Source organism: Adiantum capillus-veneris, chromosome 14 (assembly GCF_014529385.1).
Source record: "Adiantum capillus-veneris isolate H3 chromosome 14, ASM1452938v2, whole genome shotgun sequence".
Taxonomy (NCBI): Eukaryota; Viridiplantae; Streptophyta; class Polypodiopsida; order Polypodiales; family Pteridaceae; genus Adiantum; species Adiantum capillus-veneris.
Genome location: NC_140944.1, coordinates 12791233 through 12863321, shown reverse-complemented (window position 1 = coordinate 12863321; position 72089 = coordinate 12791233). Strand labels below are relative to the sequence as shown.

The window sequence follows — 72089 nt, the reverse complement described above, 5'->3', positions numbered from 1 at the left end:
TTTTATGCTCGTTTTTTGCCATTGAACTAGTCCGCTAATGTGCCATTGAAATGTCTACTAATGTTCGTGCTTTCATAAACAGGTGGTTTTTGGGTACCTTCACAAAGGTTAAGGATGCAATTTTAGATAGTCTTGCAGGTTGTGGTCGATTGACAATGAAGTGTGAGCGTCTATAACGCCATTGCATCAATATTAACCGGGACAAGGAATTGTTTTTGGCACGTATTCAACCGCAACAGCGGCTTCCCTACTGGTCTAGGATCGACTCATCATGTGGGCGATGTATTACATAGAGAACATTCATAGCCACCCCCGTCTCCCTACGACGTCGCTAAGGGTTGGTTGTGCCATCTGCTCCTCCTCCGAGTAGACCTTCAGCCATAGTTCCTAGTTGGCCAAGTAAGCTATGGTCAACCGCTCTATTGGCCACTATTTTCCACACTACCCATGGGGCCCCCACCTGCGTACGTCCCAATAGCGAAACCCAACAGGATTTGCCGCCATCGCGAACCTAAATCTCGACTTGTATTGATTACTCCAAATTGACTTATTTCTATGTAACGACACACCTGAACTTATTGGTTGGTTATACTTTGTTTTAATTAATTTGATATGTGTTTGCTCTATGTTTTTTTAAATTTTTGTGACTATGTTTAATTTTTGAAAACAAGTCAATCGCTAGTGGTTAATCTTTCAGTGATTTTTTTTTCTTTGTAATATTTTAAGTGAAAATATTGCAGAGGACATGGTGTGAATGACCTTTGAAGTAAAGACACTTGGTTTTTTCATATAAATAGCCAAAAGAACACTAGTTTCATTCATGTGCAAGTCACGCTAATTAAGTATCTATTTTTTAAAGTTATTCCTTATGTTTTCTCTCATTCACATATTTACCATGCCTAGAAGAAATCATGGACAACGCGATCAGTGTGGTCAACCCCCTTCCCGTGTTGATCCCATTAACAATGTGCATGCCAATTATATTCTCAATACTGTATATTCTATGAATGCAGTATGCACAACACAGAATGCACACAACTACAAGGACTCTCTCTGTGCAGTCGACGAGGCCACAAGCTCTATATTCAACGCCATGCAAAACCTTGATTTCAATTGACATCCAATCGAATGGGATATCGATCAAGTTGCTGCACTAGCCAACAATGCAAGTATGATTTGGGGGGAACATGTTTTTTGCACCCCACATGAGTGTGCATCGTTTGAACGACATGTGGAGGCTTGAGCAGAAGTGTAGATGGCTTACATTGTTGTGCAAGGAGTAGCCAATGGAGCCAACAACAACAACTATATCTCACCTTTCCTCACTAATGTTGGAGAAATAAGAACACCATATTAGCATATTGTACTTTTTTTTGTCCATATCTATCTTATTGTAGTTGTTGTTTTAAGTTGTGTACTTTGAACCCTTTTAATAATAGTCTGTTGTGTTTTTATTGCAGTCTTTAAATGTCGTTCAAAATTGAATTTCATTATTATGGAGTGTGGCACCGTTGAAATTGATTTGTTGCATGTGTACGAGTGCTCACAAGTGTGACAAAATAAAAGGACACGTATTATGTAGGTGGTTAATCTTGTTGCCTAACATATATCACAACATATGAGAAGACAAGTCACATGGATAAGTGAGAGGATATTGACAGAGAGAGATTTATAAATTATGAATGTTTGAGAGAGAGAGAGAGAAGCAAATGATGATGGAGAAGAAGAGGCTTGGGTGGTATAGTGATAGAACCATCTACCACATTTTTTAAACACACGTACAACCATCACCAAAGCACACACATACCTGAGAGAGAGAGAGAGAGAGAAGCAAATGATGATGAGAAGAAGAGGCTTGGGTGGTATAGTGATAGAACCATCTACCACTTTTTTTAAACACACGTACAACCATCGCCAAAGCACACACATACCTGAGAGAGAGAGAGAGAGAGAGAGAGAGAGAGAGAGAGAGTAATGAAATTGGCCTATTTAATATGAGAGTAGCGGAAATTAATGAGAATACTTTTGAGAAATGACTTTGTGAGCATAGCGAGTGAACATAATTGAAGATAGCAACATAATCATAGTAATTAGTTAACTTGGCATGAACAATACTTTTGCAAGAGAGAGAATTTAGAGAACATGACAACAGATGAGGACCGGATTTATGTGGAGCCGGTCCCCCCTCCAATAGGCATTTGTATTATGATTTCTCCCATTAAGAGAGACTTGTTACAATACAATCTTTGTGTTCCTTGTGACCTAGGTGATGCAATGAAGATGGAAAGCTTCATGCATCACAAACATATCATAAACTTGAAGAAAGCTTTAACTATCCCAAGCCTCAGTCCCAAGACCTCAAACACCTTCGAAGGTGGAGAGAGCTAGCAGGGAATGAGGGTAGGGAAGAGAAAGAAGAAACATTTCGTAGGAGAAAGAATTAGTTCCTCGCTTATCATAACTCTTGTTGCTAGCATACATAATAGCATAGTAATGAAGAAGAAGGAGATGGCAAGCTTAAACATTGAAGCATGGATCTTGGTTGGATTTGCACTCCATATCCAAGAGTGTTGGTGTAGGCTCTCAACCTCTACTTGCTTGGAGAAGGAGAGGGAGCTCTTGCACTTTGCATAGCACACAATGAGAGTGTTTGTGAGTGTGTGTGGGTGAGTATACCCCCTAAGCAACCCCCCTCCTTGCTAGGTCGACCCCCTCTTCTAGCTCATCATTGAAGCTCATTGGCTCATGCCAAGCCTAGCCAATCACAAGCTTGAGTCATTTCTAGCAATAGGTGTAGTCTCGGGACAAGTGTCCCCCTTTCCCATTTGAGAGAGAGGACTTGATAAATGCAAAAAAAATTAGATAATTGTTGTAAATTATCATTGGACCCCTTTTAATCCTAACCAATAGAGTTCAAGCACCTCATGGAGGTAACATGGGTAGGGGCTTGACATGTGTCCCTGTTGCCTCTTTAAGCTTGGGATTTCCTTGAGAGTGTGTGTGTGTGTGTTCTCTCTCTAGCCCCTAAGAAAAGGGCTCGCCCCTCTCTTTGTAGAGATCTTTTTGACCTTTGGTGCTCAAGCACCTTAGTCATCAAGCATGACTAAGCACTTGGACTAGGGGTGTTCCCACAAGCATCTCAGGCAAGCATGTCATAGCACCTCAAGCACCTTAATCATGCAGCAGGTCAAGTACCTCAAGCACCTTAATCAAGCACCCCAAGCACGACAAGCACCTCGAGCACGACAAGCACCTCGAGCTTGGGCCGGGTTCCCACCTCAAGCTCAGACCTAGCTTACCTAAGGTCAAAGGACTTTTACACACATTATTGGAGGTCTTCAATGAAGCTAACCCTAAGGTCTTATGCTCCATTGGTTAGCTTGCTCTTTGATAGACCATCTCTCATTTGGGCCCCTTTACCATTGGCCCCGTGTTGAGATAGATCTATAAGCACATATCTATATCTTAACACTTGTTCCCGTTCATTCTCCCACATCAAGTGATCAATTTAATATGAGAAAATCATTTGGTTTGGTTAGATATTAGATTTTATGACATTACCTCTCTCTTGAAATCGTAGTCGTCCTCGACTATGAGGTAGAAGAGATAAAGCCTTAGTCATTAGTAAATTTTACTTAGCGGGTAGAGGATCCCTTTTTACCCTACGACATCTTTCCAAGATGGATGACTAATCCATTTGGTGCCTCAGAGACATAGCTGCCGCAAGCATGTCTGCTCTTTAGTCCATTTCATTCTCCCAAAGTAGAGTGACAAATTCTACTTGGTGTTTGAGAGACGTCATCATCACAAACATGATTCTAAGCATGCATACTAGTTAAATTTGTGCACAAATAAAAAGAGGACTAGTCTTATAAGACAAAAACATGAGTCATTTAAAAGAAATTTGTACATTTTCTTACTCTAATGTAGCATTGTAAGCATTGACAAGGTTCATACTATCCTTAAGCTGTATTCCTTGCATCCATCTAGCATCTTCAAAAGGATAATTTTTGAACTTAATAAGATACCGTCGGATAATCTTACCATGTCGTAGTACCTTGTCTTCATGCCGAAGGACAGCTCCGGGTTGTAGCACCTCTTCTTGGTCTTCAACTTCTGGAGGGTCTTCAATAATTGGTTCAGTTGGTGGCTCTCCTTTGTAGGGCTTAAGTAGGCTTACATGAAAGTCATTGTGTATGAGCCAATGGTTGGGCAACTTGAGTTGATAAGCTGTCTCATTGATGGGCTTCAAGATTTGGAAAGGACAATAGTATCTTTTTGCTAGTTTACCATAATACTTTTGATGGCCCGTAGGATTTTTGCCCGTCGTTTGCCTTAATCGAGCCTTAGGAAACTTGAGTAAGACCCCATCGTTTTCTTTAGACATTAAAGCTCTTCTGTGCTTATCAACAACAGCTTTTTGCCTTTGTTGAGAGATGGATATAGCCTCCTTAATCTTATGAAAAGATTCTTGTAGGTCACGTCTATACTCATCAGCGGCGAAGATCTTCCCATGTACTTTGAGTAGCAATGGACTTTTAAGTCTTCCCTCAATGATCTCAAAAGGTGCTTTTCCCGTAGAAGTATGTACAGTATTATTATAGGCATACTCTACAAGAGGTGAGTACTTTTCCCATTGTGAGCGTTGATCTACTTCGGTAACATAAGTCTTGAGTAGATCGAGTATCGTAAGATTGGCTATCTCACTTTGGCCATCCGTTTGTGGGTGATAGGCTGAAGAGAAATTTAATCTTGTTCATAGATTTTCAAAGAGACCTTTCCAGAAATTACTGGTCTTTCTAGGATCTCTATCTGACACGATGAATGTGGGTAATCCATGGTGCTTGAAAATCTGAGATATGAAGAGAGTTGCCATTTGATGTGCCTTAATAGTCTTTTTGATAGGAATAAAATGTGCTTGCTTGCTGAACCTGTCAACTATTGTCCATATTCCTGTATTCCCATGGATAGACTTGGGTAATCCAAAGATGAAATCCATGGATATACTCTCCCATGGTGAATTTGGGATTGGCAATGGCTGGAGTAATCCAGGTTGCTTCCCTCTATCATATTTGGTCTTTTGGCATACTACACATTTTGAAACATACTCTTGTATGTCCACTTTCATGGTAGGCCAATAGAAGTACGTCTCTACTCCTCGGAGAGTAGGTTGAATACCTCTATGCCCCGCATATGGAGGAGCATGGGATTCATACATAACTTTCTCACGAAGGGAATGGGTAACACATAGCCTATTGCTGTGGAGAAGATAACCATCCTGCAAGGTGAATGGTTCCTCTTTCTTCCCCAAAGCAAGGGCTGACATTATGTCTCTAAATTCAGGGTCAGTAGCATACTCATCTATCATAGAGGATAGATCATTGTGAGTAGCTATAGACACCGCATTAACTTTGGGTCGTCGTGAAAGTGCATCAGCCACTTGATTGTGCTTACCAGCTATGTGAGCAATATGGAAATTAAATTGCGAAAGAAAATTTGCCCACCTCATTTGCTTGTTGGAAATCTTGGTTTGCGTCATGAAATACTTGAGACTTTGGTGGTCGGTTCGTAGGATAAATGGAGTCCCCAATAGGTAGTGCTTCCATGTGTCTAGGGCATGTAGAACAACTAAAAGATCTTTCTCATAAATGCCCAAGACTCGTTCATCAATATTGAGCCTTCGACTCTCATATGCTATGGCATGCCCTTCTTGGAGCAAAACTGCTCCAAGGCAATCACCACAAGCATTAGATTGGACTTCAAATGGCTTTGACAGATCCGGAAGCATGAGGATTGGTTGGGCAGTAAGCTTCTCTTTGAGCTTTTCAAAAGCATTTGCTCCTTAGCAGTCCACACAAACTTAACGGTCTTCTTAGTTAAGTCGTGTAGTGGTCCTGCTACTTGAGAGAATTTTGCTATGAAGCGTCTATAGTATGCGCACATACCAACAAAGCTTCTTAGCTCATGTAGATTTCTTGGGTTAGGCCATGCTTTTATTACCTCTAACTTTGATGGATCCATTTGGATACCATCTTTAGAGATAATATGACCTAGGTATTGAATCTCTTGAAGGAAGAATTCGCTTTTCTTTTGGTTAAGAAAAAGCTTGTTCTCCCTCAATGCTTGAAAAATCAGTTGGAGATGTTGCTTATGTTCCTCCAAAGACTTGGAGTAGATGATGATATCATCAAAGAACACTCCAGTGAATTTGCGGTATGGTCTAAAAATTTTCTCCATCAAACGATTGAATGTAGCTGGTACATTAGTCAAGCCAAAAGGCATGACTAGAAATTCATAAAGACCAAACGTTGTGCGAAACGCGGTCTATAAGATATCTTCATCCACTATCCTTATTTGATGATAGCCACTCTTAAGGTCAATCCTACTGAAGTAGGTCAAGCCTTGTAGCTTATCAAACAGATCTTCTACCTGAGGTACGGGAAATCTGTTTTTGTATATACATTTTCTTTCCCCTGTAGGTGAAGTAGATTCTCCATTCAGGGAACTTCATGTTGGCAGCCATGCGATCAAACCATGGTGCCCCTACGATAACATCCTCATGTTGAAGAGGAGAGATGAAGAAGTCTTCCTTGTCAACATAGCTTTGGACATGAAGCCTCAACTTCCCAATCAAGGGGGTAACGGAGGCTTGTTGTCCCTTGAAAGCTGCATCAACCACTACTATATCTCCCATCTCAAAAGCTTGAATGCCCAACTTGGTGGCCAACTCCATTGATATGAAGTTAAGAGTAGAGCCAGGGTCAAACAAGATGAAGGCATCATGCTCTCTTACCTTTTCCCAAGCATAGGAAAGTGATGATCCTTTGCAATGAGCATCCTCTTTTGGAGCTTCGATGGTGGAAGCCCTAGGAGTCTCATTGTGAGTATTCTTCTTGGGGCAAGAACGATAGCCATGTCCTTGCTCCCCACACTTGAAACACTTATGGTCCTTGCGAAAAGCTTCAAGCTCTTCAGGAGAGAGTTTGTTTTTACCTTTGTAAACTCCCTTCTCCTTGGACCGATTGTTGTTGTTGTTGGAATTGACTTGGGAAGTATTTTGAACATTGGTTTTCCCCTTTGTATCATTTTTGTCTTTGTTTTCCATGGGCTTGACATTATGCCTAGCCCCTTGATGGAAATTGATGCGTGAAGCAACCATGGTGTGATGGATTACTTCGCTAATAATACCAGGCCGTTGAGAGTTGATGTATTCGGCCATCTCTTCAGGTAATCCCGCACATAATTGCTGCCTTTGCTTGGCAAAGTCTATCTTTTGAAAGACAGTAGCCTTGAGATGTAAATCCCAAAACTTGTCTACATATTTGTGGATAGACTTATGGAAGAGGAGCTTCAAGCTGCGCCATTCGGTAAGCACTTTGTCCTTTGCATCGCTTGCAAGGAATTGCTTCATGATGGAAACTCGTAGAGTTTTCCATGTCTACACCATTGTCGAGCTGATTTTTGGAAGTGCATAGCTACATGGCGTAGCTTGGAGGACTCTGTAAAACCCTCATCTCCAAAGGCCGCATCAAATTGCTAGATGAAGGCCAACACTTTGTCGGTAGCACAGAAGGTGCCATCATAGGTGAGAAAAGAGATACTCTTTCCTCCCTCCTTGAACTTCTTTAGCTTTTGTGACCTTCGCCATGCAGGAAATGATTTGCGATGTCCTCCCCTCTTGTATTCTCTAGGAGAATAACCATAACTTTCGTCAGAAGAGGAGGAAGGTGAAGAAGAAGGAGAAGAGGGTGACCTCTTCCTAGCCCTTTTCTTCCTTTGTTTCCTCTCTCGCCTTTCAGAGTGATGAGGAGAAGGACTATGTGTTGATCTTTTCCTCTTGGGAGGAGTGGGCGATCGTCTAGACCGCCGTCTTCGTGGAGCCACATCTTCAGAGGAACTTAAACTTCCTTCTTTCTTGCTCTTTGGATTCCTCCTCTCGAATGGGAGAGAGTCTTCTTTTGGGGGTCTCTTCAAGAGGCCTCCTAAGCTCTCTCTCCTCTTGGAAAGGAAGGGAAATTCCATAAGCACGTAGTTGTTGAGTAACTTTGGCTTGCAAAGCAGGGTTGCCCATAACTTGCTGTAACCTAGTGACGAGATAATTCACAAACATGGGAGCATCATCATTAGCACCTTCATGTGCAAAATCAAAGCTATCAATGTTCATTCTACTCTCTTGATTATTGTCAGCCATGTTAACAAAATTTATGTATGTACTTAGTGTATGCTTTGGCAATTCAAAACCTTAGTTGCCACTCCTCTTAGCTTTTGAAAATCGGCTCTTAAGTATCTACACCCACGGCTCGAAGTGGTTAATTATAGAGAGTGGAGGAGTAGGTCTAACATAGCAGAGTTGCCAAGGGCTAGCTCCTTTCGGACTTCTTATGGCTCAATAATGGTAAAGCCGTAGGCAAGTCTAAAAAGACTCCATTATTAAGTCCAAAGCTCCCGAGGTGTGCACCATCCCCCACATAGTGGGCTCAACAAAACCGATAATAGATCCCATTTCCACTTACCCTAATATAATTAACAACATCAACCATTTATAGGCTACTTAAGGACCTCTCTTCTTAAGCAAGAAAAGAGAAACCAAATGCTCTGATACCAATGTAATGAAATTGGCCTATTTAATTTGAGAGTAGCGGAAATTAATGAGAATACTTTTGAGAAATAACTTTGTGAGCATAGCGGGTGAACATAATTGATGATAGCAACATAATCACAGTAATTAGTTAACTTGGCATGAACAATACTTTTGCAAGAGAGAGAATTTAGAGAACATGACAACAGTTGAGGACCGGATTTATGTGGAGCCGGTCCCCCCTCCAATATGCATTTGTATTATGATTTCTCCCATTAAGAGAGACTTGTTACAATACAATCTTTGTGTTCCTTGTGACCTAGGTGATGCAATGAAGATGGAAAGCTTCATGCATCACAAACATAACATAAACTTGAAGAAAGCTTTAACTATCCCAAGCCTCAGTCCCAAGACCTCAAACACCTTCGAAGGTGGAGAGAGCTAGCAGGGAATGAGGGTAGGGAAGAGAAAGAAGAAACATTTCGTAGGAGAAAGAATTAGTTCCTCACTTATCATAACTCTTGTTGCTAGCATACATAATAGCATAGTAATGAAGAAGAAGGAGATGGCAAGCTTAAGCATTGAAGCATGGCTCTTGGTTGGATTTGCACTCCATGTCCAAGAGTGTTGGTGTAGGCTCTCAACCTCTACTTGCTTGGAGAAGGAGAGGGAGCTCTTGCACTTTGTATAGCACACAATGAGAGTGTTTGTGAGTGTGTGTGGGTGAGTATACCCCCTAAGCAACCCCCCTCCTTGCTAGGTCGACCCCCTCTTCTAGCTCATCATTGAAGCTCATTGGCTCATGCCAAGCCTAGCCAATCACAAGCTTGAGTCATTTCTAGCAATAGGTGTAGTCTCGGGACAAGTGTCCCCCTTTCCCATTTGAGAGAGAGGACTTGATAAATGAAAAAAAAATTAGATAATTGTTGTAAATTATCATTGGACCCCTTTTAATCCTAACCAATAGAGTTCAAGCACCTCATGGAGGTAACATGGGTAGGGGCTTGACATGTGTCCCTGTTTCCTCTTTAAGCTTGGGATTTCCTTGAGAGTGTGTGTGTGTGTTCTCTCTCTAGCCCCTAAGAAAAGGGCTCGCCCCTCTCTTTGTAGAGATCTTTTTGACCTTTGGTGCTCAAGCACCTTAGTCATCAAGCATGACTAAGCACTTGGACTAGGGGTGTTCCCACAAGCATCTCAGGCAAGCATGTCATAGCACCTCAAGCACCTTAATCATGCAGCAGGTCAAGTACCTCAAGCACCTTAATCAAGCACCCCAAGCACGACAAGCACCTCGAGCACGACAAGCACCTCGAGCTTGGGCCGGGTTCCCACCTCAAGCTCAGACCTAGCTTACCTAAGGTCAAAGGACTTTTACACATATTATTGGAGGTCTTCAATGAAGCTAACCCTAAGGTCTTATGCTCCATTGGTTAGCTTGCTCTTTGATAGACCATCTCTCATTTGGGCCCCTTTACCATTGGCCCCGTGTTGAGATAGATCTATAAGTACATATCTATATCTTAACACTTGTTCCAGTTCATTCTCCCACATTAAGTGATCAATTTAATATGAGAAAATCATTTGGATTGGTTAGATATTAGATTTTATGTGTGTGTGTGTGTGTGAGAGAGAGAGAGAGAGAGAGAGAGAGAGAGAGAGAGAGAGAGGATCAAGAGACAGAATAAAGTTGAGAAGGGAGAAACAATCTTTTTAAAATCTGTTTGTCGGCTTTCAAAAGACGCTTGCCAAAAAAATACGCAAGTGTGTATGCACACTCCCAATTTTATAAAAACATCCCTAGATGTTTCATATAGATAGAGGATGCATGCAAACCTGTTTATTTGTTACTATTGGGATATGCTACAGCTGTATATAAAACAATAAGAACCAAGATGAAACTTTAAAAATGAAATGCATGTGTGTGTGCAGTCTCCCAATTTTATAAAAACATCCCTAGATTTTTCATACACATAGAGCATGCATGCAAACCTCAAACACACATACACATGCAAATATATTTCACATACATACATATCTCAGACACACATGCATACACAAACACACGCATCCTTGTGTTCTTATTTACAAGCAAGCAAACCTTCACATATACAAGCCTTCACATATACAAGCCCACTGGAAAACATACACACAAACAGAACATGTGGACAAAGATAAATAAAATACACCACAAACATAAATAGCATGCATACACGTGCAACAAACTTCTTTTCTCTCTCAAGTGAATATTAAGAGGAAAACGAAATAATCTTTCTCACCCAAGTATTGTAGGTTGGTTTTCCCATGTTCCTTGAGTAACATGTCTTGAGTCGAAGACTCATTGGATAAATCCTTGAGGTCTCTTGGGACTGTTCTTACGATGTTATAAAATTATCTTCTCTTGGCAATTAAATTGTCAATCTAAGAGAGTTTGATCTAGAGCTAAAACACTAAAAAGATTCCTTTCTACTACAAAGGAGGGAATTCTCTAGGCTTTTCCAAAATAAAGTCACAAGCTCTCTCTCTCTCTCTCTCTCTCTCTCTCTCTCTCTCTCTCACACACACACACACACACACACTCACACACACACACACACACGCACGAACGACGAGTTGTCCCGAGATTTGAACTCGCAACGAGTATGTGCCTACGTTTTAAGAAAAAGAAAAGTAGATAAGAATCAAATGTGGATTCTGTGAAAATGAAAAAGGGAGGCAGTGTTCATGTCGCTAGCAGGGGGAAGGGGTGCGAGCTTGGTGTCAGCAGGATGAAGCATTGGCTTGCCTGCAACATACACAGCCTTGCCCTGCAACAACAACAACAGGCATCGAATGGTCATTTCTTTTTTTCATGTTGTAGGCGTCATCATTGGACACCGTCAGCACACCTTGGTGTGATGGATAGTGGGGGATGGCCGAAGCCAAGCTTGCTGACGTCCACGGTTTGAATCCTTGTATATCTAAGTTTTACTCTGCATTGTGAAAACTGCAAGGAATCTGGAAGTCACCCACGAAGATGCCCGGGAATTGAATTAGAAAGCTACCAGTAGGGGTCACGATTTTCATAAAAGAAAGTGAGAGGAGATGGTGTCTTCAAAAATAAAAGGTTAAAGCAGTGGCGGCAGTGTACTGTTGCGAATAGGAGGTGGAAGAAATAAGAGGAGACTTGGCCTCTCTCTCTCTCTCTCTCTCTCAAAATAATATCAAAATTCTCTCTCTCTCTCTCTCTCTCTCTCTCTCTCTCCCCCTTCCTGAGCAGCGGAGCAGTGTCATCGCCTCTCTCTCTCTTTCTCTCTCTCTCTCTCTCTCGTTTGTGGCATCGCAAGCCTGCAAGTTACCGATTTACTGCATGGGAAGGAAAGATGTTGGCAAGGGCTATTCGAGAAATCTTGGCAATGCTTGTTTGTTTTGTGTGGGTGGGTTGGGGGGGGGGGGGGGGGGGCTTGCGAGCGATAGGTCTGCAGACAGAAGCTTCTGTCTATGGGTTTTCACAGAGGCTGCTATTGTTGGAGCAAAACCTTGGAAGATGAAGGGAAAAATATTCGAAACAAATGAATTTCTTTAAAGTAGAGCCACTAGCTAGTAGAGCCACTACAACATCGATTTATGTAACAACTTAAGTGCATAGCTTGTGCCCAAGATACAAGTAAGCAGTTATAGTTGCTTGGACAAGATTTGGTTCTTTACTGAACATTCATTTCCCGCCTCGTGAACCCTAGCTCCCCTTCTTGTCTACAGTTTAGCTGCGTTAGGGGACCTTCATCAGACAGAGGAAGTGATGGCGCTTGCCTTTGACGAGTTCGGAAGGCCTTTTATTATCATAAGGGAGCAGGAGCAGAAGTCGCGGGTCCGTGGTTTGGAGGCGCAGAAGGCCAACATCACGGCAGCTAAGGCCGTAGCCAGAATCCTCCGCACCTCGCTTGGCCCCAAGGGCATGGACAAAATGCTGCAGAGTCCGGATGGCGATGTGACTATCAGTAGGCTTCATTCCCTCTTTTTGTAGCCAGATCCTGCTTGCTTATGTGAAGAGATATGTGTGTGCGCGCGCGTGCGCGGGATGATGGTTAAAAATCAAGAATGTCATAGTGTTAGCGCACATGGAAATGTGTCAGAGATGCCAATTATTTCAGCATATACTTCTCAGTCTTGGTCAAGGGTTTGAATAGATACTGCACATCCCTTAATCCGGAGGATCATACTTGTTACAATCTAGAATGCCTTGGATCTCAACACTCCCAGAGGGTATATAAATGCCCTTTTACTCACAAAATATCTCCTGCATGCTAGAATCTTTACTTATTGAGCTAATACTGGAGAAAGGATGGAAAGCTACATTATTCAGACTTCAGTGTGTATTCAAGACTGTGATAGAATGCTTGCCAAGAGTAGCTATCTAGTTTGACTATTAACTAGCAAGTATATCTCATTATAGTTTCCTGAGGTGTGCATGCTATCTCACAGAAACACTGCTGTTATTTCTCCCAGAAATATTGTATTGTTTGAAAAAATGTGAATTCTTGATAACATGTGTTTATCAAGTGGTTTGGAGCTAGAAAGTCTGTCAAGGTGCAAGCTTTGCCGCTGAAATGTTGCTTCTAAGATACACTGTGCTGCTAGTGCATTATTAGAGTGAAAATGCTGAAATATGGTGAGAAGAACATGTGCTCTCTTACTTCTAGAACCCTTCTTGACACAAAACGTTTTTGGAGAAACTTCAAATTCCTACTGGTTGTCATTGTACAATTGTTTTTTGGATGTATGAGATGGATCACTTTGTAGGCAGGTAACGAGCTCCAGTTTTGTCCGATGTGTGTAAGAAGGTGCACCATAGTGCAGGTTTCAAGGTTAGGTTTTTTGCATCTAGCTCAAAGAGGCATTGGCCACTGTGTCCGTTTTGGCTGGTCACACATAGGGACTCTCTCTATGGAGGTGGTCCTTGCCGAACCCATAAGAGCCAGAATCGTCTTACAAGGCATAGTCACTCTCATTGTAGATCCTCTCTATCACCCAAGTGTGGTAGATTGGTTATTTTAGTTTCCTCTCGAGTATTAGGTATTGAGACTCGTCGAATAGATACTTGAGGAAAACCTTTGGAGAAACAGCTGGCATGAGCGTTCGCTCTTACTTTTAACATTGAGAATTTGGATTTCTTGGACCTTAACGTCTTCCATATTATTAAGAAAGATTGAGTGAAAGAAAAGACATGATTTCTGAATATGAAAATGGTTGAAGTGTCACAAAATGCTGACGTCTCAAGCTAGTGAAGACCGATTGGGTTAGGGCTTCTCGAGCCTAACCCTAGCCAATGTGCAGATCCCAGTCAAGGGGCCTAAACCCAAGCAGAAGTGATAGAAGAAGAAGTCTTCACCAACTGACAGATCCTCGTTGAGTGCCCAAATAACAAGATGGGTTAGGATTAATAATCCTAATCCCCAGCTAACTTACGATGACCTTGTCCGATGGGGCATAACTTAAGAAAAGAGTCTCATACACATACAATTAACCCAACTAGCCAGATGACGACGTGGCATTGTTGTTTGGATCCTTCATAAATCACGTTGACATGCCGAGGTGGTAGTGTACGAAAGCTCGTAAATTGCGTTGACAGGTTGTTGACATGACGTGTGTGGATTTCTGTATTTTTTGATTTGGACACTTTTTGAACCTTGTTTGAGAATACTATTTGGAATTTGTTTGAAATGGATGTTATTTGTTTTGATCGTGTCTTAGTGTCAATTTGGGAATCGTTTGATTGTGGTTCATTATTGGTTTCAATGATTTGTGAGTTACTCCTGAGAGGAGTATTGAAGAGAAAATTGATACTTGATAATGCGTGCATGTACTCATGGCCCGGGTCCTTGTGGTTATTTGCGGGGGGAGCATTGAAGGATTGAAAAAGTGTTGTTTTTACTTATAGCTTGGATTCGGATGGTTATTTACGAGTATTGAGAAAGAAATAGTATGAGCAGCGGTTACTCTAAACACCTCCAGCGAGGCAGGTTGCGGTCTTGGTAGTGTTTGGTTGAAAAAGGCCTCTATCTCATTGCTTGGACCTCTTTAGGTTATTTTTTGTCTCGTTCACATAGCTTTGTGTGCCACATGGACAAGCTTCATCGACCATCCTAGTCTTATACAAGGAGGCCATGCAGCTCCGTGTTCGTACCTCACCTTAAGCAATAGGACGTGCACATGGCTGTGTGCCACGTGGATATGCTTCATAGACTTAGAGAGCCAATTTTCCATCTATCCTTAGATAGGAGTGTCTAGAATCATAGGAGGATGAGTATCGACAATTTTTTGAGCGTGTTTACAAGGAAATGTGTATCCTGACGAATCCATTAGATTAGGTTTTCTAATTTTGGAACCTCTCCATCGTTGGAGATTGTGTGGATCTACAAAGCGCTATCTTCCGTGTTGAGGGCCAATACTATGGTAGAAGAGGCCATTCCCTCGCTACATTGAGTGCTCCCATTGCCCATCATTGGCATCATCAAGATTTGTGTTTTCAGCCCTGCTTTACGCGACGAATTAGATTTGTGTATTTGCAGCCAGCTTTCAGCCCTTGTTTCCTCTCACATTGGGAGCGCAAATCAACCCTAGACCTACCTCTTGGTGGCCATCAACAACCCTTGATTGAGACGGATCCAAAGGTGCATCAAATCAGCTGTGAGGTGCTTCATTTTGAAGAGTTACCGCGGTGACATTTCCCATTCAAGTAAGTCGTAACGGGACGGGCACCATGTGCCAGCGGAAAAGAACACACTAAACAACTTTAAACACTTCAAATAACACTGAACAGAAAGAGATGCACCACCCCAAGGGAGCACTAGCCCCAAATTGTCACAAACTGATAACATGGCCGCTCGGATAATTCGATGACGCGGCAGAACTATATGGATGACCGCATATTGCATTACCTCGTTGACATGACATCAATACAGATTTTCGCATTTTGCTCAGTGCCACGTGGCAGGGTGTACGGATTTTCACAATTCATACTGGCTGCGGTTGCCTTTGAGCGAGTAGCTTTTGAGTATGCAAGCTTTTCATGTAATAGCTTTTGAGTTTGATGGCCAAGGACCTTCACCTATGAACCGAGGACCACTCTTGTTCGCAGAATTGTTGATGAGCAATTGAGCAGAGAGGGTCCTCGGTTCTTGTACTTTGCTCAAACATTAATATAAAAATAAATACTGAAAGGGGCCAACACCTCTGGGCACGGAACTACGTCGGGCAGTGTCGATCCTATTTTCAATTGTGATGAAGTTTGTAAAGTGTTTTCAAGCGCTTCTCTCGTGTGTCGTGCCAGATTTCCGACTTGGAGTGTTCAAGTCTTTAACAGTGGCATCAGTGCTTGAGGCTTGTGCTTTTCTCAAAGCATACCAGTCCTACCAAAGAGTAGACAGAGCACTATGGCACTTTCAAAGTTTATTGGAAATTCTGTTAAAGAATCTTCGTGTCTGAACCTCGAACTTATTAGCCACTCCCACCCTTCATCGCGCATCGAGCGCGCTCTCGGCTTCATCGCACTGTCTTACAAGGCATAAGCCATAAGGAAGTCAAGACCACTTGCAAGAGAAAAAGGTGTTGGTTTTTTTGACGCTTTTTTGTGTTGCACAGACTTTGCGACGGTTGAGAATTGGGTTATATGCGATAGAAGGCAAAGTTGATCCTCTCCACAAGCGCTACGCAGTGACGCGAATGGATTTTATATCCAACACTTTCGGAAATAAGGGTTTTTGCATAAATTTCAAACTTGTGGAATTAATATATTTGGAAAATCTTGTTATCTGTGTATAGATAACAGGCAATAAGAGCGAGGAACTTGTATCTGCAAGCATTGGGAGGCATGGAGCTAGACATCCACTCTTTTGCAACGAGGTGAGCTTTTTCCTTGAAATTTTACCTGTTTTACAAGTGAAATCGAGGATAAGATGGTGAGGAATTTGCATATGAAAGCAATTGGAAGCAATGACGGCTCAAGAATGAACTTGATCACGATTCAAGATAGAATCATGAATTCTGTTTGAAATTTGGATGAATGATAATGATGATTGATGATGAATCATTGAATGAGATGATTGGATATTGTGATGAGTGCATCAAGAGTTCGTGAGGGATGAGATGGCCACACAGGGATCTAATGCATCAAGATTTTTGACACTATGAGACGATAGATTGAACGATTGAAACACTGTGTAAATATGAACTAAGTATGTGATTTGTGAAATTAATTCCCGAAAATGAATCTGATTTTGAGTACACACTTGTGATTATGTTTGAGTGTAGGATTGAAAGGCGAAATGTCTGCAGCATTTCGGTCTTGAGAAATCTATGGACATGATCGCAATAAGAATTAGTTAATCCGATATCAGTGAGTTCCGCTGTAGATCTAGATGCGATTGTTGAATACGTTGCCAGGAATCATGGTCTTAGATTTGGATGGATTCTATGAGATATGATGTGAACGTGCAGTGATTGTTGTCTCTGTGCAAGTGGTAGATTTGTGTTGTCTAGTGCTTGGTACTTAAGAGTCGGTGTCTACTCAACTGATTTATGGCTTAGTGTTTGATTTTGTAGGCGTAATCAAGGGCAATTACAATTCTTTCAAGAGGGGGTATGTCACAAATTGATGACGTGGCCGCTCGGACAAGCCGATGGCGAGGCAGAACTTTACGGGCAACATGTTGACATGGCAACAATACGGTTTTCCGCGTTTTGCACTGTGCCACGTGGTAGGTTGTACGGATTTCCATGTTTCACGTTGGTTGCTTTTGGGCCGGTATATGAACCTAAGACCACTCCTTTTCCTAGGCTTGCTAACAAGCAGTTGAACAAAGAGGGCCCTAGGTCCTTGTACTTTGCTCAAACTTTAATATTAAAATAAATATCGAAAGGGTCTCTGGCACAGAACTACGTCGAGCCGTGTCGACTATTTTAATTGTTATAAAGTTTGTGAAGTGTTTCTAAGTGATTCTCTTGTGTGTTCTGCTAAATTTCCGACTTGGGATATCCAAGTTTGTAACACAAACCTTTGCATCCCTTTCGGTATTTCTTTATATTGCATCAACAAGGTACAACTTTCATGGCTCTGCTCTGCATCTCCCGCAGGTAGAGTACCAGAGCGAGAGCCCATGGGTCTTATTCAAATTTTAAAGACCCTTCGTCTTTAAAAGCAGTTTACATGAAAAGCTTTCAAGTTCTAACATCATCTGATCTCTCAAAAGCATCCAATGCGAAATAAGAAAATTTGTACGCCTGCCACGTCATCATGCACCACAAAAATCTGTTTGTGTGTGTGTGTGGGTCCAACTTTATTTAATCTCTTCAGGTCACTTGTGCCTTATCGGACGGGGTTCCATAAGTCGGTAGGAGCTTCTCGAAAAATTACACCTCGGCGAAGATCTATAAGTTGATAAGACTTCTTCCACTGTTGCTTCTCTTAGGGTTTAGACCCCTCGGCCTGAATCTATAGGTTGGCCCTGTTCTTTAGTGGCTTGACATGTCAGTAGTTTGTGACATCAGTAAAGTCTGTGTTTGAGTTATTGTATGTTTGTCCATTCCATTTATGCAATCAAAAGCAAATACGACATTGACAAGCGCAAGGAGAGATGCAAAGGTTTGTGGAAGTGTGAAGTCTAGATCTTGTCACATTTTCAATTCCGTTGCACTTGACATTTGGGGGAGGAGTGATGAAGGAATCGTTGAACAACTCATGGCCCGGATCGGGATGGTTATTTGCGGGGGGAGTGCTCATTGGCGACTATACGTTTCACGGTCTTGTAACATGTATATATAAAGCGTTTGTGTTCATTCTGATGTGTAACTTGAGTGAAATTGCTTGGGTATGCGATTTTAGTGCATTGAGACACGCATTAAAATCAACGCAGGCTGGGTGTGATGGCTAATTGTGTTACAACAAAATATCAAGAGCTCCGATCTGGAATGAGAGAATTGAATGCATTACCTTGGGAACGACCCTTGGATATTTTTTACCTAACTTGAGTTGATTTGTAGATGTAATGTAATCGTGGACGATTACTCTTCTTTCAAGAAGGGGGATGTCACAAACTGTTGACGTGTTGTCATTAGGACGTGGCAACTGCTAACCTTAGTTGTTGGTTTCTTTTCAATGATTTTTGTTTTATTTTTGAGACCCTCTTTTTGAAGTTGCAAATGGTCGGACATTGTATGGTTAATGTGAACGGTGGTTTCACCTACAGACTGGAAGTTGGTCGGCACTAGAATTTGTATAGTAAGAGGATGTCTAGGCTTTGTTTAAGATCATATAGGTCCCTCCGTCGCACTTAGCAAGTTGGTGGATACTAGGAAGTGAACTCAATAAAGGCATAAAGCTAGACAGTTGGGCCATATTGCATTTTTGGATGTTGTCCCAATGGGGATAGATGGCCAGAAGACCAGTGGGAGCCCAATGGAAGCATCCCCTAAAAATTAGGGAACTGCTATTTTGGGCCATGAAATTTGTTCGCATCATTACCTTTGGAATGACAAGCGGAACATTTTAGAACTTTGTCACGAAGTCAACTGGGCAACGAGTCGGAAGATGTTTAGGCAACAACCCTGAAAGGGGAAAATGCTTGTAATTGTGCCAAGTGGCACAAAATGGTGCACTTTCCTCTTGCAAAGAAATGGGCGCTGATTTTTATAGCTGGGAGGCCCATTTGCAGTCTTCTGTCACAGGTTATGAGCTATGGAGTGCATGCTTTCCTCTCTATGTACAGTGTGGTTCTAGGAGTGATGACGTGCACACTACACTGCTCTCTCTCCCCCTATGTGCAGTTATGTGATGCCCCACAAGAGGGCTCTTCATTTGACTGATGTACAGTTGTGTGGTTTCATGCTTTTGTGTCGAGGCAAGAGCCTCCTTGAGCAGGAACATGAGTAGCTAATTGCTACTCCAAAGTAGGCACCGGTAAGGGTCGTAACCTCACCAAACAGATGCGTTTTCAACGCTATGTACGCATTGTTTTTGGATTGTTTTGCAGTCGCAATGATGCCAAAAGCATTGGGAATTGTGTCCCACTGTTAGACGACAGTTCGGGAGCTGTTTAGGGCTGAAAATTTATGAAAAACCAGTAAATACAGCGTGCTGAATTTACTGTTTTTGGCAGGAATTAGAGGGTTTATGCCAGTAGAAGCGAGTTCCAGCAGGGGAATTGGTTTCGGGCAAGTTTTGGGGTTGTTATGTTACCGAAATTTTACCAGAACAAGTGGTATCTAGAGGGATACAGTTAAAGGATTCCATGACTCTTCTTTGTAATTTACACTCCTAAAGAAGAAAGAAATATCGAAAGGGGCGCCAATTTTGGGGCCTGTAGGTTGTCGGCGTACGCTCGGAGTATTCTAGCTTCTGAGTCGTGTGTGCTTAAGTGTTAATTCCCGTCGTAGGTTCCCTTTGCAAGTACTCTCTCTTTCTGTGTGTTTGAAGTAAAGTAAAGAATTTCGGGTGAAAGCCAAAGCCTACTACCCCATGGGCCCGTTTCAGGGTTCCGTTGCAAGGACATCAATCACTTTTTCCTCAAGAAGCGAGCCTCAGTTGTTTTGGGTAAAGACACAGAGTACAGGAACGCGGGATTACACTATGGCCGACAAAGGGAAGGGCATTATGGAATAGGGTTCCTCTTCGAAGGATAGACAAGAAACCCCTATGGTGTTCGAGATTGGCGAGAGCTCACGGCCACGTTAGTCTGCACCTCTTGTTGATGTGAATGTCATTCCAGTAGTACATGGCTTTATGATTGGCAACTTGAGGATGATGCGTTCAAGACTCAAGTTAGTTTCCACGGTGAATGTGGTTTCGTAGCTGGTGCAGAACCCAAGGTTTATGGAGTTCTTGCAAGCGCTACTAGTGTCAGCAAAATAGGCAACCTACACCGCAAACAGAGCTTGTTGAGGCTCAAGCCCAAGTACTTCATGCGCCTCAGCAAGATAGGGAACACTCGCATGTTGTGGAGTCGGGGCCTTCAAAATAGGTTCCTCCCGTCCTTGAATAGTGGTTAGAACGCTTGTTTCACAGGCTATGCTACTTCAGCCCGCCACCTTTCAGAGCCCGCATGCTGTCTTGAATGGACAGGGAACTGGTTACCAGGCAATGCACCCAGTTTTTCCACCACCCACGGTACAAAATGGGTATTTCGGGGGTGGATCTGTGTTCCAAAGTATGGTTGGTTATGCGCTTGGAAGTCAGCCGTACATGCCAGGAGCAATGTTTGGGGGTGTGCAAGGCATGATGCCAAACCCCATGTATGGTAGCATTGGCATGCAACAAGATTTTCAGAGCAACCAGGGCCAGTTTGGGGTGCCACAGGGTCATTTTGGCATGGCTGGTTTTTCTGGACAGCAGCCAGATATGGCACCTTTGACGCAAAATGTCAATGGCCAAGATATGCGGATGATGCCTATTACAGTGCCCATGTTGCAAACAATTCCTTATGATAATTTGGGGGCATTGGAAAAGCCGAAAGCTTACAAGGCAGCAAGCATCTGTAGTTGCATTGACTTAAAAAGCGGGTATCATCAGATACGCATAGCCCCTGAAGATGTCCATAAGACTGCCTTTCGCACAACTTTTGGACTTTATGAATTTTTGGTAATATCGTTTGGCTTGACCAATGCTCCTTCCACATTTAATCGAATGATGGATTGAATTTTCAGCCCACACCGAGCTTTCACAGGAGTGTTCTTTGATGACATACTCGTCTTTTTAAAGACCGAGGAGGAACATCGGAAGCACTTGGATATAGTGTTTCAGGAATTGCGAAAGTATGAGTTGCATGTGAATGCAAAGAAGAGCGAGTTCTTCCTCACTGAGATACAATATTTCCGCCATATAGTCTCACACAACCAAGTGAAAATGGATCCTGCAAAGATCCAAGTCCTGCAAGATTGGCCAACTCCCACTTTGGTACATGATGTACGAAGTTTTCTGGGATTGTGTTCTTACTATCGGAGGTTTATCCGAGGCTTTGCTCAAGTAGTAGGACCACTTCATGGCCTAGCAAGGAAAAATATCCCTTTTAGGTGGGGATCGAGACAACAAGGTGCCTTCGGTAGGCTAAAGTGCTTATTAAGCCATGGACCTATTTTGATAGTGCCAGACTTAAGGAAACCATTCGAGGTTCAATGCAATGCTTCAGGTGATTGCATCGGTGCAGTGCAGAAGCCCATGCAGTGGCTTATGAAAGTAGACGACTTCAAGATGTAGAATTGCATGCCTTGATCTACGAGAAGGAACTTATGGCTGTGATCCACGCCTTGTCTACCTGGAAGCACTATCTTCTAGGAGCGGATCTTGTGATCAAAACCGATCACCAAGTTTGCGTATTTCCTTACGCAATGGAAATTATCTGAGAAGCAAATGAGATGGGCCAACTTTTTGTCCATGTTTCACTTCCAGATCCTCCATACGGCTGGGAGTAAGAATGTGGCTGCAGACGCATTGTCTAGATGGCCTAGGATGAACGCAGTTACTTCTGTGGAATCACTTCCAGAGTTATATCCGAATGACCTAGACTTCTCCTCCACCTGGAATAAGTTACTGACCGAGGAGGATGAACATCCCTATTCTATTGGAGATGGTTACCTCTATCACCACCAAGCAATTTGCGTGGCAGATGTCACCAGCGTGTGACTACTATCTATCCTTTTTGTTGATTTCTTTCTTATTATCTATTTACTTTCACTTTTTGGAAACACCCCTCGGGAAATCTAACTGCCCTGCATTGCATAGCTAGTGTGGAATTGTCCAGAGGGAGTCCAGGCCTGAGGGCAAGAGAGCACTAAGGTTGGACAAGGACTATGGTTAGCCAAGTGGGGTCATTGACTAGCCAAAGTGGAATCCTTTGCTACAGAGGCTACATTTCAGTTCTGGATGTGGCTGCAGTGTACAAAGAGGGTCGGATGACCTAGAAAGATACAATGGCAACATCTCCTAAAATTTAGGGAACTGCTATTTGGGACCTGAAAATGTGTTGACGTCATTATCTCTGGAATGACAAGGGGAACATTTTCTTACTCTGCCGTGAAGTTAACTGGGCAACCGGTTGGGATATTTTTAGACGGCAACCTCGAAACGGGAAAATGCTTATAAATGTGCCAAGTGGCACCTTCTGGTGCACTTGCCTCATGCAACAAGAAGTGGCACTGAATTTTAAGCTGGGAGAGGCTCATTTGCAGCTTTTGTCACAGGTTAAGAGCTATGGAGTGCTTGCTTTCCCTCTTATGCACAGTGCGGTGCCAGGAGTGATGCCCTGCACGCTACGCACTGCCCTCTCTCTCCCCTTTGGCAGTATGTTATGCCCCTCTAGTGGGCTCTTCATTTGACCAATGTACAGTTGTGTGGGTTCATGCGCGATTGCCGAGGCAAGAGCCTCTTGCACAGGTACTGGATTAGCTAGCGGCTAATCCCCCGCAGGTACAGGTGAATTCGGAGAGGTTTCACGCCAGAAATCTCGTCCGATTCAAAGGGCAAGTAGCCCTACAGGTGCGGGAGCTCGAGGACTTGCTAAGGATGCGACCGGCACGCGAAACGGAGCCCGAGACAGTAAATTACAGCCTGCTGTGTATTTTTGCAGGTTTAGGGTTTTGGCCCTAAACGGACCCTAATACCCCCAGGAGGTTCGGGGATGCAAGGGGACCGCTGTACAGGTGATCTGGTGCATTTTCAGGGCTGAAAACAGAGAATTCAGCGTGCTGCAGATTCTCGCCAGGTTTTGCAAAGTGCCCGTATGCATCGGGAAAGTCATTTAATGCGTGGGAATATTGACCGTGAAGGGTTCTAGTATAGTTATGTTGTCGAAATCGGGCTGGAACAGTGGAAATTCAGCCGAGTTTGTGCGGGGCAGCTTGTAGGGAACCACAACGTTTATTCCCTCTTTTGAACATTAAAGAAATACCGAAAGGTGCGCCTAAGTTAGGGGCCAATCTGGTGTCGGTCTTCTCATACACGTGCGTTCTAGCATCTGTATCCCATTCCCCTCTCTTGTGTCACTATAGCGCATGTAAAATAGACGACTAATAATGGGTGAAAGCTAAATCAAGGTTTAAAGTAAAGTCTATCGCCCTTTTTGGATTGAACAGGCCGGTTTTGACCCATTGAGAAAAAGAATCATAGAAGAAGCACATGCTTCACCGTATGCGGGTCGTCGGGGAATTCTCCCTACGACCTTTGCATTGGAAAGATATTTCTTTTGGCCAAGCCTTTAAAAGCAGACATTGATCAACATGTCAAGGAATGCTTGGTTTGCCAAAAAGTAAAGTATGGTCGACATAAAATGCTTGGGTTACTCCAACCTTTACTTGTGTTTGATCAACCTTGGGAGAGTATTGCCATGGATTTTATTATGGATCTCCCAAAGACTCAAATTGGAAATGATGCGATCTGGACTATCGTGGGCAGATTTAGCAAGCAAGCTCACTTTATTCCAATTAAGAAAACAATCAAAGCAGACTATATGGCTAGAATTTTTCTAGCACAGATCTTTAAGCATCATGGGCTGCCCAAGTCTATTGTGAGTGATCGAGATGCTCCCATGACAGACACTTTTTGGCGTGCCTTGTTTGATAACCTATTGAATTTTTCTTCTGCATATCATCCTCAAACGGATAGGCAGAGTGAGATCACTAATTCCACAGTATTGGATATGCTGAAATCTTATGTGTCAGAAAGACAGTCCGACTGGGAGAAGGATTTGCCCCTTGTTGAGTACGCGTATAACAATACTGTGCATTAGTCTACGGTGAAAGCACCTTTTGAGATTTTCTATGGTAAGCCTTTGCTTCCACCGATCCGTGTCACTAAGGATAAATTTTTTGCACCAGATGAGTTTGTTCGGAATTTGGACACGGCCTACGGGCAAGTCAAGACAACAATTTTTCGCTCTCAGGAAAAACATAAGAAAGCTGCAGACAAGTACAGAAGGAATCTGGACTTACCAGTCGGTCAATTAGTGTTACTCAAGTTTGAGAAGGCAAGACTAAAGAAACAAGCGACTCATAAAGGGAAAGTGGTAAAACTTTCCAATCGCTATTATGGGCCGTTTAAGATAGTTGACCAAGTGAACGATGTGACGTTCCGATTAGACTTACCATCTAATTGGAAGATCCACAATGCTTTCCATGTTAGTTTACTTCGGCCATATATGGGACCGTCTCCAAGTCAGCCAACCTCTTGAGGTTGAGGAAACGGAAGAAATACTCCAACCGTAGGAGATCATTCATTATCAAGAGCGACCATTTAAGTCTAGGAAGATTACACGGAAGTATTTGGTAAAGTTTAAGAACTGTTCTACTCTAGATGCTCAGTGGATGATCGAGCAGGTATTAGCATCCTATCGCGAAATTTTGGAAGGATATGTACAAGCACTACAGTTTTTCTTATTTTTTTATTTTCTTATTTTCTCGAGTAATTTCTTTTTATTGAAATTAGGATTTTTAAAGATGCGTACTTGAACCATAAGGTTAGGAACTGTAGATCTATTGGAATTATTAAAAGCCATTAGGAACGGAAAATTTTGATGGGTCATATGGTGGGTGACATTAAGCATCGCGAAGGGGTTTTATCGTTAGTTTGGTAGGAGAGACCGGGAAACGAATATTCCTGGTGCGTCACGTGATGGGGTGATGGGAGTGGGATTATCTCGTTGGTCTGGCACGAAAACCGAACTGGAAAGAGGAATACGCGTAAAGACGCAAGCACAAGAATAAAGATGGGTTTTGAGAAGCTTTCCTTAAACAACGGAATATTTTAACGAGTTTTCCGAGAAGAGCAGACGCTTTTCCGCGAGGAATGTCTGCATTGCATTTGTGCGTGTGGTTGCATCCAGGGATGCCTGGGAAGTGTCGTGAAAAGCATTGTTTTTAACTTATAAGGTTTTATTGAGTTTTTGGGCAGGTTCAAACCAATTTTAAAATATGTCGACCGTCCACTTAATAAGTGGGCAGCCACTTAGAAAATAAAGCAACAAAACCAGCCAACGAATTCTCTCTTCCTATTTCGGGTAGAACAACAATAAAAATAAAAATAAAAATAAAAATAAATAAATAAATAAAAATCCGCCGCGATCTCTACTCGGCCAGCCTCTGCTCAGCTATTCTTGCTGTGACCAGGGAGCTATAAAAGCACCACATGCCCTCACTCAGAGGAGGGGTTGCCAGCGCCAGCAAGAGAAGACTCGGTTGCCAGAAGACGCAAGAGATCGCGAGACTGCGAAGCACGGAAGTCGCTTTTTCCGCGCAAGAACGACAGGTATCTATTGTGGATTCGCCATACAAAGTGTTGTCCCGTGTTTGTGTGTGTTTGCACGTACTTCATCGTGAAGGAGAAGCGAGAAGGCTTCGGCCTACGTTTGGGAATTCTGGGAACGGAATTCGGAAATTGTTTGCGGAGTCTCGACTCCGAGTATAGACGGAAAAAGGATTGAGAGCTCGTCTCTCGAAATTCCCTTACGGGAAGGAATGACCATCGAGTCAAAGAATTAGAACGGAGGGGTTTTCTCCGGTTCTTGTGCTTGTAAAATGATTCTTTCTAATAAAGGATTCTCTCTAAGGGGGGGTGGACCAGCCTATCTTCTGGTCCCAAATACTATGTCGAACTTCTCCCTCAACTGTGTTAGTTGAAAGATTATTTATTTTCATCTTGTGCGCTCCCGTTTGTGACAAAAGCAACATATTTTTGCCGGCCTATTGACGTGGTAGAATGTACGGATTTTTGGATTTCACGTTGAACTGATGACGTGGCAAACTGTACGGATTTTCACATTTTGTGCTAACTGTTGACGTGGCAGCTGTACGGAATTCCATGATTTACGTTGGCAGTTTTTTGGCATTGCTTTTGGACCAGAAGCTTTTGAGTTTGAAGGCTTTTCATGCAAACTGCTTTTCATAGGCCAAGGGCCTTTAAATATGTGCTAAGGGCTTTTTCTCTTGCATGCTTTCCGAGGAAGGTGCATAGTCTCGAGTACCGGCTTGTACTGTGTTGATGCAATATAAATAAATACCGAAAGGGGCGCCAAGGTTTGGGGCCAATACTCCCTAGGGTGGAATTCCGCCACTGTGTGTCGCGTGTCGTCTCTGTCTCTCTCTCTCTCTCTCAGTTCAGTTGTTATTGAAGTGCTAAAAGTCTGTTCAGTCTGTTCTTTTCTATTGGCACGTGGTGCCCCTCTTGTGACAACAACTTATCCCTATAAGTTGTTCTTATAATCTTTGTTCAGTCAGTTGGGTGTGCCACGTCATAATTTTGTGACATACCCCCCTCTTGAAAGAATTGTAATCACCCTCGATTACACTTGCGAAAACAGAAATGAGCCATAAATGAGCTCAGTAGACACCGACTCTTAAGTTTCGACACACTAGATGACGCAAATCTAGTACTTGCACAAGTTGGACATGCCACGTCATAATTTTGTGACATACCCCCCTCTTGAAAGAATTGTAGTTGCCCTTGATTACGCCTGCAAAAACAAACATAAGCCATAAACCAGCTTAGTAGACACTGACTCTTAAGTTCCTACGCACTAGACGACGCAAATCTAGCACTTGCACAAAGAGGAGTCACATTCAGATCACCCCTCGATCGGGCTGTCCTATAGGGCATACCACATCATCACTTTGTGAACAAATTTCCATGATGCATAAAAAATGTCTGTTTTGGATAATCTAATACCCCTTGTATATGGCTTAGTCATCCATTTGATTTGATGGCCTAGCAGGTATTATGGTCACCATGAAATGCGATTCGCATGGGGTGGAACCATAAAACTCTTGCAATGTTTCATGTGGTGCTCGAATGTCCATCATGAAAGCTTGGGTGAAATGCCCCTTGAATTTTTAATATAGCGGACAAAGTTGAGCCGTTCTGGGCAATGAGTTTTTCCTGATTTTTATACGTAAACATTTTGGTCTAAAGTTTCATTTTCTCTTTACTAGGGGGTGAAATGTTTTGTCCTGAACTTCGTGTTTGGATCGAATGTTTTTGGAATTTCTAGCACATATTTGTCTCTCTCACAATGTACCTAGGCCTCTGGCTCGTGGATACACTATTCTTCTCAGATAAATTATAAAGGCTGCAGTATGTATTTCCAATGGTAGTTTTGGTGCCTCACTTTCTTTGTATGCCGACTCGGGTTGACTTGAAAGCTTGTGGTCAGTTGAGAAAGCTATTAAAAGAGTGTTTATTTTAACTTTCTGTAATGTGGCTTGTTAAGGTAGGTTTAAGTAATCAATTTGTGCTTGTATTTTGTGAACTTTTCTGATTTTGTGTACATCCATACATGAAGCAATTATCAATATCAAGCAATGTGCTGTTTTGCTTTCTATTAGAAGCAGCAAGATGAGTGCTATGAAGATAAGGAGGGGTAGTTGCTGATTCTATTCAGTCATATGGCACCATGTTTCTAACTTGTGGAATATTGTGCTTGCTACACTCGCAGCAAATGATGGAGCCACTATTTTGGAGCAGATGGACGTGGATAATCAAATAGGAAAGTTGATGGTGGAATTGTCGAGGAGTCAAGATTACGAGATAGGTGATGGAACAACGGGAGTAGTGGTAACAGCTGGTGCATTGCTTGAGCAGGCTGGGCTTTTACTTGACAGAGGAATCCATCCCATCCGAATAGCAGAAGGCTATGAAATGGCGTCAAAGATAGCTGTTGAACATCTTTCCAACATTGCTCAAAAATTTGAATTTAGCTCCTTGGATATTGAGCCTCTTGTGCAGACGTGCATGACAACATTATCTTCAAAAATGTAAGATTCCACTTTGGTGGCAGTTTGTCGGTTTTCCTGTTATGCCCAGATATGTTGTTTCAAATATCTTACAATACTTCTGACACTTTGCAGAGTTAATCGCTGCAAGCGAAAGCTTGCTGAAATTGCAGTCAAAGCAGTGTTGGCCGTAGCTGATCTTGAGAGGAAAGATGTAAACTTGGATCTTATCAAAGTCGAGGGGAAGGTTGGAGGCAAGCTTGAAGATACAGAGCTTGTGGCTGGTATTATTGTAGACAAGGACATGAGTCATCCTCAAATGCCAAAGAGAATTGAAAATGCTAAAATAGCCATCCTTACCTGTCCTTTTGAACCTCCAAAACCCAAGACCAAGCATAAAGTGGACATTGATACAGTCGAAAAGTTTGAGTCTTTGAGAGAACAAGAGAGACAATATTTTGATAATATGGTTCAGCTTTGTAAGGTGTGGTAATCCTTGGATCTTTTCATCCTTGCCAATTGTATTTTTGCTTGTTTGATTGTGTGAGTGTGAAGGGATTATCTGAAAAGGCTAAATTAGCGTAACATTTTTGATGGGCCTGATTGCATACAGGATGCGGGTGCCACTTTGGTTATCTGTCAATGGGGATTTGATGATGAGGCAAACCATTTGCTGATGAACCGTGGACTGCCAGCTGTTAGGTGGGTAGGAGGTGTTGAGTTGGAACTTATTGCCATTGCTACAGGTACTAACTATCCTTAAGCAGCATTGTTCTAGGTTAATCTGGTCATAAGAGGCTATTTAAATCCATGCTGGTTTTCTAGGTGGTCGTATTGTTCCGAGGTTTCAGGAGCTTACTCCGGAGAAGCTTGGCAAGGTAAAGATCAATTTGTGCTTAAAATGCACTTAGGTCCCCTCTTCCTTTGGTACTTTGTTTATGTGTGCTTCTGTGTATTGACAGGCTGGATTGGTGAGGGAGAAATCTTTTGGAACAACCAAAGACAGAATGCTTTACATTGAACAATGTTCCAATTCTAGAGCAGTGACGATTTTTATAAGAGGGGGTAACAATCAAGTCCTTTGATCAAATTTCATTTCTTGTCTTCAAAATCCTTCTATTTGGGGCCATGGTATATATGGACCCAGCTTATGGGCGTACCATCTCCGTAAGCTGGCCAACCCTCAGGTAATAGTGACTTTTATCACAAGATGTGAGCTCTGCTACTCAAGAGAGGACAGAAGGTCTGGCGGTATTGTAGGATATTGATAGACTCGCCAGTAACTGGACACTTCTTAAGAGTTAGTGGGGAACCTGTCAACCTCTTAGTATCCCTAAAATCACAAAACAAATCAGTGTCTCTATTTCGTTTGGGTAATCTTTTACAAAGGAGCGGAGTAACTACCCTCTCTTGCAATCCGCATTGCACCAAATTGAACATCGGTAACTCTAGTTGGTGCTAAACCAGAATCTTCGAGATATAACTTTTAAATCCAAGAATTATCTGCTAAGTCCTCCTCCATCCATTTCGCATCTAAAGCGAGATAGTTCTTGACCATGACTAAATACTGGCGCGTTAACTTACTTTTCACTTTCCTTTCCTTGTAAGCCAAGATCGGTTTTGGAACAAGCATCTCCGCTGTCTCTTCCACTTCAGTCTGGCTCCCTATCCACTGGCACCTCACCTTTGAAAGGTCTCGAGGCTCGCATGGAATGCATTGTCAATCCTCCGAATAACTTTTGCATGAAGGATACATCATTTATCTTCTCCTGAATCTAAAAAGGGCCATAGGAATGCATACTCAACTTTGGAAACATTCGCTCCTTACGCTTTCGTTTCCGTAAGCGTGTCTTCTCAAATAGTAAAAGCACCCAATCATCCTCCTTCAACTGTAAGTCACGTCGATGCTTGTCCACTGCCTTATGCCGTGCTTGAGACTTCTCCAGAGCCTCGCCCACCTTAGCAAAAGCAGTGCCCAGATCTTGAACGAAATTTTTTATCCTTGGTGCTTAGAATAGATAAAACCTTCTTAGCACCCTTTATAATCTCAAATGGCGCCTTCCTTATAGACGTATTTATAGTGTTGTTATAGGCAAACTCCACCCAGCCTTCTGATCGAAGATGTATGACTTTAACAAGTCCAAAATCACTAAATTAGATTGCCCGATTGATTGTCGGTAAAAAGAGGATGAGAATTGTAACCGTGTACCAAGATTCTCCCAAATTGTTTTCCAAAACAAAATGGTAAAATGGAATCCTCTATTTGAAATTTAGACTCGCGCATGCCATGAAATCGGAAAATCAGCAAGACAAACAACTCAGCCAAATAACTGGGCGTAACTATCTTCTTAAAAGGAACAAAATGAGCCTGTTTACTAAATCTGTCGGTGATTATCTATATGCCATCATGTCCACTCCTATTCTTGGGAAGATTAAAAATGAAGTCCATTGCTATACTTTCCCATGGTCGGCTAGGTATAGGTAAAGGTTGCGAAGACCTAGTGCCTTATGCATGTCAAATGTGACCTTTAGGCATACAAAACAACTGCAAACAAAGTCGTCTACATCCTTTTTGAGTCTCGACCAATAGAAGAATCCTTCCACGCCTTGCAAGGTGGTCTCTATGTCACAATGGGCCGAAAACGGTGGATAGTAGCACTTTGTCAAAACCATATTCCGCAATGCTTGTGTAACACAACATGTTTTTCCGTATCATATAGCCTTCCTTGAGGGAATAGCCTGCAACGATGCAACCAATTCCCCGCTCTAAAATCGGTCAAAGATATCTTCAAAATTTGGATGTGTGGCGTACTCGTTTACCATATCCTCGAAGTTGTGGTGATGAATCCTCGAAAGAGCCAAAATCAATGTGCTTGCGAGACAATGCATGTGCCACCTCATTTTTTTGTCCTTGAACATGGACAATCTAAAAATGAAATTGGGACAAAATTGCCCATCACGTACGGAACAAGCCGTACGTTGATGTTTTTTTTTCAACAAAAATTGTTCGGCTCTAAGCGTGGTTGAGGGTTTCGCAAGGCCTGGGCGAGCAGTTTTGGGGTCATTATTTTTAGGCGCAAATACAACGTATGCATGAGCTTAAACCACATTTGGCTATTACGAGAATGGCTCATGCCAATCCTTTGGAGGCTAGAAATATAGATACCAAATGCGAACACCAAGAGCAGTAACCAATTGCAGTCTTGCAGAAACTTATAGAAATTGCAGAGAAACAGGTGCGCACACATAAATTCTTTCTCTCTCTTGAATCTTCTCTCTCTCTCTCTCTCTCTCTCTCTTCTCCAAATTCCTCCTGCAGGCTCCCTCTCTCTCTCTCTTTCTCTCACTCGTGTCTGTCTTACTGGTTGCGACAGAATCATCATGCCTAAGCCATGCAACCCGTATTGGAAGGAGTATACCAATGTCATCCGCATTATCAACACTCCAAGCCAAGCGGGTTCCGGCTTCAACAATGGCAATGCAAGTATTGCAATTTTCAGCGCACGAGTACAATTTCTCGTGTCGTCAAGCACCTGACAGGCATTGGCACGACCAACAATTGTGGAGGGTGCAAAAGGTTCCATAGGATATTAGGGACAAGCTGATTGTAGAGAATTTTTCGGAAGTACCAACACCAAAAAAAAATACGGGTGAACAACACACACATGATGCTCTTCATGATGCTCTTATTGGGGATTTTGGTGGTCCATCTTCCGAGGTTCAAGAGGAGCAGCCCATTGTTGGTTCTAGTAGAAAGAGGGCTCGAGTCGTGCAGGAGGAGGAAGATGAAGGTGATATGGATGCACGTAGGCAAAGCACCTTGCTTTCACGTGTGAACTCTCTTTCTTGGGTGAAGGAGCGTCAAAAGGTGGTTGAGATAGAGATTGCTCGCACTCTCATTGAGTGCAACATCTCCTTCAATGTTTTGAGGACTGAGCAGTGGAAGAGAATGGTCCGGGCTATATCTGATGTTGGCCACACAGATTCATGGTCAAGGGTGGAGTATAAGAAGATGCGCTCTAAAATGCTTGATGAGCAGAAGGCTTTGATTGATAAGGCTCTGGTCTCGATCAAGGCCGGTTGGTAGCAGTTTGGGTGCACCATCATATCAGATGGCTGGAGTGATGTTCGTAGGCGGCCATCATTAATATTCTTGTGTCGTTTTGTCTTGGAACATACTTCTTACACGTTATAGATGCAGGGAAGGCGGGAGAGCGGATCAGTGGTGAGTTTATCTTTGGGCACATCAAGAAAGCTATTAATGAGATTAGGCCAGAGAATGTGGTACAGGTTGTGACTGACAATGCCTCAAATTGCAAGCTTATAGGTGAAATGGTCGAGGCAGCTTACCCTCGGATTTCTTGGACTCCATGTGTTGCGCATTGTCTTGACTTACTTACGGAGGATATAGGCAAGTTGCCTTGGGTATTGCCTATTGTTATAGATGCCACTAAGATGACCACCTTTTTTTCGCAAAAAACATCAAGCTTTAGGTATCTTCAGGAGCCATAGTAGACTTGACATGGTGCGGCCCTCGAAGACCAGATTTGCTTATATGTATTTAGTGCTACAGAGGCTCTTCAAATTGAGGGATCCACTTCTTCAGACACTCGTGGACCCGAAGTGGAGATTGATGCATCACTCGCAAACGGAGCCCACTAAATACATACAAGGACGGGTGCTCGATGAGTCCTTTTGGACACAGGTTGAAAGTTTGACAGTTGTTGCAGCTAGTGTATGTGCTTCTTCGAGTCACAGACATGGAGGGTTCTACATTGGGCTTAGTCTATTATCTCTTCATGGAGATGAAGAGACACATTACAAAGTGCAAGTCTTTGACACAGAACTGACAAGTACTTGCCTTTTGAAATCAATTATTGCTTTCGTTGCAAATCTTCTTGTTGTCATTTGAGTTTGCCAATTCAACTTTGTTTTATTGTTGAAAATTTCAGCCGAGATGACATCATGGCCATTGTAGAAAGGTTTTGGACTTTCATAAGTCGTCCCATTCATGGGATGGCTGCATTGCTTCATCCTTTCTACAAGACGCAAGAGCTTTTCCATGAGAAGAGTCTCTTGAAGTTCAAGGATGATTACATCAATATGATGTACCACATTGACGATCAGCTGGAGATTGATGCAAAGATGATCAGTTTCATGAACAATCTAGGATCACCCTTGCTAGAGCTGTGGTGTTGAGGCCAGAGGCTACCAAGTTTCCTGTTACATGGTGGCAGAATTATGGGAGACAAGGTCTTCCAACGCTTACACATCTCGCTTTACGAGTACTTTCACAAGTAATTGAAAATCTTGAGACTGATAGTTTTTGTACTTACTATTGCCATATATTAAATCTCAATGCTCATTTCTATAGGATGGCTCGGTTGGTGCATGCGAGTGTAATTGGAGCGCTTATTCCTTGATACATACGAAGATCCGCAATTGTCTCAGCACTTCTCAAGTAGAGAAGTTAGTCTATTGCCAAGCAAATATGAGGCTTGTGCGAGCCTACCACGCTTTGGGAACACCCAAACAGGTTCGCTATTAATATTCACATGATGATTGAATCATGAATCATGATACACTCGACCATTGAGTACTTAATACATACTAAATAATATTTCCTCAATTTTCAACAGGCGGACCCAACGCGCGTGAAGATGATGGCAGATCCTAGTGCTATAGATGAGGTGGAGCTGTAGATCAAAAATGAGCAGGAGGAGATTATTCGGCTGCTTCACAGGGAGTTGGAGAGTGTTAATCGGTGTGTGACGAAGTCACGTGCACGAGCTTTGGCTATTCCTCTGCATGAGCATGCTCCAGACCAAATAGTGCTCGAAGGGAGAGCATTCGTAAAGGGAAGCTTCCTATTCGTTCTTCTCAGAAACGTGCAAACAAGGCTGTTCGTCCTATTGAGGCTTCGACAAATGCAGTAGAGGATTATCTACATCAGGCACAGGAGTTTGTCATGGTAGAGCCGGAGTACGATGAAAAGGGCAATGTCTTGACGGATGGGAACTTGGTCTCTTCAACAGAGTCTTCATCTGCATCTGATGATGATTTTTGAGGATGGGACCATCACATGGATGATGGGCTAGCTTTGAGCTAGCTATTTAGTTCTTTCTTCTACTATATAGACAGACTTTTTGAGTAGGATGGTTTCATTTATGACCTTTGTACGCTCTATGATGAGCCTTTTGTTATGGCATGGGCCTTGTTGCTATCATCTATGGTACTTTGTCATTTGATGTTTTCAGTATTGGTGTGTTAACTGTTTACTGTTATTTCAAATCTCATTTGACTCTTGAGCTTTGATGTTCTTGTTCAATTATCAACGTCGTCTTAACTTTTAAGTCTCTTGCAATAGTTACACAGTATATGGTTGTCTTGTAAAACATGTCTTTGAATGTCTTTAAGTTGTTGGCTTCTCTCTTGTTTTATATTGGAAATGTCCTAGAAAATTTAGTACTTCGCGGTTTTTTTACAAGAGTACATATTTTTACGTACATAAATTTTTTTCCTGTATGAAACAACGTATAGTATGTACATATACGCCACGTACAGTTTGGTACCACCTTGATCTTCAACAATCTCAAAAGGTGCCTTGCCAGTGGACGAATGCACCATATTGTTGTACGCATACTCAAGCATAGACAAATACTATTTTCACCTGCCATTATTATCCGACACAACATTTCAGCAGATCCAAGACAATAGAATTAGCCTCTTTGATTGTCCATCAGTTTGTGGATGAAACGAACACGAGAACTGGAGCGTAGTGCCCATGTTCTCAAACAATCCTCTCCAAAACAAACTCGTCATGCGAGGATCAGGATGATTGACAATCGATTGTGGCATATCATGGTACTAAAACACATTGTACATGAACAACGTGCCATCTGGTCAGATTTTATCTTCTTGACATGAATAAAATGTGCTTGCTTGTTGAACTTGCAAATAATGGTCCATAAACCATCATTCTCTGTCGGCATTCTTGGAAGATCAAAGATAAAATCCATAGCAATGCTTTCCCATGGCTTATCTAGAATATGCAGTGGCTGTAACAACCCTGGTACCCTTTTGGTAAATCACCCATGCTCGCACAAAGGCATCCACATCTCTCCTCAAAGTAGGTCAATAAAAGAATGTCTCGATCGCTTTCACTATCGCATCTATACCACGATGCCCTGCATAAGGTGGGACATGGCCTTCGACCATAACCTTATGTCGCAATGGTCTAGTGAGACACAGTTTACCATGCATCATCATAAAACCATCCTTGGGAAGGTAGTGCTCATGGCGTTGCCCATCTTGCAACTGTTTAAAGATCCTTGCAAATCTTCATCAGTGGCATAATGTTCCTTCATGTCATCAAGCTCATGATGATCAAGAATTGACACAGCTGAAATTTGTGGCTTTGTTGATAACGCATCAGCCACAACATTCCTCTTGCCTTCCACATGCATAATCTGGAAGTGGAACATAGAATGTTTGCCCATCGCATATGCTTTTCAGATTACTTTGATTGTGTCAAGAAGTATTGCAAGGTTTGATGATTTGTTTGGACAACAAAATTAGCACCTAAGAGATAGTGCTTCCAACTAGAGAGCGCATGAATGACGGCCAGTAGCTCTCTCAGATAAATTTGCACAGTCTTTTTTGGCCCTTGCAAGATTCTGCTCTCATAAGCTACTATCCGACCATCTTGCATTAGCATTGCTCCAATACTATTGCCACACGCATCACAATGGACCACAAACGACTTCATGAGATCAAGCAACACAATTACTGGTTCCGAAGTCATCTTTTCCTTTAAGAGATTATAAAAGCTGAAGTCTCTTTTTGTGTCCACTCGAACGTGACCTTCTTTGTAGAGACATGAAGGGGTAAGCAATCTCGACAAAGTTCCTGATAAACCTTCTGTAGTAAGAACATAAGCCCAAGAAGCTACGAACATTATGTACAGTTTTTAAATCTGGCCATGTCCTCATTGCTTCAACCTTGGCAAGATCCAGATTTCATTCGGACACCACCCTTTGACACTATGTGGCCAAGAAAGTGAATCTCTTTCAAGAAGAACTCACTTTTCTTAGGATGAACGAGCAACCTGTGACTGCGTAGCTCTTCGAAGACAATTGCCAAGTGACGCCTATGCTCCTCTTCATTCTTTGAGTAAACTATCATGTTGTAACAAACTTGGACACTCCAAATCAAGATTCTACCGCGACACAACAGAGATTCACTTCAAAACAATTCACAATTCATAATTGACTCGACACAGCTTGGTGGAGTTCCGTGCCTAGAGATATTGGCTCGAAAGATTGACGCCCCTTTCAGCATTTCTTTGGGTATTAATGTGTGTTCAAAGTACAAGATAGTGGGAGGGTATGGGTAAAGGCTATAACAATCCCTGTGCTTTATGGTCTTCTTTCATCAAGATGGCACCCAGACCACGACCTCATTGCAATACTTTCCTAGGGGCGGGTGGGTATGGGTAAAGGCTATAACAATCCCTGTGCTTTATGCCTGTCAAACTTGACCTTCTGGCATACCAATCAACTACATACGAAATTGTCCACGTCCTTCTTGAGTCTCGAGCAAAAGAAGTATCTCTTCACATCTTTCAAGGTGGTAGTAATGCCGCGGTGACCCGTAAATGGTGGATAGGGGCATTCGGTTAAAACCTTTTCCCTCAACGGCTGTGTAACGCATAACATCGTTTTCTTCATCAAGTAGCCATCCCGAATGGAATATCTCGCTACTACCTTCCCATTCTGTATTCAATTGAATACATATGCAAAATCTGGATGTGTGGCATATTGATCGACCATATTCTCGAAGCTTCTATGATGTATCGTGGAAATAGCTTGAACCAACCGCTTCCAAGAGAAAGCATCCGCCACCAAGTTCTTTAGTCCATGCACATGGACAATCTGGAAGTGAACTTGTGACAAGATGTTCGCCCACCACATCTGCTTTTTCGATAGTTGCTTCTGTGACAAGAAGTAGCGTAAACTCTGGTGATATGTGAAGACAGTAAAATCGGCTCCGAGTAGGTAATGTCGCCACTGAGTAAGAGCATGGATAACCTCAAAAAGCTCTTTTTCATATATTTGTGCTGTTAATTCCGGCCTTAAAAACAATCGGCTCTTATAGGAAATGACATGGTCTTCCTTCATCAAGATGGCACCCAGACTACGACCTCAAGCATCACAATATACTTCGAATGACTTTTGCAAATCTGGCAAAGTCAAAATTGGTCTTGTAGTCAATTTGTCTCTCAATGTATGAAAGGCAACCACCTTTGTGGGTCCCCACGAGAAAGGGATTCCTTTCTGTGTCAAGGTATGCAAAGGGGAAGCAACCTTTGCAAACTTTCTAATGAGCCGCCGGTAGCATGAACATAAGCCCAAGAAGCTTCTAACTTCATGGACATTCTTCAAATCGGGCCAATCACGAATAGTCTCTATCTTGGCTGGGTCCATCTGCACTCCTGTTGTTGATACGATGTCTCCTAAAAAGTGTATTTCCGGCAAGAAAAATATACTCTTTTTGGCATTGATAACTAACTTGTGATCTCACAATGCTTGAAAGACCTGTAGCAGATGGTGTCTATGTTCTGCTTCATCCTTTGAGAAGACTATAATATCATCAAAGAAAGTGGCGACAAATGATCTATACTCTCTGAAAATCCTATCCATCATTCGGTTGAAAGTCGTTGGAGCATTGGTAAGACGAAAAGCCATCACCTAAAAACTCGAGTAATCGAACGTCGTTCGAAAAGCTGTCTTGTAGACGTCTCTCGACGCGATTCGGATTTGATGATATCCACTCTTCAAATCGATCTTACTGAAACAAGAGGATCCCTATAGTCGGTCTAGAATATTATTGATCCTAGGTATCGGAAATCTGTTCTTGATGGTGATTTTGTCGAGAGCTCTATAGTCAATGTACATTCTCCAAGACTCGTCTTTCTTCAAAACCAACAACATCGGAGAGTAGTAAGATGAAGTACTCGGCTAGATAAGACGCTTTTCCAAGAGGTCTTTCACTTGATTTATAATCTCTTCATCCTGGGCTCGGCTCACATGGTAAGGTGGTCGGTTTGGTGGTGTGTTTCCAGGTATCAAATCAATGGTATGATCCTCAGGACGAGGTTGTGGCAACTCGCTTGGCAGACCCTCAAAAAAGCAATCGGCATGAGTGTGGAATAAATCTTGGCGTTCTTTTTTTAGATCAGACATATTTGTCCTATGATCATCATTCAACTCTTTTCAAAAAGATCGAGTAAACAAACAGATTGGATTTCATTAATTTTGAAACGGTCGAAGCCGATACAATAGGGATAGACTCGCCCTTAAGTTTCACATCAAGTACAATTAGTGTTGCTTTTTTCGCCGGATAATCGACCACGACGTTGTTCTTATGGTACCAAGGGACTCCCAGGACAACATTACAACCTTCCAAGGGCAATATATAGAAGTCTTTTTGCCTTAAATACCCTTGACAATGCAACCGAAGTTTGCCAATGACAAGTGCAATGGCCATGTCTCTACCGGGTGCCGCTAAAACTGCCTCTGCTTGTGGTCCCATCCGATCCGCTGTAATCTCGAGGCGCGCCGCCAATTCATGTGAAATGAAGTTGGACTTGGCTCCTCCATCAAAAAAATCAGGGCTTCTTGATCTTTCACTTTGCCCCAAGCTCGACAAAGTTCTGTACTCTCCTCGTGCTTGGGTCAATACCCATGCAATCTAGAACTAGTCTTGCTTTCATCTTTCCTTTTCGTCAACGTTCCTCAGCTGCTTTCGAACTCTTTGGCCTTTCTTCATCTTGTTCTTTTTGTGCCTTTTTAGGGCACTCTAAGGAGATGTGTCCTTGTTCCCCGCATCCAAAACACTTTCCCTCTTTGATGTAGTTGGCTCTCTCTCGTAGAGTGAGCCGGGGTTGTGCATCCTTATTTTTCTGATCTTGGGGGCTCTTCTTCTTTCTACTTTCATTTTTAGTAGTCTGTTCGGTTTTCTATCTCATGATCTCATCTGTGGTGTAAGTCAAACTGCTTGAGTGTGTGGCAAAGCTCGGTTTCGCATGACTCATCAGTTCTTGAATAGAATCTGACTTTTGTTCTAAGCAGTGATCTCGGATCTCCGTAGGAAGTAAGTAGCTAGACCGCTCAATCTCTTCTTAAAACGAGATCTTCTTAAATGAAGAAGACGGTAGAAAAGAGCTCCAAAATCTCTCGCAATATGCGTCCAAAGCATCTTTCTTGGTCATTCGGAGATGATTCTAAGCAGTTCGTATGTGGCGTTCGTACTCCCGAGTCAACCAAGAAGAAATAAAAAGCCTTTTAAATTTCAGCCATTTAACTGGCGCTTTCTTGTTCAATAGGAGAGTGGACCACCATGTTCGAGCATTTACTTTGAAGTAAGAGGTAGCCCTCCAAATCTTGGAGTGCTCTGAGTAAAGCCCTCCAGAGAAAGCTATATCAAACTACTGTATGAAGGCCAAAGCCCTCGAAGCATCTCGGAATCCAAAAAAAGTGGCAAATTTAATTGAGTGTCCACTTTCTTTAATTTCTTGAACTTTCTTGCTTTTATTCTCCAGAAAGTCATACTGGTTGGCTTTATAGAAATTCTTCTTCTTTGCATAAAATCTATGATCATCGGAGTCCGAAATATCTGAAGATGAATCCTCTATAGAATTGTCAGAAACTGGGCGAAACTTAGGCTTCTTTGCCTTTTTCTTGCCCTTTTTGAAGCTTTGCTTTTTGCTTCGCTTTTTCCCTTTCCTGTCTTCTTCGCTCGTGTTCGAAGAGTCAGAAGAAGAAGAAGAAAAAGAATTGGATACTCCTTCAAATCGCACATGTTTCTTCTATTTTCGTGTCGAGGCAAAAGTAGATTGACGACCCAAATAACCCGAGAAGTGAGTTTCTTTCTTTTGCTTTTTGTCGTGCTTTTTGGCTTTGTTGGTTGCGTCAAAAAGCTGGGTAATCCATGTATCAACCACCTCTTCCAATTCTTGCTGTGTAAACTTCCTTGGAGTAGGAGGTTTCTTGAGTGCTCGTTTCAGGGGTGGTTCTGTCCAGAGATGCAGAGGAAGTCGACTGCTCTTTGTTGGAATCCATAAGTCGCGATAAAAGGATCGGATTTCCTGGTAGAAGAGAGATCGGCTGCGCTCTAACACCACTGTAACAAACTTGGACACTCTATGTCAAGATTCTACCGCAACATAGTAGAGATTCACTTGAAAACAGTTCACAATTCACACTTGATTCCACACGGCCCGACGGAGTTCCGTGCCTAGAGATATTGGCCCCAAAGACGGGCGCCCCTTTCGGTATCTCTTTTTGTATTAATCTGTGTTCAAAGTACAAGAGAGTGGGAGGGTTCTCACTCTCAGACTCTGCGTCCAGATGCTCTGAGTTGTGAGAGCCCCAACCCACCTATTTATTGATTACAAGGGATGCCAAAAAGCAGAGCCCCAAAAGTTGCCTTTTAAAAGCTCTTCAAAAACGAAGCAAAACTCCCAAAAAGCTTCTCTAAACAGTGCATAGGATTTAGCCTGCTTTGGCATACAGAATCAACGCAAAAAACGAAATTCCGTACGCTCAACCACGTCAGCAGCCTAGCGGAATTTGCAGCGCAAATCACGGGTTTCCGTACAACATGCCACGTCAGCAATTGTTCTGGCCAACCGGGTGTGTATCTGCTACTGCCATGGCACGCTACCAATTTGTGACATGTCGACAAAGAATGTACCCACAAACTTTTGATGCGGGCGGAAAATCTGGTACATCATTCTATTGAACGTAGCAGGAGCATTTGTATAGCAGAACGATATCGCTAAAAACGCATAAAGACCAAATGTCGTCCTAAACACAGTCTTGTGCACATCCTCTGGCCTTATACGAATCTCACGGTACCCGCTCTTAAGGTCTATCCTGCTGAAAATTGCAGCACCCTCTAAACGGTCAAGAATATCATCAATCCTTGGAATAGGAAACCTATTCTTGATGGTATTCTTATTCAAGGCATGATAGTCAATACACATGCGCCAAAAGCCATCCTCCTTCTCCACTAGGAGCATTGGGGAGCAAAAAGATGAACTAGGCTAAATCAGTCCCTTCTCTAAAAGCTCCTTAACCTGGCCCATAATCTCTTTCTACTGAGCCGCACTAACCTTGTAGAGAGGTCTGTCTGGTGGGCTACACCCTGGCACCAAAACTAATATGGTCCTCACGCCTCTCCGGTGGCAATTGTGATGGTAATAAATTAGAAAAACACTCACTAAACTCCTGCGAAAATGCTGCCTTTTTCTAACACATAAATTTGACTGACAATTATCTAAAACATCACGTGCAAAAATCAAGTATGTAGAAAGATGATTCTTAATTACAGAAGTGATAGTCGAAGCAGACAGAATAGAGATAGACTCCCCTTAAGCTTTACATCCAAAACTTGAGTTTGCCCCTATGCTGAATCATGATCTTTTTGTCAAAGACATCCAGCATGCCATGTATTTGGAACATCCAGGGGATTCCCAACATTGCATTGCACCCTCCCAATAGCATCATATAGAACTCTTTTGTGTCCACATACGATTGAATATGTAGACACAACTTTCCAATGATGGGAGCAACACACCTTAAGAGGCCAAGACATGCTAGCCCTGCCTCTGCCGTGTACCTTATCTCTTCAGCTCTCATGTCCAGCTACATAGCTAACTCTAGTGAGATAAAGTTCGCTTTGGCACGTGGATCAAACAAGGTAAGTGCCGTCTGGTCTCTAACTTTAACCCATGCTCTGCATAACTCGTTGGCATCCGTGCTTGGCCAGTCATCTACCATGTTTGGCATTAAACCTGTCGTGGGCTTGGGCTTCTTCCCTTTCTTGCCCTTCCGGTATTTCTTTATTCTTATTGCGAATAGTGGACCCAAACACTTTCACCTATCTCTCACAAAGCTGTCCATACCTATCCATGGCTGTAATTGCAGGTTTCTGACCCAATTTCGCCAGCATAATAGGCAAAATCCTCTGTAGGTCAAAAGTACACGTCAAGGACACTTTTCCTTGAGCTTAGGAAGCTTTTCAGTGAGCTGCAGGTCAATTTCAGCGTGCGGTAATTCCCTGTTTTGACATTGGCAGGTGTCCAAAGCCTTGTTTAAGCATCCCAAGGCTTTCCCGAGGCTCCCTTGACGTTGTCCTAAAGTTATAGGTGTGAAATCCTAAACCTGTAAAAAAACACAGCAGGCTGTAATTTTCTGTTTTGGATCGTTTTGTGCGGAGCGAACGTCTACGTGTGTCTTTGATGCTCCCGCACACAATGGGACAGTTCCCCTTTGAAACGGACGAGTTTTCACGTAAGAAAACTCTCCGTTGTCGCAATCCTTCATGATGGAACTGTGCGTACTTGTGGGGGATTAGCAATTAGCTAATTTGGTTCCTGTTCAGAAGGCTCTTGGCTTGGCAAACACGCATAAAACCCCCAAAACTGTACATGGTCATTTGAGAAGCCCAACTAGTGGGGCATTACCATATGTGCCAAGGGGAGAGAGAGATGCGCGAGAGCAAATGGTCGCACTACATAGAGCAAGGGAGAAGGCTAGATTTCCATTAAAGTTGTGATCACCTGCACCCACTACCAAGATGCACACCTTGTGCCCTTGCAGATATCGTGCATATGTACTAACTCATGTGGTCCAAAGGTTGCTTGCCACATGGAAGCTATGAGACAGCATTCATGAACACACCTCTCACACACACGTTGTAGTCACTTGAAGAGAAAAAATCAGCCCCCTCTCTTGAAATGGGCGCCCCTCTTCATGCAGACTGGGAAAGTGCATTTGGAGGCACCATGTGTCCAGCTTGCCTCTTTTGAGTTACTTTCCTTGTTGTCTCTTTCAGTTTTGTTAGCTCTTTCAGTTTTCTCATGTGTGTTGTGGTGGATCCTCAGCTTGGAGTGTCCAAGTCTATTACACTTGCCTCACTATCAAGAAACTCTCTCTGTCTCGCTCTCTACAATGCCAGAGAGCATGTGAAACCTGTAGTCGATGTCGTTGAAGTCGATGCCTATGCCGTGCGTCACTCCTCTATGGAAGAGGCACCTCACCCGTGCATGTCGATGTCGTCATTGATGCTGCAAGGGAAGAAAACGGGTTCTGGATGCGGAGTTTCGGATGTGAAGCTCGTTGGGAAGAGGGAAATGCGGGAGAGAAGTAGAACTGCAACCATCGGCTTTGATACCACTTGAAGAGTGGGCGTTGTGTGTGGAGTGTGAGGGAAAAGAAGAGCAGACACAGAGTGTTGGTGGAGCTCTCAATGAGGATATGAATTCCTCACTACTCCTTATAGTTCTATATAATCAAAAGAATGGATAAGGTTAGTACGGTGAGTGTGATGGGTGTCCGGCTATTTGGCCTAAACCCTAACAGCCTCTTCATTGTCTCGCTTCCTTCTTTATGGAACTCATGCTCACAAAAAAGGCCTGCGTTTGATGTCGATGGGTAAACTTTGCACTCCTAGGGCTTCGGTGGCCCCAATTTCTTGGACTTGCACTGACATGCTCTTGCTAGGAAGGCTATGTTGTTGCCCACCCTTGTGCAACAAACTCAGCCTTGAACTCTTATGTTTGCCTAGTTGTGTCCCCATGTTGCTACTTCCATCTTTGGCAATTGGCAATCACCTATGTGGGAGGTCATGTTTGGCAAGATGGAGGGGCACATTCCTGGTTGTTCTTTGGCTTTTAGTTTTATTTTTGCTTGGAAAGATGTAACAAGTCATTTATCATGGCAAGGTCGATAGCAGCGCGAAGGAAATTCGCTTCTTTTGGAGAGTCTTCATTGGACCTGAGCATTCTTTCTTACTCTGGTTGACGGCTCGCCTCATCCGGCATCTTCTCTCTCTTGTCGTGGCCTTTGTGTAGTTGATGATGTGGTTGATGAGGTGGGTTACATCTTATAGGTTACCTACTGCTGCTTGCTGCTTTGGATTGGGTATGCATTACCGTCAGCTCTGGAGAAAGCTTCAACACATGTTGAGTGACTTTTCACCCATTCCGCCTTTGGCTGATGGTAGCTGCATGTTTGATTGGATTTTCTGGGACATTCCTTTTGAGTCCATTTCTGTTAGTCAAGTTTATGCTCTTCTTCTACCGTGGCCTTGGCTTGCTGACCAAGGCACATTATATCTGCTCTTCGTGTTGTGTCCGTTGCTCGACTTCAGACGAGACTGTTAATCACTTGCTTTGGAATTGCTGCATTACTAGAGTTTTTCTTCGCCTCATATCAGCTTGTATGCGACTTGTTTCCCCTCGATGGTCTTTCACAGACGGTTTTGGGCTTTTGGCATTCCCCCACCTTCCTTACAGTGATTTGCAGTCTTCTTTATGTGGGTCAGATATTGGGCTTATTGGACTCTTGCGCGCCAACGTAATGGCTGTTTGGCTGCATGTTCCATGTCTGATGCAGATCCTTTTCAGTTTTTCAAGCTTTCCCTTAGGCAATCTTTACGTTTTGCTTTGGAAATTGGTGATATCACCCCGGAGATACATCAGCTCCCCTATGAATGTTTTTACCCCTCTGTATCAGTCAAACACTTCTGTGTTCTTTCATTGTATATGATCTTTTTTGTGGGTTTTCGTGGCCTCAAGGTTTCTCACTTGTAAGTTAATTCCAAGATTTACAAAAAAAAGAAAGTCCGTGGTTGTAGTCTGTTTCGATCTTTCACTTTCAAATTTTAGAGTGGATGGTTCCGAGTATTGTCGATTTACCGCTGCTCAATCTTAGTGCTGCACTTTTTAAACTTAAGTGATGGTTGTTTGAATCTCTCGTTTTCCTATGTGTAAATCTGATAAGTATTTGTATGGTTTCTGCTTCATTGATCATTCTGTGTGTTAACATAACCGCAACTAATTTTGCAGGTAACAAAATGATTGTTGAGGAGACAAAACGAAGTATTCATGATGCTCTTTGTGTTGCACGGAATTTGATCCGCAACAATGCGATTGTTTATGGAGGTGGCTCTGCAGAAATTTCTACGTCTCTTGTGATAGATGCAGCTGCTGACAAGATACCTGGTGTTGAGCAGGTATGTTGTCTAGCCGAAGCTTAAACTTAGCAAAAGTGGACTTTTTCTTCAATTCAGGACTTCTTTAAAACGTTTCTGGTACAGTAAAGTGGGTAATTACTGCTTAGCTCAAGTTTTAGTGAAATGCGATGAATGTCATTGTTCTTGTCAAATACAAAGGAGATTATGATTTATCAACCTTAGGACCTTGCTTGTTCATGCGACTACTTATACTAACTGAAAAGAGGGGTAACCGAAGTGTTGCTATTGCTTATTGAATTAGCTACTTGTGATATCTTTATTTGCCAGTCACGAGTACATGTACTAATTTTAGTCTGATCTGAGGGCTGTTCTCCTAACGTACCTTCTTCTAATGAACTAAATAGTGTGTTTGTTCTTTGACTGCAGTATGCCATGCGAGCATTTGCAGAGGCGTTAGATGCAGTTCCAATGGCGCTAGCTGAAAATAGTGGTTTGCAACCAATTGATACTTTGACAGCTGTCAAGGCCCAGCAAGTTAAGGTAAAGCCAGATTTTCTCTTTTATCTGAGAGTTGGGGCCTGGATTGGTGACCTAAACACTGCTGCCCCCCCCCCCCCCCCCCCCCCCCCCCCCCCCCCTTTCCCTCATTGCTAGTGGCCAATACCATATGGCTGTCTTTTTTCGTCGTACGGCTGTGATTGGCCCTTATGTCTTGATTAGTTGCGTAATGGTAACCTGCTTGGCTTTATGATGATATTGTTTGTTTCCTTATCCAGGAAAAGAACCCCCATTTGGGCATAGATTGCAACAATGTTGGAACCAATGATATGAAGGAACAGAACGTGTTTGAGACCCTGATAGGAAAGCAGCAGCAGTTTTTATTGGCCACTCAAGTTGTGAAAATGATTCTGAAAATCGATGATGTTATTACCCCTTCGAGTTTCTGAGACAGACACTCATGCATGTGCTTGAGCATGCCTATAATACTACACAAGCTTTACGGAGAGGTTTTTGATTGGTCATGTGCAAAAGCTGCATTCTTGGTGGTGATACTTATTCCAGAGATGTGCATCCTGAGGGTTGTTTTTTATGCCAATTATGGAAGTATAGAGCTCTTTCAAGATTTTGACACGCAAGTGTTTTGAGCTGTCAAAGGAGTGTCGATGCTTTTACTTGTGTAGATGTTTGCTCAAGGATACACAGGTGCTGTGAGTTCTATGTCATATTGCAGTAGGTGTTTTTGAATAAGATTTTGAACCAGTTCAATCACCAGAGCTAGCAAGGAAGTGGCGAGTGAATTATGGGAAAAGGAAAGTGGCTTTGCCCGAAATTGTGAAGAGTGGAATGAGGTGATCAAGAGATATCCTGACGTGAAGCTCCTTGCTTCCCAACATTGAAGTGAGACGCACGGATAGGGTTGCGAGTAGAATTGTCAAATGAAATTATCAAAAGGAAGCCCTGAGCGTAAAGGAAATGAAGGGATAGATAGATGTAGTGGAGGAGGAAGGAGCTTATCGGAGGCTTTTAAACCTGCACAAAAAGTGGTCAAGATTAGAGGGGAAAGATTAACTCACTAGGACTGGTATTTTAATAGCACTACAAATTGCAAGCTTGTATTAATTCTCATATTTTATGTATCTTGTTTGATGTCTCTATCCTCTATCGTCTAGCAAGGGGAGGGTCCATGACTTAACAGTGTCATGTGTACTAGTCGAAAAGTGACCTTAATTAAGGTTTTTACAATAGAATCCCAACACAGGCCTTGAGATTACTAAGGGTGCAAGAAGCTCTTTTTTTTTTTTCGATGAATCAGCCTAAACTTGCATCCTTGTGTACCCACAAGGACCGATGGGGACTAACATGAAGTTTGTAAACATTTAATGCCATATGGGAGGGCGCAAGACCAAGCAAATAGACTCACTACATGTTGATAGTGTATCATTTTGCAACATTTAGGAATGTTAATGAAGACATGCTCTTCTCGATTTTGTATCTTGAGTTTCAAGCAATGGCATATGGATAGGCCTATTCTCAAAGTTTAGCAATAAACGTTGCTAGTGCTCCAATTGCTGAAGGGGAAATTTGATGTTAATGTGGTCATACCTTTCTGGACTTTGATGTATTGTAAAGGAGGAACAGTATATTCAATTACAACTCACTCTTATCGTGGTGGTGTTGCAAACTATCAAAGTCCAAATTAATAATGGTGCGTTCAGGTTCCTATTGAAACATGTTTTACACTTAAGTAAATTGTATTACATGCTGCATCCTTAAATCCAGCTTAGAATCTTGAGTGGAGTCACCTAAAGATTGATCATTGTGCTAGTTGTAGCTTGTCCCGGGAATGTACCATAAAAATCCTACATGCATTGCCTTATTAGTACATTGGTTGGACAAAGCTTTCAAACTGGAAATATCTTTTGCTTGAGAAGTTCTGCCTTGCCTAACTGTGCTTTTTGTATTGTTGCTAGCAAAGTAATGGCTTGGCTCTATGCAACATAGATTGTTCATTTATGTGACCTCCACATGTAGCGCCAGAAAACACTTAGTGGGATATCAATGAATCCTATGCAGGTAAGTTCAACTTTCGGATTTATAGTCCCTTTATGAATCCTCTATGTTATTAAAGATCCCTATGCAGGTAAGTTGCAACTTCCCAAGATCTGGCCCAAAATTGAAATTATGTAACATTACCTAGGCTTTGTAAGTATTTAATTTTGATCAGTCTCGCCTTCAAATACCAGGTATTTCGGGTGTACATACTAATGACTGTTGGATTATAGTCATAGAAATACACAAAAAGATTAGAGACAATAAGATGTAGTTACAGTTGAGAGCTAATAACATATGCCGATGCGAGCTAAGAAAACCGATAAGAATTATCCAATTTCAGAACATAGTGAATAACATGTACTTTTTCCCTTGTGCCTCTTGTTTATTTATTCACTGCTTATTTCAAGTTGAAATGTATGTTTTTGAGCTTGCGGTTATACTTCAGATGTACATCACAACTTGAATTTTATGTTGGCACATAAAAAGAAAAAGAACTTCTAGCATCGAATGGACAGAGAACCTGAGGAGATGGCAAAAAGTAGTTGCCTCCAAAGACAGATCATGTTGACACTTGAGAAACATTTGTTGAAGAGCGACTAGTTTTATGAAAAGAAATTTTGGAACTTTGTTGGATCAAATGCAAAGAGGGGGGAAAATTAACTTAATGAGAAAGGCAAACAAGTGCAAATGCAAGGTAAAGGATATGTACCCATGGTTGAGTGTAGTCATGGTGGGGAGGCAAGATCGAGTTAGATGCCGACCAAGGGGCCAAGATGGCAAATTTGAGGCCTAAAAACCTTATAGTAAAATGGATCCATACATAACCGCTATGCCTATGCGATTGAGCAATGACTCTCAAAATGGGATCATTGTTGTTTGTGTGAAATACATGACGATGAAGCAAAAAGATAACACACTACATACAATTTGTTGGATGTAGAACATAGACAACAACGTAAAATTTGAACAAGACAAACTTGATGGAATCAGTGCAGCAAGGATGCACACGTAACTTGGAGAAGATGAAGAAGCTCGACGTACACAATAGAGTGTATTGCTCAGTGGGCAAATAGAAAGATGAGTTAGACCTAGAGTGATGGAGGTATATGCAATGCACAGGGGAAAAGAACTTGAAGTGAGGGTAAAAGTGCCTGACGATCCTAAGTGTGTTCACACACATCACTACCGCATATATGGTAACAAATCTCCCTAGGAGTGATGCAATGAAAATAAAGAAGCATGTGTGAGTGCGGGGTGGAAAGTGAGGATCGATTGGACGGATTGCCCGATTAGTAGAGTAACTATCCATCTCCGCACATTAACGTCTAGTAAACTTCTTTAGTGGAAGAGGACTCTATCAACGGCTTTGCCCTCACACATGTAGAGAAGAAAAAACGTTGGAAGAGGATTCCTTAGCCCATTTGCAGAGGTTATAAGGCCGAAATTCTTTTAGGTATTTTATATTTTGTCCTGTTTCTGATTGCGAGACAGGACTAGGTGTTTTTTTAGGGCTATAGTGCCAAGCCATTGCCAATGGTAACGGTCTATACCTCGAATTTTTTTCTTAGAGCCTTTAATTTTTATTAGGCCTAGAGACTTGTCAAGGACCCCATTTCAATTTTGTTGGTGAATTAGGAAACTCTCACTTGGTATCAGAGCCTGTTAAAACTTGGAAGGTTCTATTCGAAGCTTTAGGAACACAACTATGTTATAGTTCAACATATCATCCTCAGTTTACTTGTGTGTACTCTCTCGTAGAGGGGAGATGCTAGGGTGCGGCATGTCCTCACTGCAATGGAGTGGCCAACCCTAGGCCGTTGTCCTTCTCGATCACCGATTGACCCTGCCTAGGTAAGTATGGGAAATTGGTCTGACGTCTGGGCACCTTGAACTTTTTGGTGAAATTCTATCACATGGAATAATTAGTAAAGAATGACCCTCAAAAGATCTCGAGACAAAAAGAGTACTGGTCATGGTTATTATGGTCAATGTTTTGGTTGACAATACGTTGTCTTAAGTTTAAAAGACATTGTTTGATAAAGAATTCTTTCATTGATGTTTTCAATAATTTTTTGAAGCAATTATTGTTAATGGAAATTAAAAAGAATCATTTTTAAAAGTGTTCAAAGAATGTGGTATTATTTATAAAATAAAGAAGCATGTGTGAGTGTGGGGTGGTAAGTGGGGATTAACTAATGTTGTTGATCATGGATGGTGTAACCAATTAGTCATTCATCCCCGCATATTAACATTTAGTAAACTTCTTGAATGGAAGAGGAGTCCAACGGCTCTGTCCTACTCATATAGAGGAACGAAAGCATTGGAAGAGGATTCGTTAGCCCATTTGCCGAGATTATAGAGCCGCAAAAGTTTTAGGTCTTTTAGATTTTGTCTCGTTTTCACTTGCAAGACATGACTAGGTCTTTTTCTAGGGATATACACTCCCAAGCCATTGCCAATGGTAAATGTCTATTCCCCGTATTTTTCGTACTTAAAGGCTTTAATTTTTATTAGGCCTCCTAGAGACCTATCAAGAATTCCATCTCAAATTTAGTGTCGGCGGGTTGGGATCTCTCGGTTGGTATTAGAGCCTTCCAAAAGTTGGAAGCCTCTATTCATTCCTTAGCCCATTTGTAGAGGTTATAGGGCCGAAAAGTTTTAGGTCTTTTAGGTTTTGTCCCATTTTCTCTTGCGAGATAGGGTTAGGTTTTTTTTTAGGGTTATAGTCCAAAGCCATTGCCAATGGTAAAGGTCTATTCCCTGGATTTTTCTTACAGACTTTAATTTTTATTAGGCCTAGAAACCTGTGAAGGAAGTGTGCTAATAATGGGTATTAATGCCAATGTTTTGGTTGACCTTGTCTGAAGTTTAAAGATGTTCTTTGATAAAGTGTTTTCAATCTTGTTTTTAATACTTGTTTTAAGGAATCACTATTACTAAAAATAAAATAAAAATCATTATTTTAAGTGTTCAAAAAAATATGGTATTAATTACAAAATAAAGAAGCATGTGTGAGTACGGGATAATAAATGGGGATCGATTAAGGTTGTTGGTCATGGACGGGTGGACCCGATCAGTCTGGTAACTATCCATCTCGACACATTAATGTCTCATAAACTTCTTCATTTGAAGAAGATTCCACCAATGGCTTTGTCCTCACTTATGTAGAGTGAAAAAAACATTGGAAGAGGATTTCTTAGCCCATTTGCAGAGGTTATATGACTGAAAAAGTTTTAGGCCTTTTAGATTTTATTCCCAAGCGATTGCCAATGGTAACGGTCTATTCCCCAGATTTTTCTTACTTAGAGACTTTAATTTTTATTAAGGATAGAGATCTACCAAGGACCCCATCTCGACTTTAGTGTCAATAGATTAGGAACCTCTCATTCTCCTTGATGAGTATAGTAGCATGCATGACCAATCACATGCAACAATCAAAGACTTGCAAGAGAAAGATACAAAACACACAGAGGAAAGGTGGACCACGACCGCCATTGTGAAACTACTCATGGCTACCTCAAGAAAGAAAGCTGTAAGAGGCCAATAAAACTCTCTTGGACTTAAATGCACATGCTGAGTGGCTACAGGCTCAATTGGAAGTAGCAAACCTGCATGTAGCTCAAGCAAAAACTAGAGTAAAGAATCAAAATGAGATCCTTGCAAAACTCAAAGTGAATCCAACAGTCCTAACAATGCAAGGTACAGACTTGAATTACCAAGCACTAGAGAAAAGAACTAAAGATTTGGATATGTAGAGGAGAGAGCCATCTATTTCATGCAAAAGAAATAGGCTTACTAGATAGAGATAGAGAGTCTAAAATGTACACTCAAAGCTGCATTGGCAGACTAAGAAAAGCAAGTTGACAAAGAGAATGAATCACTAGAGCAGTCTATGGGAGATTTTAATGCTCTATAGTTTGTGCAATGCTTGATAGAGCAAAGTTGTGAGTCCATCCAGATACCAAACATCACACAACTAGAGTAGGAACCTTGTCAGTGCCTAGTTTGGGTAGTTTGGTTGAACTAGATCTCAAGACAATGGCACCACTTGAATAGTCTGATTAGATATGGAAAGAAGCCATGCAGTGGAAAGAGCAAGTCCTTCATTTCCTCAATGTTACCATGATCACTCCTAAAATGAATCCTTGATAGAAATAAGGGCTTGTGCTATGATCTATCAAACGAGGCCTCAAATGAAGTGCTTTATTGACTCTATGCTCGACTCATGTTTTTACCCTCATGTTATATGTAGACATTTGAGGAGGCTTTCTACACAGGGTTCATCACTTTCAAATCTTGAATATTTGGCTCGATGGTATGGAATTCCAAAGCCAGATTTGTGGCCTATTCCACGATTGAAGAAAAGAACAAGATAACCATGGAGTTCATCACCATTTAGAAAAAGAGCTTTGAATCAAGTACCACAAATCTCTAGAAGACCTCCACAAGTGGAACCAATCATGAAGGCGCAAGCACTACCTAGCTATCACCTAGCTGTGTCGCAGATGACTGAGATTAGGAGGGAAAATGTTAGCCACACTACTAACAAAGGAGTCATGTAACAGACTATATCATTTTTTGAGCAATTTGGATATATCTAGTTATACACCTTTGTGATTAATTGATTCTCGGACTAAAAATGTAAATGATGATGTGATTATGAGCCAAATAAACCGGGGCTAAATGCTTCCACATTGTATCAATAAATCCCTAGGTTGTAAAAGAGCTAGAAGGTTACCCATATTTTTGACCTAAAACCTTTGGCTAAGGTATAAAAGAAAATTTTTGTAAGGGTTTTGTAAGTTTTGGATGATAAAGTATAGAAAATTTACAAAGAGCATTGTGTACTCACCTTCTTCTTTCTCAAGCTCATAACTCCCTTGAAGGTTGTCTGTTTAAAGTACCATCTACTTCATTCTATTTGCAGGAAAAAGCTCTATACGATATTGTATGTTTCTTGCGATAAAACTATTTTTTTTGTGTGGCTAACCTCATTCTAAACCCCATGTTATGGATAGGAGGGGTATTGGGGCATCATTGCTAAGCTCTAGGTTGCCTTTGGGGCAAAAAATAGTTAAGTTAAATTTGCCATATAGATAATAATTGTGATTTTAGCAAGTGGTCAAAAGGGGGATTTGAGGCCGTAGCTACATGTCTTTAGTCATTGCCTACTCACCCTACAAGTTTAGTCACATTTGGACTTAATTTGCTTAGTGAATCAATGAGATTTTCTTGCAGATGTTGTAGTTAGCGTTTGCTTACCTGACAAGCATTGAGTAGATAGGGACTGAGTGTGTTTTCCAAGAGATTGAAAACCTCTTTTAGTCTCCTTGCACTAGTCAAATCGGCTCTGTCCAACCGTGTGACATTTATGTAGTGGTTCTCACTGTCTCTACAATAAGATCGCGAGGCTTGGCAACCAGCGAGCTCACAAGTGGCTATTCCAAAAGTTACTGAGCAGGCTGAATTTGGTGCAATACAGACTGCACAAGAGGGAAGCAACTCCCCTCGATTGTCACACATTTCCAAGATTGAATACAAGAGTATTCTTTGATGACATACTAATCTTTTTGAAGACAGGAGGAACATTGGAAGCTCTTGGAGATATTGTTTCAAGAACTAGGAAAATACAAGCTGCATGTAAATGCAAAGAAAACTCAGTTCTTTCTCATAGAGATCCGCTATCTTGGCCAAATCATCTCTCACAACCAAGTGAGTATGGATCTAGCAAAGATCTAGGTGGTACAAGACTGGCCAACTCCCACTACAGAACATGATGTATTATATAACTTTTTGGGATTGTGTTCCTACAAAAAATTATCCAAGGCTTTGCTCATGTAGAATGACCACTCCATGACTTAACAAGGAAGAAGATCCCATTTAGATGGGACTCAAGACAACAAGGTACCTTTGATAGACGAAAGTATTTATTAGGCCACGGTCCTATTTTGATAGTGCTAGACTAAAGGAAACCGTTCGAGGTTCATTGTGATGCTTTAGGTGATTGCATCAGTGTAGTGCTTAATTAAGAGGCTCATGCAGTGGCTTAAGGATCCAAAATTGCATACCTCAATCTATGAGATGGAACTTATGGCTATGATTCATACCTTGCCTACCTGGAAGCATTATCTTTTGGTAACATATTTTGTGATCAAGACCAATCATCATAGTCTGCAACGTTTCTTATGCAACAGAAGTTATCTGCTGAGAAGTAGATGAGGTAGAAAAACTTCTTGTCCATGTTTCATTCAAGATTCTCCAGATGGCTAGAAGCAAGAACGTGGCTAACTCATTCCACCAGGTGGTCATTTTTGAAGTTTATTTGTACATGTTCTCCATGCATTACCAAACTCTTATGAGACTTTTGCTAGTACTTAGAGACTTATGAACCAAGGAAACACTCAAGCTGTCAAGTTTAATGCATTATGTGTTAAGGTAAGACTTTTAGCTTACACTCAAGACATGAACAATCCCTAAAGCCAAGCATACAAGCATGCAACCCTTTGTGCAAGGACACAATCTCCTACATAGGATCCGTAGCACATGCTTCTCATAACATGCACACATCCTACACTTCAAGGCCACAAGCTACATGTTGTAGCCCACTTGCTGCTTGCTCCCCTTCCGCTTGTGGTGCATATCCCTCTTGCCTTTGAGCCTATATATGGCCACCTTGCTTAAATTATAATATTGTTTACATCCTCTTTAATCTATTTACTCCTAATTTTGTTATGAATCTCTTACTATGAAAAATGTCTCGTTGGTCTATCCACCGTAGGCACTACATGTGGTATCATAGCTTGCACATGATTAGTATCTCCTAATAACGCTAGCTAGATCCCTATGCTAGATTTAGTGCTCTCTCCATTTACGCACTAAATTGAATATTTGGGAATAATCTAATCAAGCTCAAGCCTAATTATCTCTCTCTTTGGATTTGGTTACGTTTACATGGCAAGGAGAAGGACTATGGGTTGACCGTTTCCTCCTGGGAGGCGTTGGTGATAGTCTAGACCACCGTCTTCATGGAGCCACATCTTTAGAGGAACTTAGGGATTCAGTCCGTTCTTTGGATTCCTCCTCTCTTATGGGAGAGAGTCTTCTTTTGGGAGTCTTATCAAGAGACCTCCTAAACTCTCTCTCCTCTTAGGGAGGAAGGGAAATCCCATAGGCACAAAGTTGTCGCGGGTAACTTTGGCTTGCAAAGTAGGGTTGCCCATAGCTTAGTGCAACCTAGTAACAAGATAATTGATAAACATGGAAGTATCATCATTAGCACCTTCATGTGCAAAATCAAAGTTATCAATTTTCATTCTACTCTCTTGGTTATTTTGAGCCATGCTAATTATACTTATGTGTTTACTTAGTGTATCCTTTGGTAATTCAAAACCTTAGTTGCTACTCCTCTTAGCCTTTGAAAATAAGCACTTAAGTATCTACACCCACGGCTCGAATTGGTTAATTATAGAGAGTAGTGGAGTGAGTCTAACATAGCAGAATTTCCAAGGGATAGCTCCTTTTGAACTTCTTATGGCTCAATAATGGTAAAGCCATAGGCAAGTCTAAAAAGACCCCATTATTAAGACAAAAGCTCCCAAGGTGTGCACCATATCCCACATAGTGGGCTCAACAAAACCAATAATAGATGCAAGTCCCACTTACCCTAATATAATTTAAAAAATCAACAAGTACTAGGCTACTTAAGGACCTCTCTTCTTAAGCAAGAAAAGAGAAACCAAATGCTCTGATACCAATGTAATGGGAATGGCCTAAGAACTTGAGAATAGCTGAATTAAGAGAATTAAGGTAAGCATTTTTGTGAGATCACTTTGAGAACATAGAGGGTGAACTTAATTGATGGTAGTAACATAAAAATAGTACTTAATTAACTTGGCATGAACAATAATTTTGCAAAAGAGAGAGTATTAGAGAACATGACAATAGTTGAGGACCGGATTTACTTGGAGCCGGCCCCCCCTCCAAAAGGTGTTTGTATTATAGATTCTCCCATCAAGAGAGACTTTGTTACAATATAATTTTTGTGTTCCTTGTGACCTTGGTGATGCTATGAAGATGGAAAGCTTCATGCATCATGAGCTTAAGATAAACTTTGCAAAAAGCATTAACTATCTCAAGGCTCAGTCCCAAGGCCTCAAACACCTTCGAAGGTGGAGAGAGCTAGCGGGGAATAAGGGTAGGGAAGAGAAAGAATAAGCATTCCATAGGAGAAATAAATAGTTTCTCACTTATCATCACTCTTCTTGCTTAGCATAGCATCATATCATAGTAATGAAGATGAAGAAGATGGAAAGCTTAAGCATTGAAGCATGGCTCTTGGTTGGATTTGTATTCTCTAGCCAAGAGTGTTGGTGTAGGCTCTCCACTTCTCAACAAGCTTGGACAAGGAGATGGAGCTCTTGCACTTTGCACTCCACACCATGAGAGAATGTTTGTGTATGTGTGGGAGAGTATACCCCCCTCTTATGCTTGGTCCACATCTCTCTCTCTCTCTCTCTCTCTTATTATTTTATTATTTCATTCGGACATTTGTCCTCTTTTTTCTCTTTGAGAGAAAGAACTTAATTATATATTTTTATGTATCTAAATTCTCATTGGACCCCTTTAAAACCTATCCAATAGCATTCAAGCACATCATGCAGGCCACATGTGGAGGACCATTTGAACATGTGTCTTTTATGCTTATTAAGTCATTTGGTTGAATTGAATACTTCAAGGATTTAGTCAATCAAGCAAGCATGTGTCTTTTATGCTTCTTAAGTCGTTTTATGCTAGAAAGTGCTAAAAGTGGTTGAAAGTGCTCTCCTTTTAAGCACTTGCAAGCACTTTCAACCACCTACTGGCTTTTTTAAGCACATGTAAGAACTTCTAAACACCTAGAAATGCCTGCAAGTGCCTGCAGGTGCTTAAAAATGCTAAAAAATTCTTGACTATTTAGCACTTACAAAACTTTTAACCACCTGCAAAGCACTTCCAAGCACTTTTAAACACCTACAAATGCTTGCAAGTGCTAAAAAGTGTCTAACTTTTATGCACTTGCAAGCACTTTGAACCACCTGCAGGCACATTAAAGCACTTTGAAGCACTTTCAACCACTCACAAACTCTTGCAAGTGCTTTAAGGTGCTTCAAAGTGGTTAAAATTTCTTCAAAATGCTTTCAAAGTGCTTAAAAGTGTTTTTTCAACAATCACTTTAGAGCACTTTTAACCACTTTTAAGACCCTGCAAGCACTTGGAGGAGTTTGCAGGTGGTTGAAAGTGCTTCAAGGTGCTAAAAAGAGCTTCCAAGTGCTAACAAGTTCTTTTCAAAGTGTTGCAAGTGGACAAATAGAGCACCTGCAAGTGCTTTCAACAATCACTTTAGAGCACTTTTAAGCACTTTTAAGACCCTGCAAGCACTTGGAGGAGTTTGCAAGTGGTTGAAAGTGCTTCAAGGTGCTAAAAAGAGATTTCAAGTGCTAACAAGTGCCTTTCAAAGTGTTGAAAGTGGACAAATAGAGCACCTGCAATAACTTCCAAGCACTTTTAAACACCTACAAATGCCTGCAAGTGCTAAAAAGTGCCTAACTTTTATGCACCTGCAAGCACTTTAAACCACTTGCAGGCACATTGAAGCACTTTCAACCACTTGCAAAGTCCTACAAGTGCTTAACCAAGTGCTAGCAAGTTCCTTTCAAAGTGCTACAAGTGGACAGATAGAGCACTTGCAAGCACTTGCAAGTGTCTACAAGTACTTGAATGTTCTGTGCTCCAAGGTGCTTGCAAGTGCCTGCTGCTAGGGCCTGCATGTTCCTCATCATGGTCGGTTGTAAAATAGTCTTCCTTTGTTTTTCATTTTGTACAGAAAATAGTTCAGGAAATGGACATGGAGCTTGGTGAGTTTAGAAGGCATGCCTCCTTCATGAAGGGGTCCAACAAGTTCATGAAAAGAGAGGGCAGGGCCCTTCTAGTGCCACTCCACCTTCTAAGTTTAAATTTAGTGTGGATACTATTTTTTGTGTGGAAATTGTGTGGCTTGTGGTCAAGAACTGTCGGGAAAATATGTGGCCAGTGTCTTTTAGCTGCCATGTGCCCGCAGATACCATCCATTCTGCTTTTTAGTGGTCAGCACGACTGAACCCAAGTGTGTTGTACCAGACTGTAAATAGGAGATACCCCATATAGCAAGATGTTGGATACTTGGGAATTCTTATGAGGAGCTTCAAGGTAGGTTGGTCATTTTATACAACAGAACTATGCTAATTTGTTGTGGAGACTAATTGTGTGCGTTGATTCAGCCGAGCTAGTGGCTGAGAAAGAAGCTTCCACATCGTCCATGCACGATGTGGATGAGGTCTTTGACCTTGACACCATGTTGCTGAAGTACAAGAACTTTGAGGGTGGGAAAATTGTTGAGGGTGGTGATGGAGACATTTTGAAGGAGACAACTCTGTCCGCAAGCAACCAAGGTAATGTCAGTTTTGTATATCTGTCTCCTCCTATGTCTGAATCATGGTCACCGTGTTCATTGTGGTCACAATATGCTGCCCAGGTGCTGATGCCTGTAAGGAGGACAATGTAGTTGAGGTAGAATCTTGAAATGGAATCAACGTTGCAATTTGTTGCGGTGGAGATGCAGAAGAAGAGAAAGAAGCAGGTGGAGGACGAGCTGTCCTAGAACCCCAAAAAGAGTATTGGCATACTCCCCCCAAAAACCAGAGCATGCAAGAAGCTTTAGCTTCTTGCAGCTTTGTATCTTTTTTCCCAGCAATATAATATAAGTATTCTCTCTTAGTTTCTTTTTTTTTCATGCTATCTTGTTTTAGATTGCAGCTTTATATCTTTTTTCCCAGCAATATAATATAAGTATTCTCTCTTAGTTTCTATCCATTTGTGCTCTGTAAGTTAAAAATTGTGTGGTTGGCTCAAAACCTCCACCGCCCACTGATGAGATAGAGCACATTGATCGCCAGCTTCCTTGCTATGAACCAATGTCTCACTGCCCAGTCCATAAAGATTTGGTAGTAATTGTAAACTTCAACAATGTGCTTGCTTGTGTGCATGATAAGCCCAAAGGATTGGAACCCCCAGATTTAAACACGCTGTACTTTGAGAAAGTAAAGGGGGATGATACGTCACCTACTATGTATGGAACAATGCATAATTATTATTGCTTGGACTGAGTCAGAGCAGAGCCTTTCTGTGGTTGTTTCACGCTTGCCACAATCTTGAGAAGGGTATGGACAAGTGCCTATCTCAAACCAAGCCTTATCTGAGTGGGCGACTGGCACAAAACTGCTGCCATGTTAGCAGTTGGGATTATGGAAACCCCCCAAAGAAAATGTTTTCCAAGAAACTAGAAACCTTTTGGTACCTCTTTCCTAAGTTCAATAAGTCTAACACTTTATTGTTGGATGATTCCCTCTATAAGATGTACTTCAATGATCCCATTAACTTTGTCATTTTTCCTGGGATAGAAAAGAAAAATGAGAGGCAATGGGAAATTTCCTCAAGGAGGATGTTGCCTCATTTATAATACAGTGGGCTGAGACTCCTGACAGATCCAAGACTGTTAGGGAATGTCCATTTGATGCCAGGAATGATGAACTTGCACAATTGGAGTGGGCACTGGCACATGGAAAAGTACGGGCACCATAGAATATTCTTGCACCAAGACTGCCACCTCCAGTAGCCAAGTATAAGCGGCCACCTCGGCAAAAATGGCAAGAACAGTCCTCTAACTAACTGGCTTTACTCCTTGAAAAATCTCACTCCCTGTAAAGCTAACTGTTCTTGTATCTAAACCTGAATATAATATGAAGAATTTTGCAAGTCAATTGTTTCTGATGGTGCCAACTAGATTGGGTGTTAAGTGGTCAAGTGGTTCAAAGTGTTGTCCAAGTGGTACAAAGTGCTTAAAAGTGCTGGTCACGTGGTCCAAAGAGCTGGTCAAGTGGTTCAAGTGGTCAAGTAGTACAAAGTGATTTCCAAGTGGTTCAGGGGTTGGTCAAGTGGTTCAAAGTGCTGGTCAAGTGGTTCAGAGTGCTTTTCAAGTGGTATAAGTGCTGGCCAAGTGGTGCAGGGGGGTGGTCAAGTGGTTCAAGGGGCTTGTCAAGTGGTATAAACTGCTTAAAAGTGTTGGTCAGGTGGTCTTAAGTGGTCCAAAGAGTTGGTCAAGTGGTACAAGGGGCTGGTAAATGGTGGTCAAGTCGAACAAAGTGTTGTCCAAGTGGTTCAGGGGGTTGGTCAAGTGGTTCAAAGTGCTTGTCAAGTGGTATAAAGTGATGGCCAAGTGGTTCAAGGGGTGGTCAAGTGGTTCATACTACTTTTCAAGTAGTATAAAGTGCTTAAAAGTGCTGGTCAGGTGGTCCTAAGTGGTCCAAATAGCTGGTCAAGTGGTTTAGGGGGCTAGTAAAGTGCTTAGAAGATATTTTAAGTGTTTCAAGGGGCTGGTAAAGTGGTTCAGGGGGCTAGTAAAGTGATTGTCAACTATTCAATTTCTCAAAAGTGCTTTCAAGTGTTTTAAAAGACGTCTTTTATCACTGTACTTTGAAAAGTGCTAGCTATTCAGCAAGGGTGATTAGCTATAATTTTAGAGGAAAGTAGTCAGGTGATCCCCCCCCCCCCCGCTTTGATGTAATCCTTCCCCGCTTTGATGTAATCCTTCTTGACTCTCTTTAATATAGTTCACTGCCTCCTTTTTATTTTAAAAAAAAGTGCTAGCTACTCTTAAAAGTGTTGGCTAAGTACTCAAGTCAAATTTACAGAGATAAATCTTACAAGTTCTCCTCTGGGGGCATGCTATTACAGATTTGCTCGAATATGTCACTGACATATCATATACATTATGCTCACTTTCCCTCGGGGACATGGAAAACCTGGTGCATCGCACCATATGGGAGTAGATTAGAGCAGTCGGCTTGTTGTCCAAAAGGACATAAGTATCATCTCGTCCATTTACCTTGTCATAGAATAGGCCCTCAACCACATATAAATTTTTCTTAATGATGTTGTGCCATTGATCCTTTTCCTCTATTTTGGCCAAGCACTTTTTGTTGGTGCATTTTAGGACGTAGAAGTCTGCACCTGCCTCCTCTGCAGTCGTCGCTGCAAAGTTTTGGCCAACCATCAAGGCATCGCTTAGGTCATCCTGTGGTGACCAGGATACATGGGGGCATATTCATTCCCATCCTTGCTCGACTCTTCTCCATTGCTTTCATCCATAACTGTGGGTTGTATTTGCAAGTATACCCACCCCTGCACATGATCTTTGTTTGCACATCTCCTCCATTGATCTTTGATGCATGCACCACAAAAGCAACAAAGCAGTCTATGCCTTAGTCCGTGCATATCCATCTGGTATAGACATTGACACAGTGCCAGGATCAAGACCCTATCATGCGCTTGCAATCCCACGCTATAACTCTATCGAGATCACCGAGCTTGACCTCCCAGAATGCACGAACGGCTTTCTTGTCTGTTTGTGGGCATTGATTTTTGAGAGTTGCATTGAGGAATGCAACATTGCTTGAAGCGTTATGCAGCATCCACCGATTAGATTTCAATTGCTCGTGTATGAGGGCTCTTTTGACCACTGCACCAACCCCATTGTGTTCACCCTTTCCATGGCCTGAAGCAAAGATATTGTGCGTCATTTCGAACCTGTCATATTGAAGAATTGTGCAACAAAATAGAATGTCCGCCTTGCTTTGAATTGTGATGCAGGACCATCCGACAACACCCAATGTCGCTTGACACTATAGCCTTGTCTTTTCAGCCATGCATTGTGTAAAAGAAAACGGTGCTGCATAAACAAAGTGTCATGTGTCTTGTCATCAGAGAAGTAGAAGTGAGTCATTTTTTGTATAGCACCAGTGCATCACGTAAGTATGAAATGTGAACAAAGATTGTGACCTAAGATGAATACCAATGCATTGATTGGATCTCATTCTGCACCTTGAAGGAGTAATTCTTTGCAAAATCCACTATAGACACCACTACATTGTTAGGAAAATTGACCAAACACTCCTTGAACTATTGAGCTTGCCACTTGTACAAGTAGTGCTTGATGAACTTCCCTAGTTTCCCTCAAAGCACAAAAATAAAACTCATCAAACTGAGTTGCTGAACCACGAGGTCTTTTTGACAATTAGCTAGACCTTCTTCATCCTTTTCTTGTGTAGGAACCTTGTCAAAAAGCTTGACAGTCATTCTAGAGATACCATTACTCTCTTCAACGAGACACAACAAGAGCCTTTTAATCCCACAATCAGTGCATGTTCCCAAAAGACATTTGCTGCAATGAAAAGCACTATCAGTTGGCTTTGGAAACAATACAGAATCCCATAGTCCTGTAAAGGATGAAAAAGTGGATTTTGATGTTGTGCACTATGCTATTCCACCACTCATGCTGCACACAAGACACCTGCAAAAGCATGAAGTTCCATGTAGCCCGTATCTTCCATGGCGCATCTGATTTAAGCCTTCCTTCAAGTAAACAAGCTGAACATGGTATTCACAACAGCAGGTGTTTTTGCGGTCCTTCAACTTGCATATGAAGTATGGCGTCAGACCCTCAAAGCATCTAAGGGACATCCTAATGTTAGGATGAGCCTCCTGGAATCGCATGTACAAATCCCTTTGCCACACAAAAGACATTTAAAAATACTATAAAGTACTAAAATCTAATTGCAATAGCTACCTACTACCACCTCCGGGTGTATTTTCACAAAAGCGGGTATGACTTCATCTTTTGTCCACAAAAAAAGTAGGTATGTCATTTCTCCACCTTTTCAATCAAAGTGAGATGGGGTTGGTTGAGTAGTGGGAGTTGGTGAAGAGTGGGAGTTGGTGTCTATTTCTAGAAATTCATAGGTTCTACTTCAATGTTTTGTATTGTTGAACTTCTGTCCACTAGTAAAGCACTTCAGTGTACTTGGAGAACACTTTGAAGCACTTTGGGGAACTTTAGCGTCCTTTTAAGCACTATGCAGCAATTTGGGGCACTTGAAAGCACTTTGAAGCACTTTGTGGCACTTTCAAGCAACCTATCATGCACTTTGGTGCCCTTTGAAGCACTCTTCATCTCTGTAAAGCACTTTGGGACACTTGAAAGCACTCTAAAGCACTTCAATGCACTTTAAGAGCACTTTCAGGCACTTTGTGGCACTCGATAGTACTCTGAAGCACTTTACTAGCACTTTGGTACACTTTGAACTACTTTGGTGCACTTTGGAAGCACTCTAAACTACCTGGTGGTACTTTAAAAGAACTTTCAAGCACTTTGTGGCACTTCAAAGCACTCTAAGGCACTCTGTGGCACTTTCAAGCACTATGAAGCACTTTTAAAGCACTATGAAGCACTTTGGGGCACTAAATAGAACTGTGTGGCACTTTGAAGCACACTAAAGCACTGCAAAGAACTTTTTGACGCTTTCAAGCACTTTGAAGAGCTTTGAAGCACTTTGAAGCACTCTGCAACACTTCAAAGCACTTTTGGGCACTTGAAATCACTCTGAAGTGCACTTTAAGGGCTCTTTGAAAGCACTTCAATGCTATTTAAGAGCACTCTGAGGGCACTTTGTGACACTTTGCATCACTCCAAAGCATTTTAGAGTTTAAAATGCACTATGAAGCACTATAAAGTACTTTGTGGCACTTTCAAGCACCATGAAGCACTTTAGTGGACTTTGGAAGCGCTTTGAAATACTTTGAAGCACTTTATGGCGCTTTCAAGCACACTGAGATGCACTTTTTGGCGCGTTCAAGCATTTGCAGGCTCTAAGAGATGCACTTTGAAGCACTTTGAGACACTTATAAAGCACTTCAAAGCTTTTTCAAGCACCCAAAACTACTAAGTAAAGCATTGCGACACACTTTTGAAGATGTTCTGGTTGATATACTAGAGGTAAATTGAGGAGATGCACTGGATGCACACATGTGCCCTCTTGTCGATTCTCTTTCGAACAACATCTTTCTTGTTTGGGGAGATGCGGGTTTCGATTGACCACAGAATTGAAACGCGATTTCTCTGATTTGATTGTTAAGGTATTGGTCCTATGCTGTTGACGTTGACATGTGTCTAAGGGAAGTAATCGCTCCTCCATATCAGTTTGCAGCCAAAAACTGGCTCCCACGATATTTCTTCGATGAAGTCCTAATGCCTTCGCAATATCATTATTGCTCATTACATTGTCAGCCCCATTGACTCCATGGAGGCATGCCATGACAGTAGCCCTTAAAAAATAGCTCATTGTTTGAATGAGGAGTCTTTACCGGTGTGGGTTGCAACAATAAAAACGTTGGATGACTCCAAAGTTGTTGTTTGGACCCCTCCAGGCCTAGCCAATCACAAGCAGGAGCCATTACAAGCAACATGGGTAGCCTTGGGACAAGTGTCCCCCTTTCCCCTTTGAGAGAGAGGACTTGATAAATGCAAAATCAATTAGATAATTCAAGTAATTTATCATTGGACCCCTTTGAAGCTTATCCAATAGGCTTCAAGCAACACATGAAGGTAACATGGGTAGGGGCTTGACATGTGTCCTTGCTGCCTCTTCAAGTTGGGGCTTCCCTTGTGTGTGTGAGTGGGTGTTCTCTCTCTAGCCCCTAGGAAAAAGGGCTCGCCCCCCCTCTTGTAGGAATGCTTTTGACTTTAGGTGATCAAGCACCTTACTCACCAAGCATGACAAAGCACTTGAACTAGGGGGTGTTCCCACAAGCATCTCAGGCAAGCTTCTCAAGGCACCTCAAGTACCTTAATCATGCAGCAAGTCAAGCACCTCAAGCATGGAGCCAGTCAAGCACCTCAAGCATCTTAATCAAGCACCTCAAGCATGACAAACACCTCAAGCACGACAAGCACCTCAAGCACGACAAGCACCTCGAGCTTGGGCCGGGTTCCCACCTCAAGCTCAACCCTAGCTTACTTAAGGTCAAAGGACTTTTACACACATTTATTGGAGGTCTTCAATGAAGCTAACCCTAAGGTCTTATGCTCCATTGGTTAGCCTTGCTCTTTGATAGACCATCTCCCTTTTGGGCCCCTTTACCATTTGCCCCGTGTTGAGATAGATCTATAAGCACATATCTATATCTTAACACTTGTTCCCGTTTATTCTCCCACATTAAGTGATCAATTTAATATGAGAAAATCATTTGGGTTGGTTAGATATTAGATTTTATGACACTTGAGGTTCCTGTGGATACTTGGGAAGTCTCTAACTTCCGTTGTTCTCTTTTCCTATCTAAGTGACCTTCATTGGTCACATTCTTCACCACCTTAGATGCAAACTCAGCCCACTTTACCGGACCTATGCATACGAAATAAACATATCCACGTGCAAACTTGACTCCTAACAGATAGTTTGGTGGTTTGGATTGATACACCTGCTTGTAGAGCTGGTAGAGTGCCTTGTAGTGATCCGGCCTTGCTGTTTTTATCGGCACTTTTTTCTCCTTCACTGGAAGACACGTGAAAACTTTCATCCAGTCGGATATGGGCACATCTGCATCTGTCAACTTCCTAACATCTTTCCCCTCAAGACTTAACCCATATTCCCTGTGAAAATCCTCCTTTGTCGTGCAGAATGCCTTTAATGGCACCTCCACATCCTTGGGGTGAACAAAGCGGCTGATTTTGGGAGGAGGCTATAAATTCTGTCTTTGAAAAGAATAAATCCATACTCATTAGTCCATATATCCACACCTGAATACTCTACTACACATACAGGTCCGCTGTACACAACACAGAGAGAGACAGAGAGAGGTGACATACCTTTGTGGGAAAATGTCGGGTCTTTGTGGGGGAGACCTGTCGAGCTGCATTCCTTGGGCTCTTTCTTAGGTTGCTATCCATAGCGAAGGATAAGAAGCGTGCACAAGGGGCTGTAGAGTGAGCTGAGAAAGGCGCAGAAGGAGAAAGGCAGAGAGATATAGAGAAGTACAGTCATGCAAACATTCGATTGCACATTTGTCTAACGTGGGCTCCACACGTGTTTTTGAATCCTCCACATGATTATTAAGATTTTGTATCCTCCACATGATTATTTAATTCAAACAATTCTTGCCCATAACACCAGTTTCATACCCCCTAAATTTTAAGCCTCCAAAAGCAACTTTCAACCGGTTAAAACCGGGCCACCTATTCATGCATCCACCCTAGCATTGTAGGAATTGACAAGGTTCATATTATCCTTAAGCTAGGTTTCTTGCATCCATCTAGCATCTTTAAAAGGATCATTCTTAAACTTAACAAGATATCATTGGATAATCTTACCATTTCTTAGTACCTTGTCTTCGTGTTGAAGAATCAATTTGGGCTACAACACCTCTTCTTGCTCTTTGATCTCTGACGGGTCCTTCATTATTGGTTCTATTGGTGGCTCTCCTTTGTAAGGATTGAGTAGGCTCACATGGTTAGCATTGTGAATGAACCAATGGCTGGGCAACTTTAACTAAGAAGCCATCTTATTGATTGACTTAATAATTTTAAAAGAAAGGACCATAGTATCTTTATGCTAGTTTAGCATAATACTCTTGGTGGCTCGTAGGATTCTTGCCCATAGTATGCCTTAGATGAGCCTTGACAAACTTTAGCAGGACCCAATCATTTTCCTTAAAGGCTAAGGCTCTTCAGTGCTTATTAGCAGCAAACCTTTTTGCCTTTTCTATGATATGGATATAACCTTTTTAATCTTTGGAAAAGATTCTTGTAAGTCTAGGCTATATTCATCAACAACAAAGATCTTCGCATATACTTTAAGTAGTAAGGGACTTTTGGATCTTCGCTCTTTAATCTCAAAGGTGCTTTCCCCATAAAAGTATGTACAATGTCATTGTACGCATACTCTATAAGAGGTAGATACTTCTCTCATTGAGAACATTGATCTACTTCCATGAAATAGGCTTCTAGTAGATTCAAGAATCATTAGATTAGTTATCTCACTTCGTTCATCCGTTTGTGGATGATAGGCCGAAAGAGAAATTTAATCTACTTCCTAGATTCTCAAAGAGACCCTTCTAGACATTAGTGGTCATTCTAGGATCTTTGTCCGACACTATGGATGTTGGCAAGCCATGATACTTGAAAATTTGAGATATAAAGAGGGTTGCCGTTTGATGTGTCTTAATAGTCCTTTTGACAGGCATAGAGTGTGTTTTCTTGCTAAGCATGTCGACTGAAACAATCCAAGTTGCTTCCCTCGATCAAATTTCAATTTTTGGTATACCACACATTTTGAAACATACTCTTGTATGCTTGCTTTTCATGATAGACCAACAGAAATACATTTCTACTCCTCGAAGAGTAGATTAAGGAATACCTCTTTCCCTCACATAAGGAGAAGCATGGGATTCATACATGAGTTTCTTATTATATTGGTGAGTAACACATAGACTATTTCCATTTGGAAGATAACCATCCTTCAAGGTGAATGGTTCTTTTTCTTCTTCCCTAATGCAAAGGCTGTAATTACCTACTTAAAGTCTTGGTCAGTAGCATACTCATCTATCATAAAAAATAGATCATTGTGAGTTTCTATAGACACCACATTTACCCTTGGCCGTTGTGAAAGTGCATCGCCCACTTGATTGTGCTTGCCAGCAATGTGAAAAATATAAAATTTAAATTTCCAAAAGAAAATTTGCCCACCTCATTTGTTTGTCGAAGAGCTTGGTTTGCGTCATGAATTTCTTGAGGCTTTGTAATCCATTCGTAGGATGAATGGAGCCCCCAAGAGATAGTGCTTCCATGTGTCTAGGGCATGGAGAACAGCTAAAAGCTCTTTTTTGTATATGCCCAAGATCCGTTTATTGGCATTGAGCCTTTGGCTCTCATATGTTATGGCATGCCCTTCTTGAAGCAAGACTGCTTCAAGGCAATCACCACAAGAATCACATTAGACCTCAAATGGCTTTGAGAGATTCGGAAGCATGAGGACTAGTTGAGAGGTAAGATTCTCTTTGAGCTTGTCAAAAGCCTTTTGTTCTTTATCAGTCCATGAGTACTTAACGTTCTTCTTTGTTAAGTCATACAATGGTCCTGCTATTTAAAAGAATTTTGCTATGAAGCGTCTATAGTATGCACACATACCGATACAGCTTCTTACCTCATGTAGATTCCTTGGATTAGGCCATGCTTTTATTACCTCCAACTTTGATGGATTCATACATATACCCTCATGAGATAATGTGACCTAAAAATTGAATCTCTTGTGAAAAAAATCACTTTACTTTTGATTAATGAAAAGCTTATTCTCTCTCACAACTTGAAAGATTACCTGGATGTAGCTCTCTTGCATCCTCATTCTTTACATGGTATCAGAGCCTGGTGCAGGCAAGAGAGGCTAAGAGAGCAAGAGCATCACAATATCTTCGTTTCTGAACAGGTCTCCAAAGTGCAGTATACAAAGATTTACTGTATAAGTACAGTGGTTGTATGTACGCTTGATTGTGGACACCCATTGAATGTAGAAAGTGTTACAAGTACCATGATAGCAGGTTCAACAGATTTGCAGGTTTTTGCAGATTGCAGCTATTTTGTCTTAGTGCTGCAAGATGTCTGACGGTTTCAGTCAGATTGTCACTGAGAAGCTTGAGAAAAATAACTACCCTGCATGGAAGTTCAGAATAACTAATTTCCTAAAAGGAAAAGGTTATTGGGACTATGTAGAAGGAGACAATGAAAAGGAACCAGAGATTCCTGAGGCAAATGCTACGGCAGAGCAAAGAAAAGCTTTGAGGGACTGGAAACAAGGCCAGAGCAAAGTGATGTATTGGCTTTCTATGAGCATCATGTTAAAGAATATGATGTTAAAGAATATGTCCATTGTGCTATGGGCGGCTGGACACTGACTATACTATGTTGTAAATATACTTTGGATAATAGTTAAAAGAGAAGAAGAGAAGAGTAGCACGTTGAATGGCTGCAGGGTAACGATTGTGTGTGTGTGTGTCTCGATGTGTTTTGGTGTATGTGCGTAGTCTTCTTTTCTACCTTCTCCATCACTTGCGCACTCTACAAAGTGGTATCAGAGCTCAGTTTAAGGAGCTACAGTCAATACACAGGTTTCCGCAGCTCTGGAAAACAGCAAAAAAGAGAGGTTTTTTGGTCATAACTCTCTCACCCGAACTCGGAATACAGTGATCCAGGAGTCTATCTTTATGTTTTTGGGCATTCCGGACACATTGGCATACTCAGATTTATCAAAATCTGCAATTTTTTGCAGCAAACAGCCAGCTCACACAAGCATAGGAGATGTCCAGTTTTGCACTCGGTAGTAGATTTACAGGTTATAGGTGAAGAATTCAGCATTTACACAAGTTTTGGAGAGCGACATAGAGCTTTTGCATTATGATATTGTGTTATCAAAGATTATGTTTGGTTGTTGTGGGTGCGTTATGGACAACCGCCTATGTAAGAAAGGTTGTGGGAAGAAGTTGAGGCAGTTATATTGTCGGATTGAGTACTTTGTAGTTATGTATGGATATGCGGTCAATGTATTTTGGAAAACTGCAGCCTTTGTGAGGGTCGAGTGAGGTTTTTGAAGCCTTGCCTTGGGAGCTTTGGTACCTTGGTAAGGTGGATTAGGTATTGGAGCGAACCCCCGACTGGCCCCGCGAAAGACCTCATATGTCGTTTACGACTATGGGAAGAAGGTGGATGTATGGATATGTGGTACAGGACAGCGTATGGATTGCATTTGCATACAGGTCCATGTGGACATTGTTTTAGAGAATTTATGCATAGTACTGAGTCAGTCTATGGCAAAGTGAGTCAGTGGATTTTCCCTTGGCAGTGAGAGATTTCTTGTCAGTGTTTATGAGCACTTTGGTTGAGATTGTCACTTGAGATATTGTCCAAATACAAACGAAACTCTGCCGAAATTTTGTTAAAATCCTTTGGAAGAAATTGAGAGAGTAAAGATGGCAGAAAGTTCAACTCAAGTCACACAGATTGTTGGAGAGAAGCTGACCAGAGAGAACTACAACATATGGTCTTACAGGATGGAGAACTTTATCATGGGCAAAGGTTTATGGGATTACATTACAGGTGAACAAGAGTGTCCTGAGGTTGGTTTGGAACCAAATAGAGAGAATGTTGAAGCACATAAAACATGGCAAGAAGGAGTAGAAGCTTACAAGAAGTGGATCGAGAATTCAAGAAAAGTTATGCATTGGATTTCACTATGCATTAGTGACTTCTTTATACCACATGTGAAGAAGGCTCAATCTCCAAAGGAAGCATGGGAGATACTAGCAAGAATGAACAGCTCCAATACAGAACCACGAAAAGTTCACTTGAAGCAAAGGTTACATTGTATATGGCGAGGAAATAGATCCATATCAGATTATGTGACAGAGATAAAGCAAATACAGGAAGATCTTGCGAGCATTAATGTTGAAGTTCCAGATGATGACTTAGTTTCAGTGACATTGAATGGTTTGGGACCGGAACACAAGTCATTGGATACATCTATATCTGTTCGAGGACACATGCCTGATTTTGAAGAGTTAGTAAACCTTTGTTTGCAAGAAGAGGTGAAGTTAGGCAAGTCAGGTCCTTTTACATCAAATAACAATTCTAGAGATCAGGTTTTTTACTCTAGAGGTCGTGGAAACAATAGAGGTGGAAGAGGAAACTATGGTCGTGGAAACAATGCTGGAAGAGGTCAATGGCAAAACCAACAAAGCCAAAGTTATAATGATTATAGCCAAAGAGGTAGGGGGAGAGCTTGAATTCGTGGACGTGGAGGTGGACGATTTGTATATCCTCAAAGAGATGGATATTGTAACAAATGTGGCATTTATGGTCACTTTGAAAGAGAATGTTACACAAGGCTAAATCAAAATCATGATCGTGGTGGAAGAGGCCGAGGTTATGGCAGACATGGAGGAAACTTTGTTGGATACAATCCTCATGATCAAAATATATATGACAATAGATCGTGTGGACATTTATTTCCTATGGAGCATGTTGTTGGAAGCATGGTGGAGCCACATCATACAGATGATTGGTATTTAGATAGTGGTACCACAAATCATATGACATATCATGGTGAATGGTTTGACAGAAAAGAGAAGTTAGAAGAGGATGAGTTTGTTGCTACAGGTGATGATATTATGCATCGGATTACACATGTTGGTTTAGTTCCATTGCTAAAAAAAGACGGGACATACAACACATTGGGAGATGTTCTCTATGTGCCTTCAATCACAAAGAATTTGGCATCAGTTGGACAAATGACAGATCAAGGGTTGCAAGTCCGTTTTAATCGTTATGGTTGCTTCATAGAGGAGTTTCACAAAGGCAGACCATGCAAGATATTGGCACGTGGAAGAAAGAAAGATCGCTTGTTCTCATTGGAAGCTGGAGATCCATGTTTACACAGTGGTATGTATGCAAACAAATCAGCCACTCAAAAAGATAATTGGGTAGAGTTATGGCATAAGAGGATTGGTCGTGTCAATTTTAGAATACAAAAGCATATGCAATCAAATCAAATTGTACGTGGATTACCAAAGTTTGGCAAATTGAATTTTGATCATGTTTGTGAAGCTTGTCAATTTGGAAAGCAATCTCGTTTACCATTTCCAAAGAGGGGGAGAATTAGCCAAAGTCCTTTGGAAATTGTTCATTCAGATATTTGGGGACCTTGTGATCATGCTACACCAAATGGTTGTCGATATTTTATCACATTTATGGATGATTACAGCATAATGACATGGGTTTACTTTCTAAAGGCAAAGTCAGAGGCATTTGAGGTATTCTTGGAGTTCAAAGTTATGGTTGAGAAAGAGAATGGTTGTCAAATTAAATGCCTACGTACAGATGGAGGGGGAGAGTACATGTCACACAGTTTTGATGATTACTTACGTGAACAAGGCATAAGAAGACAGATTACTTGCAGATACACACCACATTAAAATGGAGTTGCTGAGAGAAAGAATAGAGTCATAGCAGAGATTGCAAGAGCCATGATTAATGAGATGAATATGCCATTAACATATTGGGCTGAAGCAGTTCATACAGCAGTACACATTATGAATCGAACACCGACTGTTGCCATTCATGAAATTTCACCTTATGAGAGACTTTATGGGATCAAGCCAACAGTTTTCTACATGAAAGTTTTTGGATGTGTTTGCTATGTTCATGTGCCAAATGAAGCAAGAAAGAAGATGGAGCCAAAGGCAA

The 72089-nt window shown here is 41.8% G+C and overlaps 1 protein-coding gene across 1 annotated transcript; it reads left to right on the top strand.

Annotated features, from left to right (window-relative positions):
• The first annotated feature begins 12233 nt into the window (after nucleotides 1-12233).
• Nucleotides 12234-46474, top strand: LOC147441920 (TCP-1/cpn60 chaperonin family protein). The gene is made up of 9 exons (XM_086528309.1): nucleotides 12234-12552; nucleotides 28024-28342; nucleotides 28436-28784; nucleotides 28914-29046; nucleotides 29126-29178; nucleotides 29263-29365; nucleotides 45216-45382; nucleotides 45770-45883; nucleotides 46120-46474. Exons 1-9 carry the CDS (start codon nucleotides 12354-12356, stop codon nucleotides 46288-46290), a joined length of 1608 nt encoding a protein of 535 aa, XP_086384435.1. The 5' UTR covers nucleotides 12234-12353; the 3' UTR covers nucleotides 46291-46474.
• The last annotated feature ends 25615 nt before the right edge of the window (nucleotides 46475-72089 follow it).

What these genes read in the sequence shown, in the direction of transcription:
- LOC147441920 (XM_086528309.1), top strand. Translation starts at nt 12,354, where the DNA reads ATGGCGCTTGCCTTTGACGAGTTCGGAAGGCCTTTTATTATCATAAGG. An exon ending in GGATGGCGATGTGACTATCA is followed by an intron (nt 12,553 to 28,023) that starts GTAGGCTTCATT and finishes CTACACTCGCAG; the next exon opens with CAAATGATGGAGCCACTATT. An exon ending in GACGATTTTTATAAGAGGGG is followed by an intron (nt 29,366 to 45,215) that starts GTAACAATCAAG and finishes CTAATTTTGCAG; the next exon opens with GTAACAAAATGATTGTTGAG.